The sequence below is a fragment of the Pecten maximus genome, chromosome 1 (genome assembly GCF_902652985.1).
Source record: "Pecten maximus chromosome 1, xPecMax1.1, whole genome shotgun sequence".
Lineage (NCBI taxonomy): Eukaryota > Metazoa > Mollusca > Bivalvia > Pectinida > Pectinidae > Pecten > Pecten maximus.
Window position 1 is genome coordinate 5,889,579 of NC_047015.1, and position 72,089 is coordinate 5,961,667.

At 40.3% G+C, this 72,089-nt stretch overlaps 2 protein-coding genes across 2 annotated transcripts; both read left to right on the top strand.

The window, feature by feature from the left end:
• Nucleotides 1-1,463: 1,463 nt before the first annotated feature.
• LOC117323218 (nose resistant to fluoxetine protein 6-like) lies at nt 1,464-7,361 on the top strand. Its single transcript, XM_033878282.1, has 5 exons — nt 1,464-1,551; nt 3,672-3,798; nt 4,256-4,442; nt 4,827-4,969; nt 7,076-7,361. Exons 1-5 carry the CDS (start codon nt 1,526-1,528, stop codon nt 7,193-7,195), a joined length of 603 nt encoding a protein of 200 aa, XP_033734173.1. The 5' UTR covers nt 1,464-1,525; the 3' UTR covers nt 7,196-7,361.
• Nucleotides 7,362-31,280: 23,919 nt separating this feature from the next.
• On the top strand, nt 31,281-59,071 carry LOC117323200 (nose resistant to fluoxetine protein 6-like). Its single transcript, XM_033878259.1, is given in 16 exon segments — nt 31,281-31,958; nt 32,283-32,428; nt 34,632-34,731; nt 36,682-36,778; nt 40,156-40,334; nt 44,080-44,247; nt 45,566-45,659; nt 47,894-47,986; nt 48,946-49,111; nt 53,366-53,445; nt 54,124-54,246; nt 56,197-56,251; nt 56,253-56,324; nt 56,722-56,908; nt 57,935-58,077; nt 58,476-59,071. Coding segments are annotated over 16 exon segments (2,439 nt in total). The 5' UTR covers nt 31,281-31,342; the 3' UTR covers nt 58,596-59,071.
• The last annotated feature ends 13,018 nt before the right edge of the window (nt 59,072-72,089 follow it).

Sequence of the window (72,089 nt, forward strand, 5' to 3'; positions counted from 1 at the left end):
ATAAAAGAAAGGGGCGGAAAAACGTCTTTTTTTCCCAAGGGGTAGGATACCCGTATATGGGGAAAAGATTTTATTTAATTTAAAATTTAACCCCCGAAAAAAAGAAAACTTTTTTTTAAAATTAAATATTAAAGCGAAGATAAACAAACCTTTTTTTTTTTGGGTTTACCAAAACAGTTAAATTTTTGTATACGACGACCTTCCTTTTTGAGGGAAAATAAGGGGAATTTAAAACCCCTTTTTAATAGGGTGGACAACCCCTCATTAACAATTTTCGGGGGGAAAATGGTTTTTCAAAAAAGGTTTTTGAATTTGGAAATTCCTTTAAAATAATATTTTTTTAAAATCCAATTTTTTTTCCATTTTCGGGGGGGGGGTTTGGGAAAAAAGGGTTTTAAACTGTCCCTCCCCCTTTCCCCCTTTTTTTGTAATTATTTTTTTTTTTTTTTTCCCTTTTTTCCCTTTATTAAAAAAAAAATTTAAAGAATGCCTTTAAAACGGGTATTTGCCGTTTTAAATTTTTTTTCCCCCCTTTAACTTATTTAACCAGAAAAATTTCCAAGCCTTTTTTAAAACTCAAAAAAATTCCTTTATCAATTTACCTTACTTCATTTAAAATGCAACTCCAATTTTACAAATTTCAACAAACACCTTTTTTAAAGCCCCCCAAATTTTAATTGTCCCCCCCCTTGGGTTTTCCCTATAATATTATAAAAGACTTAAAATTTTTAATATGTCACCACCACTTTTTACCAAAAAAACTTTTTTTATTTTTTTAAAAATTACAAACTTACCATTTTTTAATTTTTACGTACATTTTAAATTGTCAACTTGCCCAAATTTTAAATTTAAAAATTTCCCCTTTATAAATGTAAAATTTTTCCAAATTTAAAATTATAAATTTTAAATTTAAATTATAAAAACTTCCATTTATTAATATTCACACTTGAACCTATTTTCAATATGCCCAAACTTATCTATATTTATCAAATTTAAAATATTTTAAATTAACCCCCCATTTATAAATTCACATTGACCTACTTTTATAAATGTCACACTTGCCACATTTAATATGTCACACTTATTACATTTATCAATTAAACCGACCACATTTATCAATAGTCACACTTGACTATTTTAAATATGAAAACCCTTTTAAAAAACCCCTTTTTTTCCCCTTTGATCACATTATCAATGCCACTTGACCTCCCATTTTTTTTTTTACCAACTTACCCCCCAAATTAAAAATTGCCCTTTTCTTTTTATTATTCCATTCCCCATTTAAATATGCACCTTCCCTTTTAAAAACACCCTACATACAATAGCCCCCTTTTTTACTACCATTTTTTTAATATGAAAACCCTTTTTCCCATTTAATATGTTACATTGCTTCCCTTATAAATTTCCCCCCTTGATTTCTTGCTTCTTTGTTTTTGGGTCCAAAAGAGGTTTTTTTTCTTTGGCCTTATTGGGGATCACAATAGCTACCGGAGTTATATCAGCGCACTACGAGCTATATCCGTCCATGTTTACTGGTGACTTTGCACAAATGTCAGTAGCAGTACATATATACACACTATACTGATGTAACTGGTCAATTAGTTATTAAAACACTCAGTCAGTAGTTCGCCTGTGCTTAGGTTCGTCATTTTACTCCTTGATATTCAAATAGTTCCATAAAAACAGGCAGTTCCTCCCACTCTCTAACTCTAAATTTTCATATTTTTTGTGCAGGAGTTAGCTTTATTTCTTTTTCAACGTACATGTCTTCAAATAAGTTAATCAGTGACAATATCACCATTAGTTAAGGTGACAGTTCTATAGAGACAATATCCCCGTCAGTTTATGTGACAGTTTTATACTGACAATATCCCCGTCAGTTTATGTGACAGTTTTATACTGACAATATCCCCGTCAGTTTATGTGACAGTTTTATACTGACAATATCCACGTCAGTTTATGTGACAGTTTTTTAGTGACAATATCCCCGTCAGTTTATGTGACAGTTTTAAAGTGACAATATCCCCGTCAGTTTATGTGACAGTTTTTTAGTGACAATATCCACGTCAGTTTATGTGACAGTTTTATAGTGACAATATCCCCGTCAGTTTATGTGACAGTTTTATAGTGACAATATCCCCGTCAGTTTATGTGACAGTTTTATAGTGACAATATCCCCGTCAGTTGATGTGACAGTTTTATAGTGACAATATCCCCCGTCAGTTTATGTGACAGTTTTATAATGACACTATCCCCGTCAGTTAATGTGACTGTTTTGTAGTGACAATATCCCCGTCAGTTAATGTGACAGTTTTATAGTGACAATATCCCCGTCAGTTTATGTGACAGTTTTATAGTGACAATATCCCCGTCAGTTTATTTGACAGTTTTGTAGTGACAATATCCCCGTCAGTTTATTTGACAGTTTTATACTGACAATATCCACGTCAGTTTATTTGACAGTTTTATAGTGACAATATCCCCGTCAGTTTATGTGACAGTTTTATAGTGACAATATCCCCGTCAGTTTATGTGACAGTTTTATAGTGACAATATCCCCGTCAGTTAATGTGACAGTTTATAGTGACAATATCCCTGTCAGATTATGTGACAGTTCTATAGTGACACTATCCCCATCAGTTTATGTGACAGTTTTATAGTGACAATATCCCCGTCAGTTAATGTGACAGTTTTATAGTGACAATATCCCCGTCAGTTATGTGACAGTTTTATAGTGACAATATCCCCGTCAGTTAATGTGACAGTTTTGTAGTGACAATATCCCCGTCAGTTTATGTGACAGTTTTATACTGACAATATCCCCGTCAGTTAATGTGACAGTTTTATAGTGACAATATCCCCGTCAGTTTATGTGACAGTTTTGTAGTGACAATATCCCAGTCAGATTATGTGACAGTTTTATAGTGACAATATCCCCGTCAGTTAATGTGACAGTTTTATAGTGACAATACCCCCGTCAGTTTATGTGACAGTTTTATAGTGACAATATCCCCGTCAGTTTATGTGACAGTTTTATAGTGACAATATCCCCGTCAGTTAATGTGACAGTTTTATATTGACAATATCCCTGTCAGATTATGTGACAGTTTTATAGTGACACTATCCCCATCAGTTTATGTGACAGTTTTATTGTGACAATATCTCCGTCAGTTTATTTGACAGTTTTAAAGTGACAATATTCCCGTCAGTTTATGTGACAGTTTTATAGTGACAATACCCACGTCAGTTTATGTTACAGTTTTATAGTGACAATATTCCCGTCAGTTTAGGTGACAGTTTTACAGTGACAATATCCCCGTCAGTTTATGTGACAGTTTTGTAGTGACAATATCCCCGTCAGTTTATATGACAGTTTTATATTGACAATATCCCCGTCAGCTTATGTGACAGTTTTATAGTGACAATATCCCCGTCAGATTATGTGACAGTTTTATAGTGACAATATCCCCGTCAGTAAATGTGACAGTTTTATAGTGACACTATCCCCGTCAGTTTATGTGACAGTTTTGTAGTGACAATATCCCCGTAAGTTTATGTAATTTCCATTTTCAAAACGTATGGGTAATCAGAAAACTGCAAAATTCTGGTCCCAAGCGAAACGGTTGCAAGAATTTAAAAGATAAATAATGTGTAAAATGACTTTATTTCAGGGGAGGGTCTGCCCATTACTTTTACGACTACTACGTAGTTCCTTGGTGTCGCATGGGACCTTATATCGTTGGCATAGTAACCGGGTACATCATCTACCGGACTGATGGCAAATTCAAAATACCAAAGGTTAGTGTATGGATATACTAACGCCTATATCAAAATACCAAAGGTTAGTGTATGGATATACTAACGCCTATATCAAAATACCAAAGGTTAGTGTATGGATATACTAACGCCTATATCAAAATACCAAAGGTTAGTTTATGGGTTATATAAACGCTGTAATCATGTCTGAGTTGTCTGGTGTAGTTTTGAGCTGAGCCTAGAGGAGAAATGGTACTGGGACAGGTAACGTAGTTTAGAAATGTATGAGAAAGGTCTGTATCTCTCAACTACAAGTCAACCATATTCAGTTCGGAAACGCAAATTGGTCAATGTGATCCGGTAACATATTTGATTTGATGTCCAATACGGATTTAGAGCTGCTGACAACATTGGAAATATCTAATCCAAACTAGAAATAAACCAAATGCAGGTCAAGAATCTTCTTAGTTTGTCTATCCCTTACATTATATGATAACAGGGCATGAATGTGTTGATTTGGATCGCCATAGCCGTGGCCGCGTGTCTGGTGGTGTACGGAATTAACGGTCCCGTCAATGGACATATCTGGAGTAACGGTGTAAACGCCCTCTACAACGCCGTGCATCGCTCCGTGTGGGGAATGTGTGTTTGCTGGGTTATCTTTGCCTGTGTCACGGGAAATGGAGGTAACACATTTACTGCTTTTCTAAATTATCGACTAGCGCTTATAGATGTACAGTTATACTTTTTAAAAAGAGTATAGAAATTTAAATATTTAACTTGAAAGGTTTTTTTTTAGAAGTTTTATAAAAGTTCAGATATAATCTAATAAAGACATCAGAATCTGAGCAGTGACCAAACAAGCATGTTCTTGTTCTGCCAAATCATTTCTTCTTGCATCGTTAACGACTTTCTGTCGTGGAAGCTGTTCGTCCCTCTCGGTAGACTGAACTATTGTATATTACAACCTCATGTTTTCCTAGGTCTCGTTAACGACTTTCTGTCGTGGAAGCTGTTCGTCCCCCTCGGTAGACTGAACTATTGTATATTACAACCTCATGTTTTCCTAGGTCTCGTTAACGACTTTCTGTCGTGGAAGCTGTTCGTCCCCCTCGGTAGACTCAGCTATTGTATCTATCTGACCCACATACTCGTTCTTCAGTATTACCTGCAAAGCTTGCGCCAACCAATTTATGGCACGACGTTGGAATTCGTAAGTATCATTCATTTAAAACGACAACGACAAAATTATGCTAAAAGACATACATAACAATCGGCTCAACCAGTTTTAAAAAATGTTTATGTATAAATAGGGGTTAAATGTGAAAACTATTTCATACATATAGATATCAACACAGATATCTGGTACTTAGTGTAAATACTCAGTGTAAATACTCAGAGTAGTTATCAACACAGATCTCTGGTACTCCGTGTAAATACTCAGTGTAAATACTCAGTGTAGTTATCAACACATATCTCTGGTACTCCGTGTAAATACTTAGTGTAAATAGCATCACAGACCTCTGATACCAGTGTAAATATTCCGTGTAAATATCATCACAGACCTCTGATACCAGTGTAAATATTCAGTGTAAATTTCATCACAGATTTCTGGTACTCAACACAGACATTCAGTTCTAACTGTATTCTATTATCCATACCTTAAAAATATGTATATGTATTTCCGAAGCCTTAATTATGTGTACTGTATATGTATTACCCATACTTTTATCATATATGTATTATTTACCAATTATTTACCTTAATGATGTATATGTATTAATTCCCCCATACCTTAATGATATATATATTAATTACCCATATCTTTATTATATATTAATTACCCATACCTTGATAATGTATATATCAATATCCCATACCTTAATAGGGTAATTATCCACACCTTCATTATACATATGTTAATTACAATACTTTAATAATGTATATATTAATTACTCATAACTTAATTATATACATATATTTATTACCCATATTTTAATTATATACACATATAAATTACCCTTTAATTATTGATATATAATTACCCATACCTTAACTATATATATATATATATTTCTACCACAATACCCTGTGTTATTCAACTCTCAGACCATCAGTTAATCATTACAGCTGTTGATTAACAATCTGTTTATACCACACGTGGTATAAACTCTGTACGCATTTTGATTGGCTAACACGGTGAACTTTGACCCAAGCTGCAATTGTTATTGACGTCATCAATAATCTAATGACGTCACATCACCGGGTCCCGGACGTCACCGGTACACTTTATTTTCATATGCGAAATTATACTTGGCCACGTTTCCCTTTGATTCAAACCGATATCATTGTGGTAGAAACAGGTCACACGACTCGAAATTGTTGGATATGGAATTTATTTCACACTCGTAAGTTATTTTTTAAAAGTTGCAAAAAACACTCGCTAAAGCTCGTGTCTTTTGTAACTTTTAAAAAATAACTTACTCGTGTGAAATAAATTCCATATCCAACAACCACTCGTTGTGTAACCTCTATATATATGGGGCAAAGAAGTAATTCAAACAGTGTACACTGTTTGAATTACTTCTTTGCCCCATATAATCATTACAAGTAATTCGTATCCTCCATACATTTATGTGAGGATCCAGTGTTATCTGGATTATACTGTTCATATTACTTCTTTGACCCTTATATATATATATATATATATATATATATATATATATATGGGGCAAAGAAGTAATTCAAACAGTGTAAACAATAAGGTTTGTTAAATTTTCGAGGCAATCCGCCCCTTTATCAAAACACAAAAAATCACAAATACAATCACATAATATATATAAGAAGTACTGGAAATACAACTCCAGTTACTAAAACATTATTCTTATTGTATTTTATTGTATTTCCAGTACTTCTTATATATATTATGTGATTGTATTTGTGATTTTTTGTGTTTTGATAAAGGGGCGGATTGCCTCGAAAATTTAACAAACCTTATTGTTTACACTGTTTGAATTACTTCTTTGCCCCATATAATCATTACAAGTAATTCGTATCCTCCATACATTTATGTGAGGATCCAGTGTTATCTGGATTATACTGTTCATATTACTTCTTTGACCCTTATATATATATATATATATATATATTAACTACCAATACGTTTTTTATATACCGGTATTTGTGATAATTCCATTATTGTATGTACATGTAACTACCCAATGGTATTTTGGCATTTAACTTAGATGTGACTTGGAAACTGATCACTTTTTTATACATTTAAGTCATACAACTATAATATGTTTATCCCGTCTTTCAGACTTTCATTTTCCTTGGAACATTATTACTATCGCTCCTGGTGTCCATAGTCGCCTCCTTGGCTTTCGAGGCTCCAATGATGGCCTTGGAGAAAGTCATCTTCCGACGAGGCAAAAAGTAAAACATACAAACACTTCAGAAAAAGGAAAATTAGAAGTAATAGTTAATCCAGAGGATTCGAAGTGCTATCCGTCATGTCGGGAATGCGATGTTAATACGTCTATCTTTGAAAGTTTTGTGTTATGTATATTGTAGTGATTTATCATTAAAATACATCCGCTTGGACACCTACTGTTTTAGTTTTTATTTTGCTGAAAACCTTTTCTTCGTGCAGTATTTCTATTAACCTTGCAACAAATTGAACACATAAACATGTAGATAGCATGGCGCTGTTGGTATTTCGATACACGCGTGTTTAAATTATACATCTAGTGGTTTGTTTGAAAAACTGACCTACACAAAGTTTATCTTATCAAGCATACATATTGTAATGTTAGACGAGCGTTGGATAAAGGTTACCTCAAAAATGAGAACAAAATTACGTAATTACAAAATATAAATTTATTTACCACAAACAACAATAAAGAAATATTAATAATCAGTATATATACTCGCAAAAAAAGTCACACCAACCATCACTCAAGTTTTCAGAAGTCGATATGGTTTCACCACACAGGAGGCATTGTCCATCAAATGCAGTGTTTTGTTCTAAGACGATTAGCATGACACGAATCAAAAATTCTGACTAAGTCAGCACAAAGCTTAGACCATATAAAGATGGCGGTTATCTCAACAACCACCCTTAAACCCGAACCCTTTATGCATAAACCACCATTAAACCCGAACCCTTTATGTATAAACCACCATTAAACCCGAACCCTTTATGTATAAACCACCCTTAAACCCGAACCCTTACTGTATAAACCACCCTTAAACCCGAACCCTTTATGTATAAACCACCCTTAAACCCGAACCCTTACTGTATAAACCACCCTTAAACCCGAACCCTTTATGTATAAACCACCCTTAAACCCGAAACCATTTAAGCATTAAACTGTCTTTTTATGGATTATATGGTCTATATAGATGCCAGAGCTTTGCAGACAATCTTCATAATGCGCGCTAGCGCATTATGAAATGATTGTCTGCAAAGCTCTGGCATCTATATAGACCATATAATCCATAAAAAGACAGTTTAATGCTTATATTTACGTTTTCTATATTAGTTTCTTTTCGATTTCAACTTTAATTTTCATTATAATTTAAAATCTTACTTTTACCGACGTTTCCATTGTCAGAGGTCAACAAATTGAACAGCCTATTGTGATTCACGTGCTGATTGGCAAAAAAAAAAAAAAAAAATAGTGCGTGGAAATAATTAAAAAACTACTGAAAACATCATTAGAAATTTTAATGACAATATCAGTAATATTGGTAGTCAGTATTTCAGAATAAAGGATGAATTATTCAGTTTGTTAACGATTTCGGATTTAAAAAAAAAAAAATTACCATCCGGAACAATTATGCGGATGGAAATTTCACCCGTCACCACGCGCACGCAACGGCTGACAGCATTGACAGGAGTTAAATGTGCAGTGGGAGAAAGTGGAATTCGCCAAAAAAACAGATGTAAACACGTTCTTTGATTGCATGGAAACCTGATTACAGTTTATAGTAGCTACAAAAGCACCGGTGTCATGGATACGACCAATGAGAGAAGTGACAGTGGCCGAGGGAGTTAGACGAGCTTCAGCGACAACGTTGCTTGTGACGGGTACCATGGCTGTTTCAAGTTTAGGATGCGTTAGACACGATAATACACCACTTGATGATTTCTTTTGTGAAGAAGAAATTGTTCTATTGTACGACCGGAGTGAAGCCTCGTTCTTATGATTTGACATAAACATGATGTGTCGGGGTTTCAAAATTTTTGTCATTCAAACACTGAATGGCGGTGGCGCGCAAACAATGTGGTGTGTAATGATTTTCCACTCTGGCCCCGGAACAAATATGTGTCAACATATGTGTTTATTAAATCTTGTTTTATTTCCATTTTCGTGATTGTTAACCATTCTTACCTTTATTTTCGTTTTACATTTTAAGATTTGTTTTCTGGTCTCGTACTCTATCCGATAGCATGATGAGCAATGATAAGATGCCATTTGTTTACATTGGTTACAAGTAGTTCCGGGGGATCCCGTCCGTACATCCGATCGCGTATGAATAACACCTGAATGCACGATTTGGGTGTCAGTTATGCATAGAATGGTGTCACGCTTTGGGTGTCAGTTATACTCTCATAGACTGCAAATTTGTTTACTTTGTTTATATCATGGCTTTGCCATCCAAATGTAAATATTTATGTATAAACCACCCTTAAACCCGAACCCTTTATGTATAAACCACCCTTAAACCCGAACCCTTTATGTATAAACCACCCTTAAACCCGAACCCTTTATGTATAAACCACCCTTAAACCCGAACCCTTACTGTATAAACCACCCTTAAACCCGAACCCTTACTGTATAAACCACCATTAAACCCGAACCCTTACTGTATAAACCACCCTTAAACCCGAACCCTTTATGTATAAACCACCCTTAAACCCGAACCCTTTATGTATAAACCACCCTTAAACCCGAACCCTTTATGTATAAACCACCCTTAAACCCGAACCCTTTATGTATAAACCACCCTTAAACCCGAACCCTTACTGTATAAACCACCCTTAAACCCGAACCCTTTATGTATAAACCACCCTTAAACCCGAACCCTTTATGTATAAACCACCCTTAAACCCGAACCCTTACTGTATAAACCACCCTTAAACCCGAACCCTTTATGTATAAACCACCATTAAACCCGAACCCTTACTGTATAAACCACCCTTAAACCCGAACCCTTTATGTATAAACCACCCTTAAACCCGAACCCTTTATGTATAAACCACCCTTAAACCCGAACCCTGTATGTATAAACCACCCTTAAACCCGAACCCTGTATGTATAAACCACCCTTAAACCCGAACCCTTTATGTATAAACCACCCTTAAACCCGAACCCTTACTGTATAAACCACCCTTAAACCCGAACCCTTACTGTATAAACCACCCTTAAACCCGAACCCTTTATGTATAAACCACCCTTAAACCCGAACCCTTACTGTATAAACCACCCTTAAACCCGAACCCTTTATGTATAAACCACCCTTACCCGGAACCCTTTAGTATAAACCACCCTTAAACCCGAACCCTTTATGTATAAACCACCCTTAACCCCGAACCCCTTACTGTATAAACCACCTTAACCCGAACCCTTACTGTATAAACCACCCTTAAACCGAACCCTTTATGTATAAACCACCCTTAAACCCGAACCCTTACTGTATAAACCACCCTTAAACCCGAACCCTTTATGTATAAACCACCCTTAAACCCGAACCCTTTATGTATAAACCACCCTTAAACCCGAACCCTTTATGTATAAACCACCCTTAAACCCGAACCTTTCGTCTATAAACAAGTCCCCAAACCCCGAACCCTTTATCTATAAACCACATCAAACCCAGCCCGTTTATCTAATAAACTACCTCAAAGCTAAACCCTTTATCTACCAACCACCCTCAAACCCAAACCCTTTATCTATCAACCACCCCTCAAACCTAAACCCTTTATCTATCAACCACCCTCAAACCCCAAACCCTCAATTATTAACCGCCCTCAAATTAATGCTTGCACCATTCGCTTCCAGAAATTCTAACCGTAATATCAATGGGTCCGAGATATCTTCTGTGACCAAGTTCCATTGTTGACAGGTATTTCCTATAGATATTGTTAACCCACTCGTTTAACTAGCTCGAATAGTGTTACTGCGCCCTGCCCATCGTCGCAATATTTGCTCTAACCACGATAATGGTGGTTCCATATTGAGATCCTGTATTAATGATACCCTCAACAGCAACACCTTTCAAACTCACTGGTACTACTAGGCTAACTGACCTTCCTTTGCCGAACTCTAGCCAAGAGCATCATCCTGATCACTATGACCTATCCCACCCTCACTGCTTGGATGTCGGTCAGTCGATCGAACCACTACTGGTGATAATAGTTCTTTGTGTCGCTTTTAGGAGTGCAGTAGGTCTAGGATATTTTTGTGCAGTCCTACTGTAGTGCCCTTCGTCCCCACAGCGGAATGATTTTGTCTAATTTGCCGTTAGTTGGATCCTCACTCCCTCTCTACACGAGGAGGATCAACCTCTTCCTCGTCGATTACGCCCTGAAACTCTCATCATCGCGGGCCTCTTGGGACCCATTACCGATTTTATCAGCGTTAAGCGCCTCATCTGATGTTCCAGGGTTTTGATCAATTGTCGTCAGAGAATCTTTTCAACAGATAGCATTTCAATCACATCAAACTGTATATTTGTATAACCCTCTAAAGCAAGATCCTGAATTATCTCTGCAAATTCTTCCAACGATTCCTCCAAATGTTCTTTTATTTCCTGCAACTGTCTCCGTATGGTGTGTTGGAGATCCTTAGGCCTGAACTTGGTATACGGTTCAGCTACCAACAGGTAATACACAAGCAATGTTCCTTCAAGTGAAATTCACATGAAATTCAAGTGGATTTCACATGAATTTAAGGTGAATTTCACATAAATTTCACCTGCTGTTCACATTAGTTTCACTTGAAAAAAACTAATGATTATTGTGTTTATAAACAAAGACAAGATGCTAATATGTTATAATTTATAACGAAGCCTTTCAAAAATATAGTTAACACAGCAAAAAACATAAAATAGATATAGTGTTTTATTAAATCAATATTAAACAATGAGTTACTAACATTTTACACACCTTACATACTCTCAACATCTTCTATTGAGCCTTTTATTTCTCTGTTTCCTTCTTACTCTTTTACACTAGCATTTAACATGCTTCTCTATTCTTCCTTTTCCTAACATTCTTATTTTCTCCCCCTTCTCTTTCTCTTTTTTTAAACACACCATCCATAAATCGCCCTCAAAAGTCTTGAACCTTTTTTTCAATTTGCAAATTTTTTAAACAGTCTTCACTCATGGCATGTAGCATTTTCTATCAACTGTTAATAAAACACGAACATAAAAAATGTCTGTGTTACCGCAGAAGGCACAACAGTAAGGTGATATTGACCAGTTGATGGTTTTCTTCATAGTTCTTATAGTTCAGCGAAGTTGAATTGATTTTAGTTCCACAGACTTTAAAGATTTAGTAACACTCTGTAAATCTGGGCAGAAATCCGGATCTGCCTCCTGGGAATTTGTCAAGACATGTTGAGTGTTAGTCCGTGATAATACCAGTTGATCTGATCTAGCCATTCTCAATCGACAATCTGACCACATCACAACTCTTTCAGTCGATAATGCTCGATGAAGTTTCTTTTCAGTTTTTTTAGGTATCGGGAGACAGGACTACAAGCTGAGGGAGCAGATATACACCTCAACATAACAAAAGTGTATGGCAGTCTTGAAAAGAATAAAACTTTATATTACAAAATGTATATAATTTTGGCACAAAGTGTTAAACCAATAAATCAGTATTTATTACATACTGATTAGTTTAAGAAAAAGTTTCATAAATCTAAGTAAGCAAACATTGAGACTTCAAAGAAAATGTATAATTGAAATAACAAACTACTATTGGGATACTTGATTTACCAATAATATTGCTCAAATAACAAATGGCACAGAGGGCCTGCATCACTTACACCTGGATATTTCAGTGATCATGGCAAAATACTCTCATGAAAGTTGTACTACAAATAGTTTCCTACTTTTTGAACTGCCTCTCATAGCAATGGTTCAAACCCAAAGGTGGACTGAATCCTGTTTTTAAGTTGTTTTTTTGTTTGTTTTTGTTTTTGTTTTTAACACTCAGAGAATGGGAGTTTTGCCAACGATTTGAATCAAAAAAGTGTGAATTGGCAATAATTATAAAATACGACATTTTTGGGGATTCTAATATATAGTATAGTTAATATGCTTAATTACTTCTGGTGAACAACAATCAATTTTCACTTCTTATTATTCGTTTCCATTCTGTTGGAATTGCTTTTTTAATTTGTGTTACTTCACTTATCCAGTTACGCTTATTTATTAATTTGTTGCGAATAATCGTTTCGTCGATTATCCTTTCTTCGTTCGTGATGTCATCTATTGTGATCAGATTACTATCTGCCCAATTCTTGTTTACTAATGTTTTGCCCTTTAGCTTGATATTTCTATTTCCCCATAGTATCTCTTTTCTAATATCAGCGAAGTTCGAACAGTGTGGTTTTAATCCTCCCCCCATTTTCAACCAAGAATCTAGAACTGATTTATAAAATTCTGGAATTTGGCTGATATTTTGTTTCGGAAGATTACGTAGTTTCTCAATATTCATCCTAAAAATGAGAAGGTTAGGGTGAAAACATCAAAATTTTCATAGGAATTACTTTCCAGTTTTCGTTGGAATCACTTATTAACCTTTTAATCCAATTAATATTCAACATATCAATATGTGATTCTTTATCGCGTATGTTTAATCCTCCTTGTTTGTAATAACCGATCATGGTTGTACGTTTAATTTTTTCTGTTTTACCATCCCATATGAATTCAAATATTCGTTTTTCCACTTGTTTTACACATGTTTTATCTATTAGTTGTACGTTTGCAAGGTATGTAATTTTTGGAATTAGCAATGATTTTAACACCAATGCTTTCCCTAGCAACGTTAATTTGCAATTTTTCCAGTTTTTAATCATGGCGTTTAATGACGTTTTTTTTATTTTCCCAATTCAAATTGCTGCATACTTTTTTGTTTGTTCCAAAGTAAATACCGGGCGATTTAACTTCTGACTTCCAATATATGCCAAACTTATTTTTTGGTTTCCTTTATTTCTACCCAGCCATAGTCCTTCTGTTTTGGTTTTATTTAGTTTTAAACCAGATAATTTTCCAAATTGTTCAACTTTTTGGATAGCATTTGTCACATCGTTTCGTTTTAAAATAGAGTGGTGTCGTCTGCAAGTTGAGCAATTTTATATGTTTATTCCTGATTTTAAACCCAACTATATTTTTGCCACTCCATATTTGTATTGCCATTATTTCTACTACAATGACAAAAAGTAAGCATGAAAGAGGACAGCCTTGTCTAATTCCCCTGTGTATTGCATAATCTCCTGTCAAGCAGTTATTGTTTTTAACCACGCCTCTTATATTTGTGTAAAGTGTTTTAACCCACTTTAGGAAGATAAACCAAATCCAAATTTGTTTAAGCAAGAAAATATAAAATTTCATTCAATCGAGTAAAAAGCCTTTTGGAAGTCTAAAAATAGAATACATGAGTCTAGATTAAATTTTACCGAATAGCCGATAATGTATTTGCCTGATATTAAAACCTATGAATCTGTTTTTAATATATCCATTCTGGTCGGTATGTATAATTGTTGGCATTACTTGCTAGCACATGGGCTGCTATTTTATAATCGACATTAAGTAATGATATTGGTCTCCAATTTTCTAATTTAGTAATATTCTTTTTGTGTATTAAAGTCACTTATCCATATTTTTGTGTGTCACTAAGTTCCCCGTGTACATGTGCTTCGTTTAATGCTTCTGTTACTAGAATCCAAATCTGGTTCCAGAATTTTTGGTGAAATTCTACTGATAAACCATCTGTTCCTGGACTTTTATTTTTTTCATTTATTGTATTGCCTCTGAACTTTCTTTCAATGCAATTCAACCTTCACAACTATTTTTATCCATTTCCGTGAGCCGTTCTTCTTTTACACTATTTAAATACTCATCGATATCTTTTTTGTCTGGATTTTCACTGCGATACAGATTTTCATAGAACTGCTTTATTCGACTCATGACTTCACTAGGATCCTTAATAATATGACCATTTTCGTTCTCAACCTCATTTATTACTTTTTGTGATTGTCTTGCTTTTTGAGGACCGAGGAAATCATTCGTGTTTTTTTCGCCCTCTTCTGTCCATTTAATGCGTGATCTAACCTATACCCCTTTAGCTTTGTCGTCATACAAATCATTTAATGCTTTTTCTAATTTCTTTATTTTTATTTTTTCAATTTCATTGATATTTTCTTTCTGGTTTAACATTCTTAATCTTTTTTCGAGGGTGTCCAATTGTGTTTTAGTTGTTTTTAGTCCCATGTTTGCCTTTTGTTGAAGTTCATTTCATTTGAAAATTACACAGAATCATTTATATATTTTGTTATTAATGTAATATATTGATTGTTACTCAAAATATTATTATTTAACTTCCATATACCTGGACCCTTCCCTTTAGTTGTATACAATTTTAATGATATGCCTTGGTGATCCGTAGTTTTAATTTGAGCTGGTCTGATATCAGCAGATTTAACAGTATTAATGATATCTTTATTGACTAAAAAATAATCAATTCTGCTTGCTTCACCCTGTCTATTCCTACGCCAGGTAAATTGAATTTTTCCTTTATTTTTATCTCTCCATATATCTGTTAATTTGAGTGTTTGTAAAATTTGTTTCAATCCATAACAAATGTTTCTCGTTTTATTATGTTTTGCAAACGTTTTTCTATCTTTCGTTTGCAATGCCTCATTAAAGTCACCCCCAATAATAATAGCCCCCTCAGCTCTGGATTTTATTTCTTTTAAGATATCTTTAAGGAAAGCATTTCTTTGCGTTGGTATGTTGGGAGCATACATATTACCAATTGTGTATAAATCATTATTAATTTGCACGTTCATCATAATAAATCTACCATTGGTATTTCTGTATATATCATTTATTTTTTCTATTATGTCTTGTGTATAGTGTGTCTCTTGTAATAAACATATGTCAAATTTTTGTTGTTTCAACCACTCGTATAACCTCATACGCTTTCTCTTTTCGTCCCTTGGGCGTTAAGGGAATAATATGTGAAGTCTTCATTTTGCGTGTTCATTTGCCTTTTTTGCTTTCTTATTTTCACTTTTAGCTGGCGACGGAGGCGTTCTGCTTTTAGAATGACTTCGTCCACGTTGAGAAGCAGGAGTACCAAAACTGCTTGGCTTCATTTTACTTTTGGAGTGTGTTTAAATGTACTGTTTCTGTCTTTCCTTCATTTTTCTTTTCTTTCTTTTTTTTGCCTTTTCTTTTTTTACGTTTTTCCCCTGTCTGTTCTGTGTCTGCATTTATTGGTTGTTCCGTTGTTTCCTCTTCTTCCTCGCTTTGTGTCTTTTCCTCTGACTTTTGTTCTACATCAGTGATTGGACAAGACAATCTGATTTTTTATGCCCCTGTTCCCCACAACTCAAACATTTCCACTCATTCTCACAAACAGCAATGGTATGGCCTACTTCCAGGCATTTCGTACATTTTTTATTTGTACCTCTTGGCTGGCCATAGTACCAGATATTCCCGAAATAACGTCACATCGTCATGGATATTGGTAAATCACGTTCGAGGTTTTTGACAAACACTATTCTGTCGCCATTGTCGCAGTTTGTGAGCTTGTTGTTTCTCCCTGTACATGTCAAGGACTTCACAATCATTTTGTTCAAGGGTTCTTTTAATTATACCATCATCAGCAGATAGTGGTATATTGGATACCTTTATCCTTGTGGATGTTTCGGGGTCATGTTTTGGGGTTTTGGGGTTTTCGGATAGAAGAGTGACTTCTCTGTTTACCTCTGACACGGATTCCGCAAGTAGGTAGCTTTAGACGGTCACTAGCATTGTCCGGATAGATCCGCCACGCGCTACCTGTACGCTGTAATCCATTTAAGTGGTCAGTAGATATAACCTCACCCAAGCTCATGAATAATTCAGCATGATTTAAATATTGTTTATTTTCTAAATTATTGCTGTATCCAATCCAAAACTTCCTGCTGTATCCAAAACTTCCTGCTGCCCGTGACACTTCGTCACGGTCTGTGCCTCGCCAGTTTTTTGTTTTCTATTTTTATTGAGCACCTCTTTCTGGCCCTAGAGGAGCCATGCCATGTGTTTATCATCATAATCAATTCTAGAATTCAGAAACAGAAGAGATTTAAAGGAAATGTTGATGGATGAATAGATAACAGACATTGAGCCATGGCATAAGCTCACTGGCCCTTCAGGCTAGGTGAGCTAAAAAATTCAGCAATGCTGGCATTTAAAACAAGTGAGCATATTTTTCATAAGGCTATGTCATATTGATACCCATATTAAATACCATTAATTAGTAAGATTTTTTTTGTTAAAATCAGTAAACTAGGTGCTTATTGGTACTGAAATACTTACCACTGAACGCTTCAACAATCCTGCCTAATTTTTAGATTGACGTCATAATTGCGCTGTTCCTGGCAGCAATCAGCAGTCTGATATTGGTGAGAAACTGCCTACCTTAATTATCCTCTTCCGCCTACCTATCCATCGGTATTTTCGATGTTTGCACTGCCTTATTCGTATTTTTCTCATTGAAACGCTTCACCTCATCAGGATTTTGTTTAAATGTAAATTTGTGCTGGGGTCTCTTATATCTCTCGGAGATATTCCGATCTAAAGTCAGACCCCTTCTCCTCTCGTATCCTCAGAAGTGGACCTAGCCGTGCCAACCTCATGTAAAGTTAGGAGTCTAGCCTGTGTATCCTCGGGAGTGGACCTAGCCGTGCTCACCTCATGTAAAGTTAGGAGTCTAGCCTGTGTATCCTCGGGAGTGGACCTAGCCGTGCTCACCTCATGTAAAGTTAGGAGTCTAGCCTGTGTATCCTCCGGAGTAGACCTAGCCGTGCTCACCTCATGTAAAGTTAGGAGTCTAGCCTGTGTATCCTCGGGAGTGGACCTAGCCGTGCTCACCTCATGTAAAGTTAGGAGTCTAGCCTGTGTATCCTCCGGAGTGGACCTAGCCGTGCTCACCTCATGTAAAGTAAGGAGTCTAGCCTGTGTATCCTCGGGAGTGGACCTAGCCGTGCTCACCTCATGTAAAGTTAGGAGTCTAGCCTGTGTATCCTCGGGAGTGGACCTAGCCGTGCTCACCTCATGTAAAGTTAGGAGTCTAGCCTGTGTATCCTCGGGAGTGGACCTAGCCGTGCTCACCTCATGTAAAGTTAGGAGTCTAGCCTGTGTATCCTCGGGAGTGGACCTAGCCGTGCTCACCTCATGTAAAGTTAGGAGTCTAGCCTGTGTATCCTCGGGAGTGGACCTAGCCGTGCTCACCTCATGTAAAGTTAGGAGTCTAGCCTGTGTATCCTCGGGAGTGGACCTAGCCGTGCTCATCTCATGTAAAGTTAGGAGTCTAGCCTGTGTATCCTCGGGAGTGGACCTAGCCGTGCTCACCTCATGTAAAGTTAGGAGTCTAGCCCGTGTATCATCAGTAGTGGACCTAGCCGTGCTCACCTCATGTAAAGTTAGGAGTCTAGCCTGTGTATCCTCGGGAGTGGACCTAGCCGTGCTCACCTCATGTAAAGTTAGGAGTCTAGCCCGTGTATCATCAGTAGTGGACCTAGCCGTGCTCACCTCATGTAAAGTAAGGAGTCTAGCCTGTGTATCATCAGGAGTGGACCTAGCCGTGCTCACCTCATGTAAAGTTAGGAGTCTAGCCCGTGTATCCTCAGGAGAGGACCTAGCCGTGCTCACCTCATGTAAAATTAAGAGTCTAGCCTCTGTATCCTCAGTAATGGACCTAGCCGTGCTCACCTCATGTAAAGTAAGGAGTCTAGCCTGTGTATCCTCGGGAGTGGACCTAGCCGTGCTCACCTCATGTAAAGTTAGGAATCTAGCCTGTGCATCCTCGGGAGTGGACCTAGCCGTGCTCACCTCATGTAAAGTTAGGAGTCTAGCCTGTGTATCCTCGGGAGTGGACCTAGCCGTGCTCACCTCATGTAAAGTTAGGAGTCTAGACTGTGTATCCTCGGGAGTGGACCTAGCCGTGCTCACCTCATGTAAAGTTAGGAGTCTAGCCTCTGTATCCTCAGGAGTGGACCTAGCCGTGCTCACCTCATGTAAAGTAAGGAGTCTAGCCTGTGTATCCTCGGGAGTGGACCTTAGCCGTGCTCACCTCATGTAAAGTTAGGAGTCTAGCCTGTGTATCATCAGGAGTGGACCTAGCCGTGCTCACCTCATGTAAAGTTAGGAGTCTAGCCTGTGTATCATCAGGAGTGGACCTAGCCGTGCTCACCTCATTTAAAGTTAGGAGTCTAGCCTGTGTATCCTCGGGAGTGGACCTAGCCGTGCTCACCTCATGTAAAGTTAGGAGTCTAGCCTGTGTATCCTCGGGAGTGGACCTAGCCGTGCTCACCACATGTAAAGTAAGGAGTCTAGCCCGTGTATCCTCGGGAGTGGACCTAGCCGTGCTCACCTCATGTAAAGTTAGGAGTCTAGCCTGTGTATCCTCGGGAGTGGACCTAGCCGTGCTCACCTCATGTAAAGTTAGGAGTCTAGCCCGTGTATCATCAGTAGTGGACCTAGCCGTGCTCAACTCATGTAAAGTTAGGAGTCTAGCCTGTGTATCCTCGGGAGTGGACCTAGCCGTGCTCACCTCATGTAAAGTTAGGAGTCTAGCCTGTGTATCATCAGTAGTGGACCTAGCCGTGCTCACCTCATGTAAAGTTAGGAGTCTAGCCCGTGTATCCTCGGGAGTGGACCTAGCCGTGCTCACCTCATGTAAAGTAAGGAGTCTAGCCTGTGTATCCTCGGGAGTGGACCTAGCCGTGCTCACCTCATGTAAAGTTAGGAGTCTAGCCTGTGTATCCTCGGGAGTGGACCTAGCCGTGCTCACCTCATGTAAAGTTAGGAGTCTAGCCCGTGTATCATCAGGAGTGGACCTTACCGTGCTCACCTCATGTAAAGTTAGGAGTCTAGCCTGTGTATCCTCGGGAGTGGACCTAGCCGTGCTCACCTCATGTAAAGTTAGGAGTCTAGACTGTGTATCCTCGGGAGTGGACCTAGCCGTGCTCAACTCATGTAAAGTAAGGAGTCTAGCCTGTGTATCCTCGGGAGTGGACCTAGCCGTGCTCACCTCATGTAAAGTTAGGAGTCTAGCCTGTGTATCCTCGGGAGTGGACCTTACCGTGCTCACCTCATGTAAAGTTAGGAGTCTAGCCTGTGTATCATCAGGAGTGGACCTAGCCGTGCTCACCTCATGTAAAGTTAGGAGTCTAGCCTGTGTATCCTCGGGAGTGGACCTTACCGTGCTCACCTCATGTAAAGTTAGGAGTCTAGCCTGTGTATCCTCGGGAGTGGACCTAGCCGTGCTCACCTCATGTAAAGTAAGGAGTCTAGCCTGTGTATCCTCGGGAGTGGACCTAGCCGTGCTCACCTCATGTAAAGTTAGGAGTCTAGCCTGTGTATCCTCGGGAGTGGACCTAGCCGTGCTCACCTCATGTAAAGTTAGGAGTCTAGCCCGTGTATCATCAGGAGTGGACCTTAGCCGTGCTCACCTCATGTAAAGTTAGGAGTCTAGCCTGTGTATCCTCGGGAGTAGACCTAGCCGTGCTAACCTCATGTAAAGTTAAGAGTCTAGCCTCTGTATCCTCAGTAGTGGACCTAGCCGTGCTCACCTCATGTAAAGTAAGGAGTCTAGCCTGTGTATCCTCGGGAGTGGACCTAGCCGTGCTCACCTCATGTAAAGTTAGGAGTCTAGCCTGTGTATCCTCGGGAGTGGACCTAGCCGTGCTCACCTCATGTAAAGTAAGGAGTCTAGCCTGTGTATCCTCGGGAGTGGAACCTAGCCGTGCTCACCTCATGTAAAGTAAGGAGTCTTAGCCTGTGTATCCTCGGGAGTGACCTAGCCGTGCTCACCTCATGTAAAGTTAGGAAGTCTAGCCTGTGTATCCTCGGGAGTGGACCTAGCCGTTCTCACCTCATGTAAAGTTAGGAGTCTAGCCCGTGTATCATCAGTAGTGGACCTAGCCGTGCTCACCTCATGTAAAGTTAGGAGTCTAGCCCGTGTATCCTCAGGAGTGGACCTAGCCGTGCTCACCTCATGTAAAGTGAGGAGTCTAGCCTGTGTATCCTCAGGAGTGGACCTAGCCGTGCTCACCTCATGTAAAGTTAGGAGTCTAGCCTGTGTATCCTCGGGAGTGGACCTAGCCGTGCTCACCTCATGTAAAGTTAGGAGTCTAGCCTGTGTATCCTCGGGAGTGGACCTAGCCGTGCTCACCTCATGTAAAGTTAGGAGTCTAGCCTGTGTATCCTCGGGAGTGGACCTAGCCGTGCTCACCTCATGTAAAGTGAGGAGTCTAGCCTGTGTATCCTCAGTAGTGGACCTAGCCGTGCTCACCTCATGTAAAGTTAGGAGTCTAGCCTGTGTATCCTCGGGAGTGGACCTAGCCGTGCTCACCTCATGTAAAGTTAGGAGTCTAGCCTGTGTATCATCAGTAGTGGACCTAGCCGTGCTCACCTCATGTAAAGTTAGGAGTCTAGCCTGTGTATCATCAGTAGTGGACCTAGCCGTGCTCACCTCATGTAAAGTAGGAGTCTAGCCTGTGTATCCTCGGGAGTGGACCTAGCCGTGCTCACCTCATGTAAAGTTAGGAGTCTAGCCTGTGTATCCTCAGGAGTGGACCTAGCCGTGCTCACCTCATGTAAAGTTAGGAGTCTAGCCTGTGTATCCTCGGGAGTGGACCTAGCCGTGCTCACCTCATGTAAAGTTAGGAGTCTAGCCTGTGTATCCTCAGGAGTGGACCTAGCCGTGCTCACCTCATGTAAAGTTAGGAGTCTAGCCTGTGTATCACCGGGAGTGGACCTAGCCGTGCTCACCTCATGTAAAGTTAGGAGTCTAGCCTGTGTATCCTCGGGAGTGGACCTAGCCGTGCTCACCTCATGTAAAGTTAGGAGTCTAGCCTGTGTATCCTCAGGAGTGGACCTAGCCGTGCTCACCTCATGTAAAGTTAGGAGTCTAGCCTGTGTATCCTCGGGAGTGGACCTAGCCGTGCTCACCTCATGTAAAGTTAGGAGTCTAGCCTGTGTATCCTCGGGAGTGGACCTAGCCGTGCTCACCTCATGTAAAGTTAGGAGTCTAGCCTGTGTATCCTCGGGAGTGGACCTAGCCGTGCTCACCTCATGTAAAGTTAGGAGTCTAGCCTGTGTATCCTCGGGAGTGGACCTAGCCGTGCTCACCTCATGTAAAGTTAGGAGTCTAGCCTGTGTATCCTCAGGGAGTGGACCTAGCCGTGCTCACCTCATGTAAAGTTAGGAGTCTAGCCTGTGTATCATCGGGAGTGGACCTAGCCGTGCTCACCTCATGTAAAGTTAGGAGTCTAGCCTGTGTATCCTCGGGAGTGGACCTAGCCGTGCTCACCTCATGTAAAGTTAGGAGTCTAGCCTGTGTATCCTCGGGAGTGGACCTAGCCGTGCTCACCTCATGTAAAGTTAGGAGTCTAGCCTGTGTATCCTCGGGAGTGGACCTAGCCGTGCTCACCTCATGTAAAGTTAGGAGTCTAGCCTGTGTATCCTCAGGAGTGGACCTAGCCGTGCTCACCTCATGTAAAGTTAGGAGTCTAGCCTGTGTATCCTCGGGAGTGGACCTAGCCGTGCTCACCTCATGTAAAGTTAGGAGTCTAGCCTGTGTATCCTCGGGAGTGGACCTAGCCGTGCTCACCTCATGTAAAGTTAGGAGTCTAGCCTGTGTATCCTCAGTAGTGGACCTAGCCGTGCTCACCTCATGTAAAGTTAGGAGTCTAGCCTGTGTATCCTCGGGAGTGGACCTAGCCGTGCTCACCTCATGTAAAGTTAGGAGTCTAGCCTGTGTATCCTCGGGAGTGGACCTAGCCGTGCTCACCTCATGTAAAGTTAAGGAGTCTAGCCTGTGTATCCTCGGGAGTGGACCTAGCCGTGCTCACCTCATGTAAAGTTAGGAGTCTAGCCTGTGTATCCTCGGGAGTGGACCTAGCCGTGCTCACCTCATGTAAAGTTAGGAGTCTAGCCTGTGTATCCTCGGGAGTGGACCTAGCCGTGCTCACCTCATGTAAAGTTAGGAGTCTAGCCTGTGTATCCTCGGGAGTGGACCTAGCCGTGCTCACCTCATGTAAAGTTAGGAGTCTAGCCTGTGTATCCTCGGGAGTGGACCTAGCCGTGCTCACCTCATGTAAAGTTAGGAGTCTAGCCTGTGTATCATCAGTAGTGGACCTAGCCGTGCTCACCTCATGTAAAGTTAGGAGTCTAGCCCTGTGTATCCTCAGGAGTGGACCTAGCCGTGCTCACCTCATGTAAAGTTAGGAGTCTAGCCTGTGTATCCTCAGGGAGTGGACCTAGCCGTGCTCACCTCATGTAAAGTTAGGAGTCTAGCCTGTGTATCCTCGGGAGTGGACCTAGCCGTGCTCACCTCATGTAAAGTTAGGAGTCTAGCCTGTGTATCCTCGGGAGTGGACCTAGCCGTGCTCACCTCATGTAAAGTTAGGAGTCTAGCCTGTGTATCCTCGGGAGTGGACCTAGCCGTGCTCACCTCATGTAAAGTTAGGAGTCTAGCCTGTGTATCATCAGTAGTGGACCTAGCCGTGCTCACCTCATGTAAAGTTAGGAGTCTAGCCTGTGTATCATCAGTAGTGGACCTAGCCGTGCTCACCTCATGTAAAGTTAGGAGTCTAGCCTGTGTATCCTCGGGAGTGGACCTAGCCGTGCTCACCTCATGTAAAGTTAGGAGTCTAGCCTGTGTATCCTCAGGAGTGGACCTAGCCGTGCTCACCTCATGTAAAGTTAGGAGTCTAGCCTGTGTATCCTCGGGAGTGGACCTAGCCGTGCTCACCTCATGTAAAGTTAGGAGTCTAGCCTGTGTATCCTCAGGAGTGGACCTAGCCGTGCTCACCTCATGTAAAGTAGGAGTCTAGCCTGTGTATCCTCGGGAGTGGACCTAGCCGTGCTCACCTCATGTAAAGTTAGGAGTCTAGCCTGTGTATCCTCGGGAGTGGACCTAGCCGTGCTCACCTCATGTAAAGTTAGGAGTCTAGCCTGTGTATCCTCAGTAGTGGACCTAGCCGTGCTCACCTCATGTAAGTTAGGAGTCTAGCCTGTGTATCCTCGGGAGTGGACCTAGCCGTGCTCACCTCATGTAAAGTTAGGAGTCTAGCCTGTGTATCCTCGGGAGTGGACCTAGCCGTGCTCACCTCATGTAAAGTTAGGAGTCTAGCCTGTGTATCATCAGTAGTGGACCTAGCCGTGCTCACCTCATGTAAAGTTAGGAGTCTAGCCTGTGTATCCTCGGGAGTGGACCTAGCCGTGCTCACCTCATGTAAAGTTAGGAGTCTAGCCTGTGTATCCTCGGGAGTGGACCTAGCCGTGCTCACCTCATGTAAAGTTAGGAGTCTAGCCTGTGTATCCTCAGGAGTGGACCTAGCCGTGCTCACCTCATGTAAAGTTAGGAGTCTAGCCTGTGTATCCTCGGGAGTGGACCTAGCCGTGCTCACCTCATGTAAAGTTAGGAGTCTAGCCTGTGTATCCTCGGGAGTGGACCTAGCCGTGCTCACCTCATGTAAAGTTAGGAGTCTAGCCTGTGTATCCTCAGGAGTGGACCTAGCCGTGCTCACCTCATGTAAAGTTAGGAGTCTAGCCTGTGTATCCTCGGGAGTGGACCTAGCCGTGCTCACCTCATGTAAAGTTAGGAGTCTAGCCTGTGTATCCTCGGGAGTGGACCTAGCCGTGCTCACCTCATGTAAAGTTAGGAGTCTAGCCTGTGTATCATCAGTAGTGGACCTAGCCGTGCTCACCTCATGTAAAGTTAGGAGTCTAGCCTGTGTATCCTCGGGAGTGGACCTAGCCGTGCTCACCTCATGTAAAGTTAGGAGTCTAGCCGTGTATCCTCGGGAGTGGACCTAGCCGTGCTCAACCTCATGTAAAGTTAGGAGTCTAGCCTGTGTATCTGTTGCATGTAAGGAATAATTATTTAAGAAATAATTAACGATGATTCGTGTATTGTTGCAGGATATACAACGAGGACGAGGATATTTTGCAATTAAATTAATAACGAAGGCCGCAGGCCCGAGTTATTAATTAAAATTGCAAAATATCCGAATCCCAATTCTACCACGTTCGCTATGCAACGCCAGTTTAGATTGGTTTAAAACCGTGTATTATTTGCTAGTAATCCACTCTCGTGTCAATTTTACACGCTCGTGAGTCACGGCTGTTACAATCTTTCCCCTCCAAAATCGTGCATTTGTAAACAAATATGGCGGTGCCAAAACGTTTGAACGTTGGAGATCGTGTATTTTACAACTGAGAACTTTGCCAGATTGTTAATTTCTATCAACCCAGAGCAAACTTTGCTAAACATTATTCTGTATGGTCAATTTCCACAGGCAACCTTTGGAGAACATTTCTTCACGTTCTCGTAACGTTGCCGTCAACTGGTTTGGGATTGACGTCTGCTTTTGAATATTAATAAGCACGCGCGCCTTATCGTTTCTTGTGAATTGTAAAAGCCATGTAGCGACACATTTACCGGGGTTTCTTTGCCTGTTTTTCTATTAGGAATAGGTCGATCTCAGAACTAAATAGTACATGGTAGAATAGAAATAATCAACTTTGACTCGTGTATTGTTGCAGGATATGCAACTCGGACTCGGATATTTTGCAATTTAATTGATAACTTAGGCATGTGGCCTTCGTTATTAATTTAATTGCAAAATATCCTCGTCCTCATTGTATATCCTGCAACAATGTATGAGTCAAAGTTGATTATTTCTTAAACAAATTACGAAAAATAACCAAACAAAATACCAAATCGACTTTTATTACTTAATTCTTCTTAATTATTTGTCGGATGATGGGGGTAATTTGACACGTGTTAACATCAATGAGACAAACTTATAATGTACATCTCAGAAAGTCCTAACGTTTGTACAATCATGTGAAGTGGTAAGAATGTATGTACAGAATCACCCTTGTACAATCATGTGAAGGAGACTGACTGTATGTACAGAATCACCCTTGTACAATCATGTGAAGGAGACCGACTGTATGTACAGAATCACCCTTGTACAATCATGTGAAGGAGACTGACTGTATGTACAGAATCACCCCTGTACAATCATGTGAAGGAGACTGGATGTTTGTACAGAATCACCCCTGTACAATCATGTGAAGGAGACTGACTGTATGTACAGAATCACCCTTGTACAATCATGTGAAGGAGACTGACTGTATGTACAGAATCACCCCTGTACAATCATGTGAAGGAGACTGACTGTATGTACAGAATCACCCCTGTACAATCATGTGAAGGAGACTGACTGTATGTACAGAATCACCCCTGTACAATCATGTGAAGGAGACTGACTGTATGTACAGAATCACCCCTGTACAATCATGTGAAGGAGACTGACTGTATGTACAGAATCACCCCTGTACAATCATGTGAAGGAGACTGACTGTATGTACAGAATCACCCCTGTACAATCATGTGAAGGAGACTGACTGTATGTACAGAATCACCCTTGTACAATCATGTGAAGTGGTAAGAATGTATGTACAGAATCACCCCTGTACAATCATGTGAAGGAGACTGACTGTATGTACAGAATCACCCCTGTACAATCATGTGAAGGAGACTGACTGTATGTACAGAATCACCCCTGTACAATCATGTGAAGGAGACTGACTGTATGTACAGAATCACCCCTGTACAATCATGTGAAGGAGACTGACTGTATGTACAGAATCACCCCTGTACAATCATGTGAAGGAGACTGACTGTATGTACAGAATCACCCTTGTACAATCATGTTAAGTAGACCGACTGTATGTACAGAATCACCCCTGTACAATCATGTGAAGGAGACTGACTGTATGTACAGAATCACCCCTGTACAATCATGTGAAGGAGACTGACTGTATGTACAGAATCACCCCTGTACAATCATGTGAAGGAGACTGACTGTATGTACAGAATCACCCTTGTACAATCATGTGAAGGAGACCGACTGTATGTACAGAATCACCCCTGTACAATCATGTGAAGGAGACTGACTGTATGTACAGAATCACCCCTGTACAATCATGTGAAGGAGACTGACTGTATGTACAGAATCATCCTTGTACAATCATGTGAAGGAGACCGACTGTATGTACAGAATCACCCCTGTACAATCATGTGAAGGAGACTGACTGTATGTACAGAATCACCCCTGTACAATCATGTGAAGGAGACTGACTGTATGTACAGAATCATCCTTGTACAATCATGTGAAGGAGACTGGATGTTTGTACAGAATCACCCCTGTACAATCATGTGAAGGAGACTGGATGTATGTACAGAATCATCCCTGTACAATCATGTTAAGTAGACCGACTGTATGTACAGAATCACCCCTGTACAATCATGTGAAGGAGACTGACTGTATGTACAGAATCATCCTTGTACAATCATGTGAAGGAGACTGACTGTATGTACAGAATCATCCTTGTACAATCATGTGAAGGAGACTGGATGTATGTACAGAATCATCCCTGTACAATCATGTTAAGTAGACCGACTGTATGTACAGAATCACCCCTGTACAATCATGTGAAGGAGACTGACTGTATGTACAGAATCACCCCTGTACAATCATGTGAAGGAGACTGGATGTTTGTACAGAATCACCCTGTACAATCATGTGAAGGAGACTGGATGTTTGTACAGAATCACCCCTGTACAATCATGTGAAGGAGACTGACTGTATGTACAGAATCACCCCTGTACAATCATGTGAAGGAGACTGGACTGTTTGTACAGAATCACCCCTGTACAATCATGTGAAGGAGACTGGATGTTTGTACAGAATCACCCCTGTACAATCATGTGAAGGAGACCGACTGTTTGTACAGAATCACCCCTGTACAATCATGTGAAGGAGACTGGATGTTTGTACAGAATCACCCCTGTACAATCATGTGAAGGAGACTGGATGTTTGTACAGAATCACCCTTGTACAATCATGTGAAGGAGACTGGATGTTTGTACAGAATCACCCCTGTACAATCATGTGAAGGAGACTGGATGTTTGTACAGAATCATCCTTGTACAATCATGTGAAGGAGACTGACTGTTTGTACATAATCATCCTTGTACAATCATGTTAAGTAGACCGACTGTATGTACAGAATCACCCTTGTACAATCATGTGAAGGAGACTGGATGTTTGTACAGAATCATCCTTGTACAATCATGTTAAGTAGACCGACTGTATGTACAGAATCACCCTTGTACAATCATGTGAAGGAGACTGGATGTTTGTACAGAATCACCCCTGTACAATCATGTGAAGGAGACTGACTGTATGTACAGAATCACCCCTGTACAATCATGTGAAGGAGACTGACTGTATGTACAGAATCACCCTTGTACAATCATGTGAAGGAGACTGACTGTATGTACAGAATCACCCTTGTACAATCATGTGAAGGAGACTGGATGTTTGTACAGAATCACCCTTGTACAATCATGTGAAGGAGACTGACTGTATGTACAGAATCACCCCTGTACAATCATGTGAAGGAGACTGGATGTTTGTACAGAATCACCCTTGTACAATCATGTGAAGGAGACTGGATGTTTGTACAGAATCACCCTTGTACAATCATGTGAAGGAGACTGGATGTTTGTACAGAATCACCCCTGTACAATCATGTGAAGGAGACTGGATGTTTGTACAGAATCACCCCTGTACAATCATGTGAAGGAGACTGGATGTTTGTACAGAATCACCCCTGTACAATCATGTGAAGGAGACTGGATGTTTGTACAGACTCATCCTTGTACAATCATGTGAAGGAGACTGACTGTTTGTACATAATCATCCTTGTACAATCATGTTAAGTAGACCGACTGTATGTACAGAATCACCCTTGTACAATCATGTGAAGGAGACTGGATGTTTGTACAGAATCATCCTTGTACAATCATGTTAAGTAGACCGACTGTATGTACAGAATCACCCTTGTACAATCATGTGAAGGAGACTGGATGTTTGTACAGAATCACCCCTGTACAATCATGTGAAGGAGACTGACTGTATGTACAGAATCACCCCTGTACAATCATGTGAAGGAGACTGACTGTATGTACAGAATCACCCTTGTACAATCATGTGAAGGAGACTGGATGTTTGTACAGAATCACCCTTGTACAATCATGTGAAGGAGACTGGATGTTTGTACAGAATCACCCTTGTACAATCATGTGAAGGAGACTGGATGTTTGTACAGAATCACCCCTGTACAATCATGTGAAGGAGACTGACTGTATGTACAGAATCACCCCTGTACAATCATGTGAAGGAGACTGACTGTATGTACAGAATCACCCTTGTACAATCATGTGAAGGAGACTGGATGTTTGTACAGAATCACCCTTGTACAATCATGTGAAGGAGACTGACTGTATGTACAGAATCACCCCTGTACAATCATGTGAAGGAGACTGACTGTATGTACAGAATCACCCCTGTACAATCATGTGAAGGAGACTGACTGTTTGTACAGAATCACCCCTGTACAATCATGTGAAGGAGACTGACTGTATGTACAGAATCACCCTTGTACAATCATGTGAAGGAGACTGACTGTATGTACAGAATCACCCCTGTACAATCATGTGAAGGAGACTGACTGTATGTACAGAATCACCCCTGTACAATCATGTGAAGGAGACTGGATGTATGTACAGAATCACCCCTGTACAATCATGTGAAGGAGACTGGATGTTTGTACAGAATCACCCCTGTACAATCATGTGAAGGAAACTGGATGTTTGTACAGAATCACCCTTGTACAATCATGTGAAGGAGACTGACTGTATGTACAGAATCACCCCTGTACAATCATGTGAAGGAGACTGGATGTTTGTACAGAATCACCCTTGTACAATCATGTTAAGTAGACCGACTGTATGTACAGAATCACCCTTGTACAATCATGTGAAGGAGACTGGATGTTTGTACAGAATCACCCCTGTACAATCATGTTAAGTACACCGACTGTATGTACATAATCACCCCTGTACAATCATGTTAAGTAGACTGACTGTATGTACAGACTCACCCCTGTACAATCATGTGAAGGAGACTGACTGTATGTACAGAATCACCCTTGTACAATCATGTGAAGGAGACTGACTGTATGTACAGAATCACCCCTGTACAATCATGTGAAGGAGACTGACTGTATGTACATAATCACCCTTGTACAATCATGTTAAGTAGACCTACTGTATGTACATAATCACCCTTGTACAATCATGTTAAGGAGACTGGCTGTATGTACAGAATCGCCCATTTACAATCATGTTAAGTGGACTGGCTGTATGTACATAATCAACGGTGGCCGCTGTGACCGAGCGGTTAAGGTGTCCCGACACTTTATCACTAGCCCTCCACCTCTGTGTTGCGAGTTCGAAACCTACGTTGGACTGTTGCCAGGTACTGACTGAGGCCGGTGTTTTTTCGGGTACTCCGAATAAACCAAATAAACCAACAGTACAGAATCATCCTTGTACAATCATGTTAAGTGGACTGGCTGTATGTACAGAATCAACCTCGTACAATCATGTTAAGTGGACTGGCTGTATATACAGAATCAACCTAGTACAATCATGTTAAGTGGACTGGCTGTATGTACAGAATCAACCTCGTACAATCATGTTAAGTGGACTGGCTGTATGTACAGAATCACCCTTGTACAATCATGTTAAGTGGACTGGCTGTATATACAGAATCAACCTCGTACAATCATGTTAAGTGGACTGGCTGTATATACAGAATCAACCTCGTACAATCATGTTAAGTGGACTGGCTGTATATACAGAATCACCCTTGTATAATCGTGTTAAGTGGACTGGCTGTATGTACAGAATCACCCTTGTATAATCGTGTTAAGTATCACCTTTACAAACAGAACGAAGTTCAACGAATTTAGCTTATCTCGACTAAATAATGCTACCACAGACGAAGGCCCCATTCCGTTGTTGTCTACCATGACAAATGACGTGATGTTCTTAATTCTGATAAAAGTTAAGGTGTTAATATAAAATATATATAAATATGAGAACACCTTTCTTTGTTTATAAATCATGGGGAATCTTACAATTTATCCCTTCCTACTTTATGGTAAAAAGTCAAATTATTGAATATAAATTCATTTTCATGACAGTAAGTCGTTATCATGTAAAGCCTTGATGAGCTTCAGCCATATCTCTGGGGTCATTTTGTGTGTCGTGTACAATCACCCATATAAGCCGTGGTCAGAACGGGACTACCAGTTTACCGAGCTAGAAGGACAACACATATTGATATAGAGAACCAGCAAGAAAATGTATATTTACAAACATATTGTAGTTCTAATTGTCTTCGCGACATTTTTGGTTGATCGAACGCTTACTGATACTTCCACAAGTGGTGTATTACCAGGGATCCCTCAAACCAACAGTGGTACTGAAAACACAACTTCCGGTGCCACTTATGGACCAATACCAGGGATCCCTAATACCAACAATGGTACTGAAAACACAACTTCCAGTGCCACAAATGGACCAATACCGAACACCAACGTAGTCAGCAACTTCACAACAGCAGCAGGAAACCAGCTTCCTAAATATTGGCAAGATTTTCAAAGCTTTCTTCAAAATCCAAAATATCTAAATGTAATTGAGAAACAAATCGGAGATTTCATTAAATCTAACAATGTGTCGTTTCCTATCTCTATCATGACCCCTGAAAATCTACAAAAAGTCCTCCAGTTACTAGGACCAGGTTCTGGCTCCACCAACCTACAAGGACTTTCTCAGTATGCGGGATTGCTCGGGAACATCTCAAACGAAATCCGGAATGTCACTGAGGAATTGGAACAAAACATTGGTCCTCAGTGCTACAGCCACTTACAATTTCTTGTCTCGGAACTCATGAAAAGGGAACAATGGGCGATAAAAAGTAAGTTAACTATTTAAGTGTCTTGATATTATATTTACGTATGACATAGTCATTTTTTTCAAAAGCCCGCAAAGATGTGTAGACACTAACAAACTAGGTACGCAAAAAGGAATGGAAAAGTGTATTGCGGGATTTTAAAATGATCTGACACATGAATGATTTGATTGAAGTGATAGATACAACACAAATAATGTGTTTTTGTCTATATACAGAATGGCTCGATTTAAGTGATAGACACATAAACAATGGTTTAATTGTAGTGATAGATACTAAAACAATGGTTTGATTGTAGTGATAGGTACTAAAACAATGGTTTAATTGTAGTGGTAGATGCAGCAGGTAAAATTCCGTCGGGACTTCTTGATGGTAACGTGGCGTGGACTGGTTCCTTTGACGAGTGTCTGGCGGTGAATGCCGGGAAGTTTGATGGAAAATATTGCACAGCGTCTCTTCCACTCACAGACTTATTGGTTCGTTAGTTTATTCATACATTCATGCTTCTTTCATTCAATCTACTAATAATTAATCCACCTACCGAAGGAAATATCTCAGTCCTACGAAAGTATGACATCTATGAACAGTGATGCATAGCGTCCTTCTTACCAACTGCATGTTCTATCAAATGAATTTGGCTACATCCTCGGAACTTTTTTTTTAATTTCCAGTATAAGTTTTCACCATTAAGATATCTGGTCTAAGAATTAATTCTACTAAATCTCAGGTGATATGGATAGGAAGTAGGAAATATAGTGAAGAAACGTTTTTGCCTGAAGTAAATCTGTTGTGGAGACAACACAATTTCACTTTCTTAGGGATAGAATTTTCTGTTGATCTGGATAAAATTCCTAAAATGAATTTTGACAAAAAAATTGTAAAACTTAAATCTGTTATTAACTTATGGAAAAGAAGGAATTTGACACCATTAGGTAAGATTAATATTATTAAATCTCTGTTGATTTCACAACTTAACTATTTGTTCATTACTTTGCCAAATCCTTCAGAAAAGATGATTGCCCAGTTAAATTCTCTGATTCTAATTTTTTATGGAATAGTAAATGTGATAAAATAAAAAAAAGATCTTGTTATTCAAGACTATATTGATTGGGGTTTAAAGATGATTGATGTTCATTCTTTTATTGACTCTCTGAAGTTAGGTTTGGTAAGAAGATTATTTCACTCACCTGGTAAGTGGAAATTAATTTTAAATACATATGTTGATTTTAGAAAACTATGTAACTGTGGAAAGGAATATATTGATTTGTGTAGATCCAATTGTAAAAACTTTTTTTTGGAGGGATGTGTTTAAATCATTTTAAAAATAGTCTTAATAATTCAGATTCTATTAGGCTTCCAAAACCAGACTCAATTTTAAAATCACCCATCTGGTATAATAATGATATCAAGGTAAACAACAAGTATGTTTTTTATCAAAACTGGTTTGATGTGGGCATATTAACAATAAATGATTTAATTAAAGATTCAGATAATTTAGCTTTTCTTTCTTTTGGAGAGTTCAGACATAATTTTCGAACTATAAACACAAATTTTCTCCAATACCATGGACTAGTTTCAGCTATCAAACGCTTTTTGAAGAGTGAAAAGGGTTCAAAAGATTTTTACAAATGTCTTATTGCGCCAATATCCATACGTACTGGAACAAGAAAATGGAACCAAGAATTCATTATTGATCAAAATAAATGGGCCAAAATATTCAAACTTCCTTTTATAGTTACCAAAAGTTCTAAATTACAGTGGTTCCAAGTGAGAATTATACACCATATTTTGGTAACAAACACTTTCATTTTTAAAATAAACTTAAGTCCTAGTATTTTATGTAACTTATGTTGTATGGAGCGTGAAACAATAGTGCATTGCTTATGGGAATGCCAAGAGGTTCAGTCACTATTACAGAGATTTGAAGCACTACTTTATATACTTTTAATTCCGTTTGCTTACAATAAAGAATCCTTCCTGTTTGGTATAGTATCACAGTACTGCAGTAATGTTGATAACGAAATTTTAATTCTTATCAAGCATTATATTTATAAAACTAGATGTCTCAGCATCTCTTTAAATCTTAATGAGCTTATTAATGTCATCAAAGATCATTTTTTTATTCAACAATATATAAATTACAGTAAAAGTGAGAAAATTAAAAGGCAATTTGAACTCAATTGGAAGAAATGGAAACCTGTCCTAGATCTAAATGCGTGTTAATATGTAAATGATATAAGTAAATGTGAGGCTTGTGGTTCAAGCTTAAAATAATCGTGATGAAGATGATGTTTTTTGTGTGATGATAAAGATGATGATGTTTTATTGTGATGAAAAAAATGATAATAATTTAAGTATGGATGATGATATCATGATAGATGATGATGATTAAGTGTGACTCTTTTGATGATGATGATGATGATGATGATGATGATGATGAATGGATGGTGATGAGGGTGATGATGATGATGATGATGATGATGATGATGATGATGATGTTTGATGATGATATGAGGATGATGATGATGATGATGATGATGATGATGATGATGATGATGTGTAGTTACTGTGGGTGTAAGTGTGAGAATGTGTGTGCATATATGTTTCAAATGTTTTGTATTTATGAAAAAAATCTTGAAAAAAATTTAAAAATTTAAAAAAAAAAAATTTCACCATTAGGGAACAGCCAGTCCTATTCCGGGAGGCATCACGGTAAGAATGGGGATTTGTATTCCTGACAGCTGCACTTCAATTGAATCGCAAAAGGTGGTGAATATCTGTAAGTATAACATTCTACAACGTTATACATATATATCAAATGCCATGCTCTACAGAAATACCGATTGTCGGTATATATAGTGGTATACCGATTGTCGGTATATATAGTGGTATACCGATTGTCGGTATATAGAGTGGTATACCAATTGTCGATATATCTAGTGGTATACCGATTGTCGGTATATAGAGTGGTATACCGACAATCGGTATATATAGTGGTATACCGATTGTCGGTATCTATAGTGGTATACCGATTGTCGGTATCTATAGTGGTATACCGATTGTCGGTATATAGAGTGGTATACCGATTTCGGTATCTATAGTGGTATACCGATTGTCAGTATCTATAGTGGTATACCGATTGTCGGTATATATAGTGGTATACCGATTGTCGGTATATAGAGTGGTATACCAATTGTCGATATATATAGTGGTATACCGATTGTCGGTATATAGAGTGGTATACCGATTGTCGGTATCTATAGTGGTATACCGATTGTCGGTATATATAGTGGTATACCGATTGTCGGTATATATAGTGGTATACCGATTGTCGATATATATAGTGGTATACCGATTGTCGGTATATATTGTGGTATACCGATTGTCGATATATATAGTGGTATACCGATTGTCGATATATATAGTGGTATACCGATTGTCGGTATATAGAGTGGTATACCGATAGTCGATATATATAGTGGTATACCGATTGTCGGTATCTATAGTGGTATACCGATTGTCGGTATCTATAGTGGTATACCGATTGTCGGTATATATAGTGGTATACCGATTGTCGGTATATATAGTGGTATACCGATTGTCGATATATAGAGTGGTATACCGATTGTCGGTATATAGAGTGGTATACCGATTGTCGGTATATAGAGTGGTATACCGATTGTCGGTATCTATAGTGGTATACCGATTGTCGGTATATAGAGTGGTATACCGATTGTCGGTATCTATAGTGGTATACCGATTGTCGATATATATAGTGGTATACCGATTGTCGGTATATATAGTGGTATACCGATTGTAGGTATATATAGTGGTATACCGATTGTCGGTATATAGAGTGGTATACCGATTGTCGATATATATAGTGGTATACCGATTGTCGGTATTTATAGTAGTATACCGATTGTCGGTATATAGAGTGGTATACTGATTGTCGGTATATATAGTGGTATACCGATTGTCGGTATATGTAGTGGTATACCGATTGTCGGTATATGTAGTGGTATACCGATTGTCGGTATATATAGTGGTATACCAATTGTCGATATATATAGTGGTATACCGATTGTCGGTATATATAGTGGTATACCGATTGTCGGTATTTATAGTGGTATACCGATTGTCGGTATATAGAGTGGTATACCGATTGTCGGTATATATAGTGGTATACCGATTGTAGGTATATATAGTGGTATACCGATTGTCGGTATATATAGTGGTATACCGATTGTTGGTATATATAGTGGTATACCGATTGTAGGTATATATAGTGGTATACCGATTGTCGGTATATATAGTGGTATACCGATTGTCGGTATATATAGTGGTATACCGATTGTCGGTATATATAGTGGTATACCGATTGTCGGTATATATAGTGGTATACCGATTGTCGGTAACAATAGTGGTATACCGATCGCGGTATCTGTAGTGGTATACCGATTGTCGGTATAGTGGTATACCAATTGTCGTGATCTATATCGGTATATCTGTTGTCGGTATTTATAAATGGTATACCGGTCCATTATCTATATTGGTAGATCGATTGTCATGATCTATAATGTTATTCCGATTTTATTATCTGTGATTGTATGTAGATTGCTGTGATCGACAGTGGTAATTCAGTTTGGGTTGTAATTCAAAGTAAAGTTAAATACACGTAGATGTGTCTATACGTATTTTACCTTATACGCTGTCATCCTTTTCGCAGTGTTAAGAATGGTGCCACTTGGACAGTCTAAACTCCAGGCATCCTCAGTGGAATGTTCAGAAGATCTGGAGTATGACGCCGTTGGTATAGCAGGATTGTAAGTATGACGGCAGTGGATATCGTAACGTTACGTCAATATGATGTATTGGCTAGATTCAGTGTATGACGTCATTACTGTGACGCTAGCATGATGTCACGACGATAGCATATACTGAATATAAGGATGACGTCAAAGTTTCCATCACTCAATCATATCAACCTTGTAGTAAAAGCTTTGATCAGTTCTGAATAATGTATATCCAGTCAATTATCAACTCAAATTAATCGATATATAGCAATATTTCAGGAAGTATCTTGTAATAATAGGACAATGTGTGACTCGTCAGAATTAATGAGAAACGTTCGATTTTTACATGAACACTGTCATGCTATATAGCTTCTGATTTGTACTTAAAGAAGAACGATCAACAATTGTTTGGTCTATATTGGTACTTGGTGAAATGTGTGACACTGTCCTTATACTGTTTCTGATTACAGTACAGTGTATATTATGTACAGTACAGTGTGTGATGTGTACAGTATATTTTGTGGTGTGTATAGTACAATGTGTGTGGTGTGTACAGTACAATGTGTAGTGTGTACATTACAATGTGTGGTGTGTACATTACAATGTGTGGTGTGTACAGTACAATGTGTGGTGTGTACATTACAATGTGTGGTGTGTACAGTACAATGTGTGGTGTGTACAGTACAATGTGTGGTGTGTACAGTACAGTGTGTGATGTGTACAGTATAGTGTGTGGTGTGTACAGTACAGTGTGTGGTGTGTACAGTACAATGTGTGGTGTGTACATTACAATGTGTGGTGTGTACAGTACAATGTGTGGTGTATACAGTACAGTGTGGGGTGTGTACAGTACAGTGTGGGGTGTGTACAGTACAGTGTGTGGTGTGTACAGTACAACGTCTGGTGTATACAGTACAATGTGGGGTGTGTACAGTACAGTGTGTGGTGTATACAGTACAGTGTGGGGTGTGTACAGTACAGTGTGTGATGTGTACATTACAGTTTGTGTTGAATACAGTTGAGTACAGGGTTTTGTTTTGTATAGTACGGTTTGGGGTGTGAACAGTACAATGTGTGGTGTGTATAGTATAGTTTGTGGTGTGCACAGTACAATGTGTGGTGTGCACAGTACAATGTGTGGTGTGTACAGTACAGTGTTGGGTGTGTACAGTACTGTGTGTGATGTGTACAATACAGTGTGTAATGTGTACAATTTAGTTTGTAGTATGTAAGTGTTTGGTGTGTACAGTAAAGTGTCTGGTGTGTACAGTACAGCGTGTGATATTTATAGTACAGTGTGTGGTGTATACAGTACAATGTGTGTTGTGTACAGTACAGTGTGTAGTGTGTACAGTATAGTGTGAGATGTGTACAGTACAGTGTGTGGTGTGTACAGTACAGTGTGTGGTGTGTACAGTATAGAGTGTTGTGTTTACAGTACAGTGTGTGGTGTGTACAGTACAGTGTATGATGTGTAAAGTGCAGTGTGTGTTGTATACAGTAGAGTACAGGGTTTCGTTTTGTACAGTACAGTGTGTGGTGTGTACAGTACAATGTGTGTTGTGTACAGTATAGAGTGTTATGTTTACAGTACAGTCTGTGGTGTGTACAGTAAACTGTCTGGTGTGTACAGTACAGTGTGTGGTGTGTACAGTAAAGTGTCTGGTGTGTACAGTACAGTGTGTGGTGTGTACAGTACAATGTGTGTTATGTACAGTACAGTGTGTGGTGTTTACAGTACAGAGTGTGGTGTTTACAGTACAGTGTATGTGTGTACAGTACAGTGTGTGGTGTGTACGGTACGATGAGTGGTGTGTACAGTACAGTGTGTGATGTGTACATTACAGTGTGTGTTGTATAAAGTAGAGTACAGGGTGTTGTTTTGTATAGTACGGTTTGGGGTGTGTACAGTATATTTTGTGGTGTGTACAGTATATTTTGTGGTGTGTACAGTACAATGTGTGGTGTGTACAGTATAGTTTGTGGTGTGTACAGTACAGTGTGTGGTGTGTATAGTATAGTTTGTGGTGTGCACAGTACAATGTGTGGTGTGCACAGTACAATGTGTGGTGTGTACAGTACAGTGTTGGGTGTGTACAGTACTGTGTGTGATGTGTACAATACAGTGTGTAATGTGTACAATTTAGTTTGTAGTATGTACAGTATAGTGTTTGGTGTGTACAGTAAAGTGTCTGGTGTGTACAGTACAGCGTGTGGTATTTATAGTACAGTGTGTGGTGTATACAGTACAATGTGTGTTGTGTACAGTACAGTGTGTGGTGTGTACAGTATAGTGTGAGATGTGTACAGTACAGTGTGTGGTGTGTACAGTACAGTGTGTGGTGTGTACAGTATAGAGTGTTGTGTTTACAGTACAGTGTGTGGTGTGTACAGTACAGTGTATGATGTGTAAAGTGCAGTGTGTGTTGTATACAGTAGAGTACAGGGTTTCGTTTTGTACAGTACAGTGTGTGGTGTGTACAGTACAATGTGTGTTGTGTACAGTATAGAGTGTTATGTTTACAGTACAGTCTGTGGTGTGTACAGTAAACTGTCTGGTGTGTACAGTACAGTGTGTGGTGTGTACAGTAAAGTGTCTGGTGTGTACAGTACAGTGTGTGGTGTGTACAGTACAATGTGTGTTATGTACAGTACAGTGTGTGGTGTTTACAGTACAGAGTGTGGTGTTTACAGTACAGTGTATGGTGTGTACAGTACAGTGTGTGGTGTGTACGGTACGATGAGTGGTGTGTACAGTACAGTGTGTGATGTGTACATTACAGTGTGTGTTGTATAAAGTAGAGTACAGGGTGTTGTTTTGTATAGTACGGTTTGGGGTATGTACAGTATATTTTGTGGTGTGTACAGTATATTTTGTGGTGTGTACAGTACAATGTGTGGTGTGTACAGTATAGTTTATGGTGTGTACAGTATAGTGGGTGGTGTGTACAGTACAGTGTATGATGTGTAAAGTGCAGTGTGTGTTGTATACAGTAGAGTACAGGGTTTCGTTTTGTACAGTACAGTGTGTGATGTGTACAGTACAATGTGTGATGTGTACAGTACAGTGTGTGATGTGTACAGTACAGTGTGTGGTGTGTACAGTACAGTGTGTGGTATACATCAGATTACAGGGTTTTGTTTTGAACAGTACAGTGAGTGGTGTGTACAGTACAATTTGTAGTGTGTAAAGTACAATGTGTGGTGTGTACGTTACAATGTGTGGTGTGTACGTTACAATGTGTGGTGTGTACGTTACAATGTGTGGTGTGTACGTTACAATGTGTGATGTGTACAGTACAGTGTGTGGTATACATCAGATTACAGGGTTTTGTTTATTACAGTGTGGGTTGTGTACATTCCAGCGTGCTGTCTGATTATTGTCATCACCCTGTTTCTATTTACAGTACAGTGTTTGGAGTGTTTATTGCTCTGATGGCCCTGTCGACTTTATTCGACTTACTGTACAATCATTATCAGAAACAGTCTCGTGAGACGACCCCGAAAGAGAATGGAGTTGCATCCGAGAACAAATACCATGTGAACGGAGATCTGGAAGAGAAACCTAAAAAAACAAAACAACAAGGTATTCATTGCTGTCTGGAAACGACTAATTACAACATGTTACTCGCGGTAATTCGAAACAGATCACACACTTCTGTTTTATAACAGGATACACACCATTACAACAACAGGGTACACACCACTATTACTACAGGGTACACAATACCATTACAACAGGTTACATACACTATTACAACAGGTACACAACACTATTACAACAGGGTACACAACACTATTACAACAGGGTACACACCACTACTACAACAGGGTACACAATACCATTACAACAGGGTACATACACTATTACAACAGGATACACACCACTATTACAACAGGGTACACACCACTACTACAACAGGTACACAACACTATTACAACAGGGTACACAACACTATTACAACAGGGTACACACCACTACTACAACAGGGTACACACCACTATTACAACAGGGTACACACCATTATTACTACAGGGTACACACCACTATTACAACAGGATACACAACACTATTACAACAGGGTACACAACACTATTACAACAGGATACACAACACTATTACAACAGGATACACACCACTATTACAACAGGATACACACCACTACTACAACAGGATACACACCACTATTACAACAGTGTACACAACACTATTACAACAGGATACACACCACTATTACAACAGGGTACACAATACCATTACAACAGTGTACACACCACTACTACAACAGGGTACACACCACTACTACAACAGGGTACACACCACTACTACAACAGGGTACACACCACTATTACAACAGTGTACACAACACCATTACAACAGTGTACACAACACTACTACAACAGGGTACACACCACTACTACAACAGGGTACACACCACTATTACAACAGTGTACACAACACTACTACAACAGGGTACACACCACTACTACAACAGGGTACACACCACTATTACAACAGGATATACACCACTACTACAACAGTGTACACAATACCATTACAACAGTGTACACAACACTACTACAACAGGGTACACACCACTACTACAACAGGGTACACACCACTACTACAACAGGGTACACACCACTATTACTACAGGGTACACACCACTATTACAACAGGGTACACACCACTATTACAACAGGGTACACACCACTATTACAACAGGGTACACACCACTATTACAACAGGGTACACACCACTACTACAACAGGATACACACCACTATTACAACAGGGTACACACCACTACTACAACAGGGTACACATCACTACTACAACAGGGTACACACCACTACTACAACAGGGTACACACCACTACTACAACAGGATACACACCACTACTACAACAGGATATACACCACTATTACAACAGTGTACACAACACCATTACAACAGGGTACACACCATTACAACAACAGGGTACACACCACTACTACAACAGGATATACACCACTATTAAAACGGTGTTCACAACACCATTGCAACAATGTACACACCACTACTACAACAGGGTACACACCACTATTACAACAGGGTACACACCACTACTACAACAGGATACACACCACTATTACAACAGGGTACACACCACTATTACAACAGGATACACACCACTTTTACAACAGGATACACACCACTACTACAACAGGATACACACCACTACTACAACAGGATACACACCACTACTACAACAGGATACACACCACTATTACAACAGGGTACACACTACTCTTACAACAGGATACACACCACTATTACAACAGGGTACACAACACTATTACAACAGGGTACACACCACTACTACAACAGGGTACACACCACTATTACAACAGGGTACACACCACTATTACAACAGGGTACACACCACTACTACAACAGGGTACACACCACTATTACAACAGGGTACACAACACTATTACAACAGGGTACACACCACTATTACAACAGAGTACACAACACTATTGCAACAGCGTATCACCACTATTATAACAGGGTACACACCACTATTACAACAGGGTACATACACTATTACAACAGGGTACACACCACTATTACAACAGGGTACACACCACTATTACAACAGGGTACACACCACTATTACAACAGGGTACACACCACTACTACAACAGGGTACACACCACTATTACAACAGGGTACATACACTATTACAACAGGGTACACACCACTATTACAACAGGGTACACACCACTATTACAACAGGGTACACACCACTACTACAACAGGGTACACACCACTATTACAACAGGGTACACAACACTATTACAACAGGGTACACACCACTATTACAACAGAGTACACAACACTATTGCAACAGCGTATCACCACTATTATAACAGGGTACACACCACTATTACAACAGGGTACATACACTATTACTACAGGGTACACACCACTATTACAACAGGGTACACAACACTATTACAACAGGGTACACACCACTCTTACAACAGGGTACACACCACTATTAAAACAGAGTACAAAACAATATTACAACAGGGTACATACACTATTACTACAGGGTACACACCACTATTACAACAGGGTACACATCACTATTACAACAGGGTACACATCACTATTACAACAGGGTACACACCATTATTACAACAGGGTACACAACACTACTACAACAGGGTACACACCACTATTACAACAGGGTACACACCATTATTACTACAGGGTACACACCACTATTACAACAGGATACACAACACTATTACAACAGGGTACACAACACTATTACAACAGGATACACAACACTATTACAACAGGATACACACCACTATTACAACAGGATACACACCACTACTACAACAGGATACACACCACTATTACAACAGTGTACACAACACTATTACAACAGGGTACACACCACTATTACAACAGGGTACACACCACTATTACAACAGGATACACATCACTATTACAACAGGGTACACACCACTATTACAACAGGGTACACAACACTATTACAACAGGGTACACACCACTACTACAACAGAGTACACAACACTATTACAACAGGGTACACACCACTATTACAACAGGGTACACACCACTACTACAACAGGGTACACACCACTATTACAACAGGGTACACAACACTATTACAACAGGGTACACACCACTATTACAACAGAGTACACAACGCTATTACAACAGGGTACACAACACTATTACAACAGGGTACACACCACTATTACAACAGGGTACACAACACTATTACAACAGGGTACACACCACTATTACAACAGGGTACACAACACTATTACAACAGGGTAAACACCACTCTTACAACAGGGTACACACCACTATTACAACAGAGTACACAACGCTATTGCAACAGCGTATCACCACTATTATAACAGGGTACACACCACTATTACAACAGGGTACATACACTATTACTACAGGGTACACACCACTATTACAACAGGGTACACATCACTATTACAACAGGGTACACATCACTATTACAACAGGGTACACACCACTATTACAACCGGATACACACCACTACTACAACAGGGTACACACCACTATTACAACAGGGTACATACACTGTAACGTGTGATCGATCTCACATATTTTGAGGAACATAGACATTTATCGCAGAGTTGAAAGTTTTGAAATATTTCTTTTGAATAATAAGTTTAAAGTGTATCTTTATCTTACATTTTCTGTTATCAATGTTTCAGATTGAAGTGATTCATTTCGAATAGCTCATATCATTTTCTTTAATAATGAAGGTATACTACCGAGACTGGCCTCGTCGTTTTCGGTGTACACAAATATCCGAAAGTTGATGAACACAGAACAAGCAAGTGGCGCCCTAAGTGCCGTCAACGGAATTCGATTTCTGAGTATTTCCTGGGTGGTTCTAGGACATACCTTTGGGTTTGGTCAGTCCGCTATGCGTAAGTAACGAGAATGTTTAGATTTTAATCATGACAACACTGATATTTTGAAAATGGTGAAGATTTGAACTGATATTTTGTCATTAAATTGGAAGTCCATCACACATTTTCTAAAAATTGCATTTAAAAATTTAAATAAAATGTACGGAATTGCCGTATAGATAACTAGTCAGAAGGACAGAATCGTCGTGTAGATGACCAGTCAGAGGGACAGAATCGTCGTGTAGATGACCAGTCAGGACAGAATCGTCGTGTAGATGACCAGTCCGAGGGACAAAATCGTCGTGTAGATTGCCAGTCAGAGGGACAGAATCGTCGTGTAGATGACCAGTCAGAGGGACAGAATCTTCGTGTAGATGACCAGTCAGGACAGAATCTTCGTGTAGATGACCAGTCAGAGGGACAGAATCGTCGTGTAGATGACCAGTCAGAGGGACAGAATCGTCGTGTATATGACCAGTCAGGACAGAATCGTCGTGTAGATGACCAGTCAGAGGGACAAAATCGTCGTGTAGATTGCCAGTCAGAGGGACAGAATCGTCGTGTAGATGACCAGTCAGAGGGACAGAATCGTCGTGTAGATGACCAGTCAGAGGGACAGAATCGTCGTGTAGATGACAAGTCAGAGGGACAGAATCGTCGTGTAGATGACCAGTCAGAGGGACAGAATCGTCGTGTAGATGACCAGTCCGAGGAACAGAATTATTTCAGTAGGAAGCATGCATACATCAATTGGAACAAATATTGAATGTTAACCTTGACAACAGTTGATGCTACACAATAGTATTGTCAAACTATCCCATGTACTTGATTCTTATTGTTGTTACAGATTTTAATAATGATAAATAGCACGTTTTATCCTTTACCCGTACATGACAACTACTAGTGTCTTCAACGTTCAACAGTTTCGAAGCGCATAACTTTGCACACAGCCATCATTAGCACAAAGCTTATACATATAGAGTTGAATTTTCAGTCATGCAGCCCTTGCCTCCCAGCACTTGCATTGTAGAGGTGAGCGCCAAGACAACCTTCCTCGTCAACGTTATGTCTGGTACTACCCCACCCTACCTTGGGCTCCTTATAAAATACATTGAACCAGCATGCATAGCATGAATTTCACACCTACCTGAGTTGATTGAGACACCCTATAGTCCCCTATACTTGCCAAACCAGTTTTCTAAACTCACGTGGGTGACAACACCTGCACTACACGTGTATGAATGACCTGTCACAGTTGAGTAACCTCAATAGTACACATTGTAGTAAGGAGTATCCTGACAAATAGTATAATTACATCAATATGTTGTTGATTCAGAAAACAAGACATTCGTTCCGGACTTCCTCGGCAACTGGACATCAATAGCTCTAGCAAATGGTCTACTGTCTGTCGATTCCTTCTTCACTCTCAGGTATGTATTGTTTACGGCATAAAGTGTCACTGTCTTCTATCACAGGTACGTATTGTTTACGTCATTAAGTGTCACTGTCTTCTATCACAGGTACGTATTGTTTACGGCATAAAGTGTCACTGTCTTCTATCACAGGTATGTATTGTTTACGGCATAAAGTGTCACTGTCTTCTATCACAGGTACGTATTGTTTACGGCATAAAGTGTCACTGTCTTCTATCACAGGTACGTATTGTTTACGTCATCAAGTGTCACTGTCTTCTATCACAGGTACGTATTGTTTACGTCATCAAGGCTCACTGTCTTCTATCTCAGGTACGTATTGTTTATATGACGCATGGACCGTTGTGTTTTATGTAATGTCATAGTACTGGTTTATTATATGACGTATGGACTGTTATGTATTGTGTAATGTCATAGTACTGGTTTATTATATGACGTATGGACTGTTATGTATTGTGTAATGTCATAGTACTGGTTTATTATATGACGTATGGACCGTTATGTATTGTGTACTGTCATAGTACTGGTTTATTATATGACGTATGGACCGTTATGTATTGTGTAATGTCATAGTACTGGTTTATTATATGACGTATGGACCGTTATGTATTGTGTAATGTCATAGTACTGGTTAAGTATATGACGTATGGACCGTTATGTATTGTGTAATGTCATAGTACTGGTTTATTATATGACGTATGGACCGTTATGTATTGTGTAATGTCATAGTACTGGTTTATTATATGACGTATGGACCGTTATGTATTGTGTACTGTCATAGTACTGGTTTATTATATGACGTATGGACCGTTGTGTATTGTGTAATGTCATAGTACTGGTTTATTATATGACGTATGGACCGTTATGTATTGTGTAATGTCATAGTACTGGTTTATTATATGACGTATGGACCGTTATGTATTGTGTACTGTCATAGTACTGGTTTATTATATGACGTATGGACCGTTATGTATTGTGTAATGTCATAGTACTGGTTTATTATATGACGTATGGACCGTTATGTATTGTGTACTGTCATAGTACTGGTTTATTATATGACGTATGGACCGTTATGTATTGTGTAATGTCATAGTACTGGTTTATTATATGACGTATGGACCGTTATGTATTGTGTAATGTCATAGTACTGGTTTATTATATGACGTATGGACCGTTATGTATTGTGTAATGTCATAGTACTGGTTTATTATATGACGTATGGACCGTTATGTATTGTGTAATGTCATAGTACTGGTTTAGTATATGACGTATGGACCGTTATGTATTGTGTAATGTCATAGTACTGGTTTATCATATGACGTATGGACTGTTATGTATTGTGTAATGTCATAGTACTGGTTTATTATATGACGTATGGACCGTTATGTATTGTGTAATGTCATAGTACTGGTTTATTATATGACGTATGGACCGTTATGTATTGTGTACTGTCATAGTACTGGTTTATTATATGACGTATGGACCGTTATGTATTGTGTAATGTCATAGTACTGGTTTAGTATATGACGTATGGACCGTTATGTATTGTGTAATGTCATAGTACTGGTTTATTATATGACGTATGGACTGTTATGTATTGTGTAATGTCATAGTACTGGTTTATTATATGACGTATGGACCGTTATGTATTGTGTACTGTCATAGTACTGGTTTATTATATGACGTATGGACTGTTATGTATTGTGTACTGTCATAGTACTGGTTTATTATATGACGTATGGACCGTTATGTATTGTGTAATGTCATAGTACTGGTTTATTATATGACGTATGGACCGTTATGTATTGTGTACTGTCATAGTACTGGTTTATTATATGACGTATGGACCGTTATGTATTGTGTAATGTCATAGTACTGGTTTATTATATGACGTATGGACCGTTATGTATTGTGTACTGTCATAGTACTGGTTTATTATATGACGTATGGACCGTTATGTATTGTGTAATGTCATAGTACTGTTTTATTATATGACGTATGGACTGTTATGTATTGTGTACTGTCATAGTACTGGTTTATTATATGACGTATGGACTGTTATGTATTGTGTAATGTCATAGTACTGGTTTATTATATGACGTATGGACCGTTGTGTATTGTGTAATGTCATAGTACTGGTTTATTATATGACCTATGAACCGTTACGTACATGTATTGATACCATGAAAGGTTAACACCAGAACAATACGCCGACGTTCTATTGTTAACAGTGGACTTCTGGTGTCCTACCTGTTCATGAAGGAGATGAAAAGAGAGAAGGGGCGTATCAACTGGTTCATGTTCTACTTCCACCGAATCTGGAGGTAGGTTGTCGCCTTGCTGTGGCCATCTAACCCTTATCATGGTAGCTTTCTGTTATTCCTCTTTATTGCAATAGTTCCTTTTTGACCTTACTAGTTTGGCTAATGAAGGATTTTACTTTAGTGTTTATGTAATATAGAATTTACATCAGTTAAGTTCGATAATTTTATATTCCATGAGCCTTATATATTTCACATTTTTACCAATATATTCTCAATTTGGCCAATATATTTCACATCTAGACCCATATATTTAGATTTGGACTAATTTATTCACATTTGGACTAATTTATTCACATTTGGACTAATTTATTCACATCTGGACCAGTATATTCACATTTGGACCAATTTATTCACATTTTGGCCAATATATTCAAATTTGAACCAATATATTCAAATTTGGACCCATATATTTACATTTGGGCCAATATATTCACATTTTGGCCAACATATTTCACATATGGACCAATATTTTTATATTTGGACTTATTTATTCACATTTGGACCAATACATTCACATTTGTGCCAATATATTCACATCATGACCAATATGTTCACATCTGGGCCAAAAGGTAAATCTTTTTAAGTTTACTGGTCCTAAACCACTAAATGGATTTTAATGAAATTTGGTCTCGAGAATTATAAATAAATAATCAAGTGACACCTTGGGGCGGGAGAAAGGGGACCCAATAGGGGAAATACGAAAGAAAAACAAAAAACAAAAAAAACAAGCGAACAAAAAGCTTAAAGACATATTTTCTCTTTGAAGAACGACTGACAGGATTTTGCCCTCCTGTAGTTTTAACCATTGTTGGGAGAGGCAATCAAAAAGTAGGAAAATATTTGAAATACAACTTAATTTACGGCATTTGGCAATAATTTCTGAAATATCAAGATGAGCGATGCAGGCCCTTTGGGCCTCGTATCATATAATACTTTTATTGTTTTACTGACGGCGCCAGACTTACCCCTGCCTATATGCTGGTGATGTTTCTGGATATGTCGCTCTTTCGCTATCTTGGAGATGGACCTTTCTTTTCAAAAGATGGTCCGGATGGAAAGTTTTGCCGTAAGAATTGGTGGACGAATATCCTATATATCAACAATCTCGTCAATTCCAAGGAGATGGTACGCCAAATATCACACAATAAACACTACAGTTATAGCCGCAGTCACACAATCGTCGTAATAATGGTATATAAAACCGCCTGATAATCACACTTACAAAACGGTCTGAATATCACAACACCGCACAGACACACACTTACAAAACAGTCTTAATATCACAATACAGACACACACTTACAACACAGTCTTAATATCACAATACAGACACACACTTACAACACAGTCTAAACATCACAACACAGCACAGACACACACTTACAAAACAGTCTTAATATCACAATACAGACACACACTTACAACACAGTCTTAATATCACAACACAGCACAGACACACACTTACAACACAGTCTTAATACCACAATACAGACACACACTTACAACACAGTCTTAATATCACAATACAGACACACACTTACAAAACAGTCTTAATATCACAATACAGACACACACTTACAACACAGTCTTAATATCACAACACCGCACAGACACACACTTACAACACAGTCTTAATATCACAACACCGCACAGACACACACTTACAACACAGTCTTAATATCACAATACAGACACACACTTACAAAACAGTCTTAATATCACAATACAGACACACACTTACAACACAGTCTTAATATCACAACACCGCACAGACACACACTTACAAAACAGTCTTAATATCACAATACAGACACACACTTACAACACAGTCTTAATATCACAATACAGACACACACTTACAACACAGTCTTAATATCACAATACAGACACACACTTACAAAACAGTCTAAATATCACAATACAGACACACACTTACAACACGGTCTTAATATCACAATACAGACACACACTTACAACACAGTCTTAATATCACAACACAGCACAGACACACACTTACAAAACAGTCTTAATATCACAACACAGCACAGATTCACACTTTCAAAACAGCCTAAATATCCCAACACAACACAGACACACACTTACAAAACAGTCTTAATATCACAATACAGACACACACTTACAAAACAGTCTTAATATCACAATACAGACACACACTTACAACACAGTCTTAATATCACAATACAGACACACACTTACAACACGGTCTTAATATCACAATACAGACACACACTTACAAAACAGTCTAAATATCACAATACAGACACACACTTACAACACGGTCTTAATATCACAATACAGACACACTTACAACACAGTCTTAATATCACAATACAGACACACTTACAACACAGTCTTAATATCACAACACAGCACAGACACACACTTACAACACAGTCTTAATATCACAATACAGACACACTTACAAAACAGTCTTAATATCACAATACAGACACACACTTACAAAACAGTCTTAATATCATAATACAGACACACACTTACAAAACAGTCTTAATATCACAATACAGACACACACTTACAAAACAGTCTTAATATCACAATACAGACACACACTTACAAAACAGTCTTAATATCACAATACAGACACACACTTACAAAACAGTCTTAATATCACAATACAGACACACACTTACAAAACGGTCTAAAAATCACAACACAGCACAGATTCACACTTTCAAAACAGCCTAATATACCAACACAACACAGACACATACTTGCAAAACAGTCTTAATATCCCAACACAACACCGATACACATTTACAAAACAGTCTAAATATTATTGTTTTACCATTGTGTTACCAATGTTTCATTAATGTTTTACTACCGTGGAATCATTGTTGTATCACTGTTGTATCAAGGTGGTATCGCTGTGGTATCACTGTGGTATCACTGTGTTATTACTGTGGTATCACTGTGGTATCACTGTGTTATTACTGTGGTATCACTGTGTTATTACTGTGGTATCACTGTGTTATTACTGTGGTATCACTGTGTTATTACTGTGGTATCACTGTGGTATCACTGTGTTATTACTTTGGTATCACTGTGGTATCACTGTGTTATTACTGTGGTATCACTGTGTTATTACTGTGGTATCACTGTGGTATCACTGTGTTATTACTGTGGTATCACTGTGGTATCACTGTGGTATCACCGTGGTATCACTGTGTTATTACTGTGGTATCACTGTGTTATTACTGTGGTATCACTGTGTTATTACTGTGGTATCACTGTGTTATTACTGTGGTATCACTGTGTTATTACTGTGGTATCACTGTGGTATCACTGTGTTATTACTGTGGTATCACTGTAGTATCACTCTGGTATCACTGTGGTATCACTGTGGTATCACTGTGGTACCACTGTAGTATCACTCTGGTATCACTCTGGTATCACTGTAGTATCACTCTGGTATCACTCTGGTATCACTGTGTTATTACTGTGGTATCACTGTAGTATCACTGTGTTATTACTGTGGTATCACAACAGAGTCAGCCAACAGAGGGACACAGTTTTTTCCCATGGGTATGTCAGTCAGCCAACAGAGGGACACAGTCTGTTCCCATGGATATGTCAGTCAGGCAACAGAGGGACACAGTTTTTCCCCATGGGTATGTCAGTCAGCCGACAGAGGACACAGTTTGTCCCCAGGGGTATGTCAGTTGGCAAACAGAGGGGCACATTCTGTTTCCATGTGTATGTCCGTCAGCCATCAGAGAACGCAATTTGTTTCCATGGGTATGTCAGTCAGCCATCAGAGAACGCAATTTGTTTCCATGGGTATGTCAGTCAGCCAACAGAGGGACGCAATTTGTTTCCATGGGTATGTCAGTTAGACAGCAGAGGACACAGTTTGTTCCCATGGGTGTGTCAGTCAGCCAACAGAGGGACACAGTTTGTTCCCATGGGTATGTCAGTCAGCCAACAGAGGGACACAGTTTGCTAACATGGGTATGTCAGTCAGCCAACAGAGGGGCACAGTTTGTTCCCATGGGTATGTCAGTCAGCCAACAGAGGGGCACAGTTTGTTCCTATGGGTATGTCAGTCAGCCAACAGAGGGACACAGTTTGCTAACATGGGTATTTCAGTCAGCCAACAGAGGGGCACAGTTTGTTCCCATGGGTATGTCAGTCAGCCAACAGAGGGGCACAGTTTGTTCCCATGGGTATGTCAGTCAGCCAACAGAGGGGCACAGTCTGTTCCCATGGGTATGTCAGTCAGCCAACAGAGATACACTGTCTGTTCCCATGGGTATGTCAGTCAGCCAACAGAGGAGTACAGTCTGTTCCCATGGATATGTCAGTCAGCCAACAGAGGGGCACAGTCTGTTCCCTTGGGTATGTCAGTCAGCCAACAGAGGGGCACAGCCTGTTCCCATGGATATGTCAGTCAGCCAACAGAGGGGCACAGCCTGTTCCCATGGATATGTCAGTCAGCCAACAGAGGGGCACAGCCTGTTCCCATGGATATGTCAGTCAGCCAACAGAGGAGTACAGTCTGTTCCCATGGATATGTCAGTCAGCCAACAGAGGGACACAGCCTGTTCCCTTGGGTATGTCAGTCAGTCAACAGAGGGGCACAGCCTGTTCCCATGGATATGTCAGTCAGCCAACAGAGGGACACAGTTTGCTACCATGGGTATGTCAGTCAGCCAACAGAGGGACACAGTCTGTTCTATGGGTATGTCAGTCAGTCAGCCAACAGAGGGACACAGCCTGTTCCCATGAGTATGTCAGTCAACCAACAGAGGGGCACAACCTGTTCCCATGGGTATGTCAGTCAGTCAGCCAACAGAGGGGCACAGCCTGTTCCCATGGGTATGTCAGTCAACCAACAGAGGGGCACAGTTTGTCCCCATAGGTATGTCAGTCAGCCAACAGAGGGGCACAGTTTGTTCCCATAGGTTAGTCAGTCAGCCAACAGAGGGGCACAGCCTGTTCCCATAGGTATGTCAGTCAACCAACAGAGGAGCACAGCCTGTTCCCATGGGTATTTCAGTCAGCCAACAGAGGGACACAGCCTGTTCCCATAGGTATGTCGGTGTTTGCCTTTCATGGAACAGGAAAACATTCATTGCATGGGAGCGGATGCGTTTCTTGGGTTTGGAATGGGGGATGTGTAAAGAGAAGGGAAATCAAACGTTTGATGTAAAAACGAAAAATTCAGGAGTGGATGTTCAAGATAAATCAAAAGAATTTTGCAAGATCCACATCTATGAATTACTGAAGTAAACAGCGTCCGAATAAATACCATAAATAGATTGAGAAGTAGGTACAAGAACTTCGTTTATCGAAAATCCGTGGGAATGTTAGGTTGTACATATAAACATTTGTTTGCAGTGTTTCGGTTGGTCGTGGTATCTGGCCAATGACATGCAGTTTTACGTTGTGAGCCCTCTCCTTCTGGTGCCTCTTTATTTGTAAGTATATATTCCTCACTAATACCACTTACACACATGATGACAGTATTGTGTAAGCTTTCACTTCTCTAGATGAAACTTAATAGAGTTTAGATTAATTACAACCTTGCATATCTATAGTGAGGTTATTTACACTATTTATTATTTCTTTGCCCTATTTGACATTCTTCGGCACAAGGATACATAAATAGTAGTTACAGAAGCGTCACTCATTAACTCGGTAGTGGCTGTGATACACACAAATCTATTTACACGGTTCATATTCAAAGGCGTGGTATGTCGTACATTCCACATTATTTGTCTGTGATGTTTTAAAAAAAGCATATCTTTTTTTAATATGTCATATATTATTACATATTAAAGAGTTGTACAAAACGCACATACGCTTATTGTAGGTTATTAATAAAAGGCCAAGACAAGGGTATTATCTGGAATGTATTATTAATGCGTCAGTTGATGATCTGTCATCAGTATTTATCTATTTATTTTGGTCTCACATAGCTTTTTCAACCAGTTTATACATTCCTTTTTAAGAAAATATGTTTGCACAGATTGCTCGTGCGATCCTGATTTAAAACATTTATGTTATTTGACCTATTATTTCACATGATTGTAAAACTTTATCTTGCAGCCATTCGCTTCTTTAACAATACTTTTTACGTGAATCTGATGTTTCAGCTCCAAGAAGATTGGTCTTGCAGTAAACTTTTTGACTCTGTTGGGGATCGCCATATTGACAGGGGTGGTGTCCAGCTATTATGATCTACTACCTACAATAATATCAACCGATATTACCGCCATGTATGTATAGTTGAATATATAAATATTAGATATATGTATAATATTGTTTAAAAGACAATTTGTCACTGTGATCATGTCAGAGTATAGGGCTGACCATCACTTCGTCATTGAAACATTCTTTTTAAAGAACGATGTGGCACAGTGCTATAAAAAATCGACAAGGAGATATAAGATAGTCTGGATTGATTTGGCGAGAAAATGTGACGACGATAATTTTGAACACCTAACTACATGTAGTAGCATGATGTTGTCGACCTGCGAAGCTGATCAATGTTAATAGTACTATTACAGTAGTCATCTCTGTAACGTTAAATGAAAAGCTTCATTTTAATGCCGATAACTCTATATTATTCTGGTGTTTGTTACTGGTTATTTGAATTAGTATCAATATTGTTAATAATAATGACTTCTTATGTTAAATTCAGAATTTATATTGAAAATCAATGGTATCATAATGTTTCACATCGGACGAAGTGACCTACTTTTGTTATACAACCCAACATCTTATACAGTCAGGGCAGCGTTTTCAAAAATGGTAAAAAAAACCACTTATTGACTTCATTAAAGTAAATAAAAGGAATTGTTAACCCTTCGTCTAAGAGAAATATCGCCTTTCAAAGGTTAGCGATTCCTTGTTTTAACCTAAATATCGTCAATAATCATACGGTCAGGGAAGGCTTTTTACAAATGGTATACAATTATTGGCATTATTAAGGTCTCCATCAGGTAAAAGTCCCTCCTGAAGCGTATGGTACTAGTAAATCGTAGCTTTGTCCGATTTCAATGGCACGGATATTATACAATTATTTCCGGTAGAGTGAAATATCACCTTTCAAATTCCTTGTATTAACCTAAAAAAGTCAATAACTGTTTTTTATATATGATACAAGGTTTTGCTCTTGTTAATCATGAATCTAACCAAGCGCTGAAGTAATTAATCTATCAGAAAATCATATTGGTTTGAAAATTAACACGTCTAATCACACAAAAACATCACAAATATTACAGAGTTATAAATGTATTAAATTGAAATAAAAGGCTTTCGTTTTACCGTCAGTACTCAAATGATATAGGCTAGTGATTCACTGGAGGGGCAATGGCAGTGGGATTTTCAAAGTAAGCGTCAGGTAGCAGACCACAATAGGATCGTCTGACTATGGCTGATTTGTATGCAAATAACTCCTATACAGTATACGGTATGCAAAACATGTATACTATGATTGATGTATTCATTATGGATTAGCATTATCCTGGCTTAACACACTAGAGTAAAATTTGAGACGTAGCAGACGAGGTAAGATAGCAGAAAAACTTAATGAGGAAAATATGTCAAGGCAAGATTAATTCTGTCTTTCGGATAGAGATGTTTAATTTCAAATAGGTTTCAGAAAAAAGATTTATTTTTATAGATTACAAATATGAATACTTTAATACAGATAATATGTAGGGTTAACTGGCTATGTTTACAACTAGAACAGGTGCCTAAGATTTCGGAATAGTGCATTTTTACTGTATACTGCTACCACATTTTCCCATACAATCATCCTTGAATATCTTTACCGGAGTCTCCTTGGCGGTTTGGATGATATTCTATGTGTATGTTTACAATTATATTTTATAGGTCAGTGTCCGAAATACAGCCAAAATGTGTCCTATCATGTCCGGCAGTACTTTCATCTATTTTTTATATAAAGGTTATAAACCAATAATCGACAAATCTCTTTTGTGATTGGTCAAAAGTTCTGAAATCTCAGGAACCTATTACTATTCATAACGAAGGTTAAAAGTTAATCTCTCATGCAAAGTTCGCCAGTTTCAGGTTAATTTTTCATTTTGTGAAGACCTGTTGGAGAGGTCTCCACCAATCAGAGAACGGCAAAATTCTGGTCCCAAGCGAAACGGTAGCAATAATTTAAAAGATAAATATAGTGTACAATTACTTTATTTCAGGGGAAGTACTACTCATTACTTTTACGACTACTACGTAGTTCCTTGGTGTCGCATGGGGACCTTATATCGTTGGCATAGTAACCGGGTACATCATCTACCGGACTGATGGCAAATTCAAAATACCAAAGGTTAGTTTATGGATAATACCAACGCATATATCAAAATACCAAATGTTAGTGTATGGATAATGCCAACGCATATATCAAAATACCAAAGGTGGGTGTATGGATATACCGACAGTCAGTTCAAATTACCAAAGGATGGGTTTACAGATAGTTCAAAATACCAAAGGTGGGTCAATGGATATACTAACGCCTAGTAAAGCATACCAAAGGTGGTTGTATGGATATAGTAACGCCTATATCAAAGTACCAAAGGTGGGTTTATGGATAGACCAATGGCTGGTACAATAGCAATGACATTTTCTGTAAGATTCTAAACTTTTGTTTTGTTTTGTTAAATATCCTTGGGAAGGTATGTTGGGAGAAAGGTTATTTTGCCAATTTGTTTACTTTGTTGTTACAGGCGATCAACTTGTTGATATGGGTTGCTATGGCGATTACCGCTTGTGTTGTGGTGTACGGAATATCCGGTCCGGTGACCGGAAACCAGTGGGACAATGGCGTGGCCGCGCTTTATAACGCCGTTCACCGCTCTGTATGGGGCATGTGTTTGTGCTGGGTTATCTTCGCCTGTGTCACCGGCAATGGAGGTACGTTTTAAGGGCTTATTCAATTGCTATTATGTCTTAAACCTTAATATGTTACGAAAAAATAGCATCATTCTCAACCCCCATTACGGAGGTATATATATATATATATATTATAAATGTAACGTGAAAATAATGCAAAAACAACAGGAGAATTGTCAATCAATGCATGTCACCGGTCTTAAGTGTTATATTGCAGTTAGATATAACTTTTCAACTTTAGGTGGTGTTATTTAACCCCGAAGGCATGAAACAATCACATGATTCAATATGCATTGGTTTTCGGAGATTATAGCTCACAAAACGTTGTTAGCATGTGGTTTTTGTGATAATTGATTTTGCTATAAAAAATTGTATCAATTTATTGCTTTAAAATGATAAAACGTGCTAATTTTTTGTTATGCTTTGTAATAAACTGTGATAGTTCCACACATGTCCCCCCTTGTTAGTTTTGCGTACTGATTGCGGTATTTCACTTTAGGTAAAATCCTTACACCCTAAGTGATACTCCGGTTGACACAAAACAGGTCAATTCATCCTTCGAATAGGGTTTATATTGTGCTAGAAACAGGTAAAAAGAAAATAAATACGTTATGCAACATGCACTCGTTGTGTTACCTATATAAATTACATAATAGGGTATTTAATTGATTGTTATGTTATGGGAGCGTTAAGGAGACATTGTATAGGTAGAGTTTACTCAAGTAATTGTTGAGATATTGTTTATTCGTCCCCCTCGGTGGACTCAGCTATTTTATATTACAACCTAATGTTTTCCTTGGTCTCGTTAACGACAGCTGTTCGTCCCCCTCGGTAGACTCAGCTATTGTATATTACAACCTAATGTTTTCATAGGTATCGTTAACGACTTTCTGTCGTGGAAGCTGTTCGTCCCCCTCGGTAGACTGAACTATTGTATATTACAACCTAATGTTTTCCTAGGTATCGTTAACGACTTTCTGTCGTGGAAGCTGTTCGTCCCCCTCGGTAGACTGAACTATTTTATATTACAACCTAATGTTTTCCTAGGTCTCGTTAACGACTTTCTGTCGTGGAAGCTGTTCGTCCCCCTCGGTAGACTCAGCTATTGTATCTACTTGACCCACGTACTCGTCATTTACTACTACTTACAAACACTGCGGCAGCCATTTTACGCCACTACTCTGGAATTCGTAAGTACATACTTGGCCTTCAGGTATACCAGGATAACCTACCTATTTAGTATAGTACTTGTATGCCAAACTTGACTTAAACCAGGTAATACCCAATTAGGTTAATCAATTAACAGGGGAGAACGCTACAGTTCGCAATGTTTATAACTGTGAGAATATTTGTGTATTGGTGTACAATACCTAAACGTATGATTTAAGTCCTTGGAATTTCGTACCTTCAAGTTATATTCCATTTGAAACGAAAGATTTGTTTAAAAAATTTAATAATATATGACGCAAATTGTACATTAAATTCAAATAAGTTGTAATATATCTGATTTAATGCATTGCTTCTTAGATCAATATTGACTTGCTATGTTTACATGTTGTTATCTACAATAGCGTACGTTGTGTTTCAGACTTTCACGTTCCTTGGGACATTAATGCTGTCCATTCTGACGGCCATCGCCGCCTCGCTGGCCTTCGAGATTCCAATGATGTCGCTAGAGAAAATCATCTTCCGACGAGGAAAACAATAATACGACTAGAATAGATATAGGATGTATATAGTTCAGTTTGTTGTCTTCGTATGAAAACTGTTGTTATACAGTAGGTCACAGAAAAATAATGTTGAAAAAATACAGGAACGTTCAAAAGCAAGAAATAACTCGGTAATTTGGTTTTCCCCTGTACACATTCCCCTTACAAATCTTGATTGCGATTAAGCAATAACCAAATCTAAAACTGATCTTCAAAATATTGATTCTGAGCTAAAATTAAAGATTGCAGTAGTCATATCATTATTGTTGCAGCGGTCCGATCGAATTACCTGGGTGTACATGGATTTATGCCGTCTATATTATGTATTTTTCATTATATCCTTTCTGCATTATTGTCGATAACAATGGCCTGTCGGATGAAACAGACATATATCCTGCTATACTATATTGCTCTATGAATGCTGAAATTAGAATAGTGTCGTTTGAAATAAATGCACATACATGTGTGTATAATATTGATTTGTTTGTGGTTACTTTAAAAAAGTCTTTATAGATTTCTCTACCATATTTTTATAGATTTAAAAACAGCTAGCATCCTTTCTTCAGTCATCTTTCAAACCGACATCGTTCTAACAGTTCTAGTTGTCTATCCACAAAATAACAGGTAATATAACAAGCTCTCCCTCAGTGTTCTCTGTCGCGTGGTTTCTGAGAGGCATTTAGTACTGAATGTGTTTTATATGAAATAACTAATGTAAAACTTAATTGAATATAGAACTGGCATTTCTCTATACACTTCTAAATCTCGGGTATATTTCTGTTCGAGGAGCCACTTATCTAGTGTCATTCAAAAAGTTCATTTGTCATTCACAGACTGTTCTGACCTCCAGTTTTGGCCTGAGGTACAGACCAACGTTAATTATATCCCTTAACAAATCGTATTTTAACATTTCAAATGGTAAACACATTACTACATCATAACATGTTGCCAAATATATATCAAAGGGTATCACTCATGAAAGGTACGTAACGTTTTCCTTCAGTTTTTCATCATTCAAACTCTTTTAACATTTTAACATTTTTAATTATAATACACAAGTGACTCGTTGATTCTGCCTCTTTAATTTTTGAAAGATGTATAAAGAAAAAGAAAAAGAGTTCTATTCTAATTATGTTATTAGTGGACGTTATGTAAACTACTAAGTAAGAGGTATATATAACCCTCACTTTAATCTATATACCTGTTAGCATAATGTTATTTATTTTATATACCTGTTATCATAATGTTATTCATTTTTCAACCTAAGCTTCACAAATGGAGATGTATCCATACCATATCGATCTTCATACCACACAAAGAAATGGCATATCTTGTAATGAGGTGATGATGGTGACCACCAAACGTCCATAGTCGTTTTCACCCTAGCACGTAATGCGTGTAAGGGAACCGAAATCTAACTACCAAGAAATCCAACAGGAGTAATATTGAAAATGTCGTCTGGCGTAAGAAAAGAACGAGGCAAGGTGGAAAAACATGTTTAATAATGTCAATAAAGTTCTGGTTATTTAAATAACACATTCGATGTACCAGACAGTGGACTTAAAGGACTAAATTATCATATTCTTCTGCTATGTTCTTGTGGCCTATACGTTCTATAATTCTCACCAATGTACATAGTGTATATCTAATCACTAGTCACGCCGGATGGAAATGTTTTATACCCAGACATCTATTACGTTCTGTAGGTCCGTGTAGTGTTAAACGACAGGTGTTTAAGGTCCCGACTCGTCTTATCCCACCTATCCCTATCATCTCCTTATCACTCAATTAATCCATATACTAACCATAACGCAACAATAGATTTATAAATGTCCCCTTTATCCAGAACTCAATTATACAGTTAATCTTTTTCCAAAACTTATGTCAGAAGGGAATAGTCCAAGCTGCCTGTTCTCCTCGATAACTTCGATAAGAACAAACAAAACATTTAAAACCCTTTCCAGTCGGGTGTCTAAATTCAGTGTACGAATACATTTGTATACAACGAAGATAGACTGTGTGGTTCCAACACTACACTAACCAAAGACATCATCGATTGATCTCCATTGTTGTCCTGAATGATACTATTCCACTGAATATACCGACTTTTCCCAATGGATGTCCTTGATGCCAACATGGATATGTCTCGGAGATTCAGGCTCTAGACTAGTTGTATAGTAATGATAAATAGGGGTCCGCTTAATTTCATTTGTCGTGTGTAACATGACGGCACACAGAACTACATCATCAGCTGACATCGTCATAGGATCACTCCATTTGTCGTGTGTAACATGACGGCACACAGAACTACATCATCAGCTGACATAGTCATAGGATACCTCCATTTGTCGTGTGTAACATGACGGCACACAGAACTACATCATCAGCTGACATCGTCATAGGATCACTCCATTTGTCGTGTGTAACATGACGGCACACAGAACTGTATCATCAGCTGACATAGTCATAGGATCACTCCATTTTTCGTGTGTAACATGACGGCACACAGAACTGTATCATCAGCTGATATAGTCATAGGATCACTCCATTTGTCGTGTGTAACATGACGGCACACAGAACTACATCATCAGCTGACATCGTCATAGGATCACTCCATTTGTCGTGTGTAACATGACGGCACACAGAACTACATCATCAGCTGACAAAGTCATAGGATCACTCCATTTGTCGTGTGTAACATGACGGCACACAGAACTACATCATCAGCTGACATAGTCATAGGATACCTCCATTTGTCGTGTGTAACATGACGGCACACAGAACTGTATCATCAGCTGACATAGTCATAGGATCCATTTGTCGTGTGTAACATGACGGCACACAGAACTACATCATCAGCTGACATCGTCATAGGATCACTCCATTTTTCGTGTGTAACATGACGGCACACAGAACTGTATCATCAGCTGACATAGTCATAGGATCACTCCATTTGTCGTGTGTAACATGACGGCACACAGAACTACATCATCAGCTGACAAAGTCATAGGATCACTCCATTTGTCGTGTGTAACATGACGGCACACAGAACTGCATCATCAGCTGACATAGTCATAGGATACCTCCATTTGTCGTGTGTAACATGACGGCACACAGAACTGTATCATCAGCTGACATAGTCATAGGATCACTCCATTTGAAGTTTCATTTTGTATTGACAGTGAAAGTGATACATATAATGCAATGTATTTATTGTTTGATATTCCTGTCCATAACGAATAAGTATACTGTTTATAACTGTGAAGAGGGTTTATATATGTTTTGTCTGTTGTCCTATTCTTTTTATATCTAAACAGTAGATAGCGACATCCGAGCTTCCCCAGCCCAAGGTGTTTACATTTCCCGGTTGATTCGATGTAAACATGGTCGTGATCATTATTACGATTTAACACCATCCCCAACGTTCTACACTGACTCTGCCCCTCCATCCCCAACGTTCTACACTGTCTCTGCCCCTCCATCCCCAACGTTCTACACTGTCTCTGCCCCCTCCATCCCTAACGTTCTACACTGTCTCGCCCCTCCATCCCCAGTGTTCTACACTGTCTCTGCCCCTCCATCCCTAACGTTCTACACTGTCTCTGCCCCTCCGCCCCCAGTGTTCTACACTGTCTCTGCCCCCTCCATCCCCAGTGTTCTACACTGTCTCTGCCCCCTCCATCCCTAACGTTCTACACTGTCTCTGCCCCTCCATCCCCAACGTTCTACACTGTCTCTGCCCCCTCCATCCCCAGTGTTCTACACTGTCTCTGCCCCCTCCAACCCCAGTGTTCTACACTGTCTCTGCCCCTCAATCCCCAGTGTTCTACACTGTCTCTGCCCCTCCATCCCTAGCGTTCTACACTGTCTCTGCCCATTCATCCCCAACGTTCTACACTATCCCTGCCCATTCATCCCCAACGTTCTACACTGTCTCTGCCCATTCATCCCCAACGTTCTACACTGTCTCTGCCCCTCCATCCCCAACGTTCTACACTGTCTCTGCCCCCTCCATCCCTAACGTTCTACACTGTCTCTGCCCCTCCATCCCCAACGTTCTACACTGTCTCTGCCCCCTCCATCCCTAACGTTCTACACTGTATCTGCCCCTCCATCCCCAATGTTCTACACTGTCTCTGCCCATTCATCCCCAACGTTCTACACTGTCTCTGCCCCTCCATCCCTAGCGTTCTACACTGTCTCTGCCCCTCCATCCCCAATGTTCTATACTGTCTCTGCCCATTCATCCCCAACGTTCTACACTGTCTCTGCCCCTCCATCCCTAGCGTTCTACACTGTCTCTGCCCCTCCATCCCCAACGTTCTACACTGTCTCTGCCCCTCCTTCCCTAGCGTTCTACACTGTCTCTGCCCCCTCCATCCCCAACGTTCTACACTGTCTCTGCCCCTCCAAACCCAGTGTTCTACACTGTCTCTGCCCCTCCATCCCTAACGTTCTACACTGTCTCTGCCCCTCCATCCCCAACGTTCTACACTGTCTCTGCCCCCTCCAACCCCAGTGTCCTACACTATCCCTGTCCCTCCATCCCCAACGTTCTACACTGTCTCTGCCCCTCCAACCCCAGTGTTCTACACTGTCTCTGCCCCTCCATCCCCAACGTTCTACACTGTCTCTGCCCCTCCAACCCCAGTGTTCTACACTGTCTCTGCCCCTCCATCCCTAACGTTCTACACTATCCCTGTCCCTCCATCCCCAACGTTCTACACTGTCTCTGCCCCTCCAACCCCAGTGTTCTACACTGTCTCCGCCCCTCCATCCCCAACGTTCTACACTGTCTCTGCCCCTCCATCCCTAACGTTCTACACTATCCCTGTCCCTCCATCCCCAGTGTTCTACACTGTCTCTGCCCCTCCAACCCCAGTGTTCTACACTGTCTCCGCCCCTCCATCCCCAACGTTCTACACTGTCTCTGCCCCTCCATCCCCAACGTTCTACACTGTCTCTGCCCCCTCCATCCCTAACGTTCTACACTGTCTATGCCCCTCCATCCCCAACGTTCTACACTGTCTCTGCCCCCTCCATCCCTAACGTTCTACACTGTCTCTGCCCCTCCATCCCCAATGTTCTACACTGTCTCTGCCCATTCATCCCCAACGTTCTACACTGTCTCTGCCCCTCCATCCCTAGCGTTCTACACTGTCTCTGCCCCTCCATCCCCAATGTTCTATACTGTCTCTGCCCATTCATCCCCAACGTTCTACACTGTCTCTGCCCCTCCATCCCTAGCGTTCTACACTGTCTCTGCCCCTCCATCCCCAACGTTCTACACTGTCTCTGCCCCTCCATCCCTAGCGTTCTACACTGTCTCTGCCCCCTCCATCCCCAACGTTCTACACTGTCTCTGCCCCTCCAAACCCAGTGTTCTACACTGTCTCTGCCCCTCCATCCCTAACGTTCTACACTGTCTCTGCCCCTCCATCCCCAACGTTCTACACTGTCTCTGCCCCTCCATCCCCAACGTTCTACACTGTCTCTGCCCCCTCCAACCCCAGTGTCCTACACTATCCCTGTCCCTCCATCCCCAACGTTCTACACTGTCTCTGCCCCTCCAACCCCAGTGTTCTACACTGTCTCTGCCCCTCCATCCCCAACGTTCTACACTGTCTCTGCCCCTCCAACCCCAGTGTTCTACACTGTCTCTGCCCCTCCATCCCTAACGTTCTACACTATCCCTGTCCCTCCATCCCCAACGTTCTACACTGTCTCTGCCCCTCCAACCCCAGTGTTCTACACTGTCTCCGCCCCTCCATCCCCAACGTTCTACACTGTCTCTGCCCCTCCATCCCTAACGTTCTACACTATCCCTGTCCCTCCATCCCCAACGTTCTACACTGTCTCTGCCCCCTCCATCCCCAACGTTCTACACTGTCTCTGCCCCTCCATCCCCAGTGTTCTACACTGTCTCTGCCCCTCCATCCCCAGTGTTCTACACTGTCTCTGCCCCCTCCATCCCCAGTGTTCTACACTGTCTCTGTCCCTCGTTCCCAGCGTTCTACAATGACGCCCCATTCATTCCCAAAGTTTTAACCTTCCCTCCCATATTCACCCATCTCACATCATAGATGTCCTTTTCCATCCTTACAATAATATACAGCAGTTTCGTTTTATACAAGGTATTAATCATTGTTATTGTATTGGCCTGTACAGAGATCGACGGATGTTTGGTAGGCCAAAGTACGGACTTACACCACCGTGTCGACATCGGATTATTTATTATTGAAACCCTGGGCCAATAAAAGCATATAAGTGGAGCTCTCTCACCAGGGAATTCTCCAACTCATCTATAAAACAGACAGGTAGATAATTACCTGCTGACGACGACGGATGCTGGGGATAGGAATATTTGAACTATGGCTTTATAGTTAGTTGATTTTTATTTGTTCGGGGTGTCACAGAAGGCCTATTATTACAATAATTGTTGGTACAGTTTGTAGTGACTTCGAATACAAACTAGTACTCGCGGAGGCGAACGTAAAACACTGTAGCCAAGAGCGTGTGAACCCACATTTATTTGTTGTTTTTATTTATGTCATCTACAATTTATTTGTTGTTTTTACTTACGTCATCTACGATCAACATAACGTTAGTACTGGGTAGATGGTATAAAAATCTTTTTGTTCGATACACGGTTCGCCCTCCATAATCCTACACATCACTTGTCAGTTACTCTAGGCGTCTTAATGGCCTGTCAGATCAGCTTTGTTGTAACAGACATCCTATGTGGAATGTGTTATCCTTATATATCTCCCTTGGAATTCTCCAATCATTGCAGAACTCACTAAAGTGTCCGAGCTTAGTATGCAAATGTATAGGATGAAAACCATCGGAATGAGGAAAAGTCAACAATTAGAACAGGCGAGAAAAAAAATTACAGAGTGTTTCTGAACGCGATACAAAAACGAGAAAGTGCAACCAAAACTAGGAACAGCACTCATAGTGTTTTCTTTTCCATGTAACAATTATCTTTTAAGAAGACAAATACCAAAGCCCATAATGTTACACGTGGTCTCCATCCTCCTCCCTATAATGATACATGTGGTCCTCTTCCTCCTCCATATAATGATACACCTGGTTCCCTTCCTCCTCTCTATTATGATACACGTGGTCCCCTTCTTTCTTCCCATAATGATACACGTGGCTCCCTTCCTTTTCCCTATAATGATACACGTGGTCCCCTTCCTCCTCCATATAATGATACACGTGGTCCCCTTCCTCCTCCCTATAATGATACACCTGGTCCCCTTCCTCCTCTCTATAATCGATAACACGTGGTCCCCTCTCTCCCCCCTATAAGATACACCTGGTCCCTTCTTCTCCTCCCCTATAATGATACACGTGGTCCCCTTCCTCCTCCCTATAATGATACACGTGTTCCCCTCCCTCCTCCCTATAATGATACACGTGGTCCCCTTCCTCCTCCCTATAATGATACACGTGGTCCCCTTCATCCTCCCTATAATGATACACGTGGTCCCCTCCCTCCCTATAATGATACACGTGGTCCCCTGCCCTTTCCCTATTATGATACACGTGGTCCCCTTTCTCATCCCTATAATGATTCACCTGGTTCCCTCCGTCCTCCCTATAATGATACACGTGGCCCCCTTCCTCCTCCCTATAATGATACACGTGGTCCTCTTTCTCCTCTCTATAATGATTCACCTGGTTCCCTCCGTCCTCCCTATCATGATACACGTGGTCCCCTCCCTCCTCTCCATAATGATATACCTGGTTCCCTCTCTCCTCCCTATAATGATACACGTGGCCCCCTTCCTCCTCCCTATAATGATTCACCTGGTTCCCTCCGTCCTCCCTATAATGATACACGTGGCCCCCTTCCTCCTCCCTTTAATGATACACCTGGTTCCCTCCCTCCTTCTTATAATGATACACGTGGTCCCCTTCCTCCTCCCTATAATGATACACGTGGTCCCCTTCCTCCTCCCTATAATGATACACGTGGTCCCCTTCCTCCTCTCTATAATGATACACGTGGTCCCCTTCCTCCTCCCTATAATGATACACCTGGTTCCCTCTCTCCTCCCTATAATGATACACCTGGTTCCCTCCCTCCTTCCCATAATGATACACCTGGTTCCCTCCCTCCTTCCCATAATGATACACGTGGTCTCCATCCTCCTCCCTATAATGATACATGTGGTCCTCTTCCTCCTCCATATAATGATACACCTGGTTCCCTTCCTCCTCTCTATTATGATACACGTGGTCCCCTTCTTTCTTCCCATAATGATACACGTGGCTCCCTTCCTTTTCCCTATAATGATACACGTGGTCCCCTTCCTCCTCCATATAATGATACACGTGGTCCCCTTCCTCCTCCCTATAATGATACACCTGGTCCCCTTCCTCCTCTCTATAATGATACACGTGGTCCCCTCTCTCCCCCCTATAATGATACACCTGGTTCCCTCTCTCCTCCCTATAATGATACACGTGGTCCCCTTCCTCCTCCCTATAATGATACACGTGGTCCCCTTCCTCCTCTCTATAATGATACACGTGGTCCCCTCTCTCCCCCCTATAATGATACACCTGGTTCCCTCTCTCCTCCCTATAATGATACATGTGGTTCCCTTCCTCCTCCCTATAATGATACACGTGGTCCCCCCCCCCCCCTCCCTATAATGATACACGTGGTCCCCTTCCTCTTCCCTATAATGATACACGTGGTCCTCTTCCTCCTCCCTATAATGATACACGTGGTCCCCTTCCTGCTCCCTATAATGATACACGTGTTCCCCTCCCTCCTCCCTATAATGATACACGTGGTCCCCTTCCTCCTCCCTATAATGATACACGTGGTCCCCTTCATCCTCCCTATAATGATACACGTGGTCCCCTCCCTCCCTATAATGATACACGTGGTCCCCTGCCCTTTCCCTATTATGATACACGTGGTCCCCTTTCTCATCCCTATAATGATTCACCTGGTTCCCTCCGTCCTCCCTATAATGATACACGTGGCCCCCTTCCTCCTCCCTATAATGATACACGTGGTCCTCTTTCTCCTCTCTATAATGATTCACCTGGTTCCCTCCGTCCTCCCTATCATGATACACGTGGTCCCCTCCCTCCTCCCCATAATGATATACCTGGTTCCCTCTCTCCTCCCTATAATGATACACGTGGCCCCCTTCCTCCTCCCTATAATGATTCACCTGGTTCCCTCCGTTCTCCCTATAATGATACACGTGGCCCCCTTCCTCCTCCCTTTAATGATACACCTGGTTCCCTCCCTCCTTCTTATAATGATACACGTGGTCCCCTTCCTCCTCCCTATAATGATACACGTGGTCCCCTTCCTCCTCCCTATAATGATACACGTGGTCCCCTTCCTCCTCTCTATAATGATACACGTGGTCCCCTTCCTCCTCCCTATAATGATACACCTGGTTCCCTCTCTCCTCCCTATAATGATACACCTGGTTCCCTCCCTCCTTCCCATAATGATACACCTGGTTCCCTCCCTCCTTCCCATAATGATACACGTGGTCCCCTTCCTCCTCCCCATAATGATACACGTGGTCCCCTCCCTCCTCCCTATAATGATACACGTGGTTCCCTTCCTCCTCTCTATAATGATACACGTGGTCCCCTCCCTCCTCCCTATAATGATACACCTGGTTCCCTCTCTCCTCCCTATAATGATACACCTGGTTCCCTCCCTCCTTCCCATAATGATACACGTGGTTCCCTTCCTCCTCCCTATAATGATACACGTGGTCCCCTTCCTCCTCTCTATAATGATACACGTGGTCCCCTTCCTCCTCCCTATAATGATACACCTGGTTCCCTCCCTCCTTCCTATAATGATACACGTGGTCCCCTTCGTCTTCCCTATAATGATACACGTGGTCCCCTCCCGCCTCTTTTTAATGATACACGTGGTCCCCTCCCTCTTCTCTATAATGATACACGTGGTTCCCTTCCTCCTCCCTATACTGATACACGTGGTCCCCTTCCTCCTCCCTATAATGATACACCTGGTTCCCTTCCTCCTCCTTATAATGATACACGTAGTCCCCTTCCTCCTCCCTATAATGATACACGTGGTCCCCTTCCTCTTCCCTATAATGATACACGTGGTCCCTTCCCTCCTCCCTATAATGATTCACCTGGTTCCCTCCGTCCTCCCTATAATGATACACGTGGTCCCCTCCCTCCACCCTATAATGATACACCTGGTTCCCTTCCTCCTCCCCATAATGATACACGTGGTCCCCTCCCTCCACCCTATAATGATACACGTGGTCCCCTCCCTCCTCCCCATAATGATACACGTGGTCCCCTTCCTCCTCCCTATAATGATACACTTGGTTCCCTTCCTCCTCTCTATAATGATACACCTGGTTCCCTTCCTCCTCCCTATTATGATACACGTGGTCCCCTTCCTTCTCCCTATAATGATACACCTGGTTCCCTTCCTCCTCCCTATAATGATACACGTGGTCTCCTCCCTCCCTATAATGATACACGTGGTCCCCTCCCTCTTCTCTATAATGATACACGTGGTTCCCTTCCTCCTCCCTATAATGATACACGTGGTCCCCTTCCTCCTCCCCATAATGATACACGTGGTCCCCTCCCTCCTCCCTATAATGATACACGTGGCCCCCTTCCTCCTCCCTATAATGATAAACCTGGTTCCCTTCCTCCTCCCCATAATGATACACCTGGTTCCCTTCCCCCTCCCTATAATGATACACGTGGTCCCCTTCCTCCTCCCTATAATGATACACGTGGTCCCCTTCCTCCTCCCTATAATGATACACGTGGTCCCCTTCGTCTTCCCTATAATGATACACGTGGTCCCCTTCCTCCTCTCTATAATGATTCACCTGGTTCCCTCCGTCCTCCCTATAATGATACACGTGGTCCTCTCCCTTCACCCTATAATGATACACGTGGTCCTCTCCCTCCTCCCCATAATGATACACGTGGTCCCCTTCCTCCTCTCTATAATGATACACCTGGTTCCCTTCCTTTTCCCTATAATGATACACCTGGTTCCCTTCCTCCTCCCTATAATGATACACGTGGTCCTCTCCCTCCTCCCCATAATGATACACGTGGTCCCCTTCCTCCTCCCTATAATGATACACCTGGTTCCCTTCCTCCTCCCTATACTGATACACGTTGATTTCTCAATATAGATAACTTTTTTCACTATTTGTGAAGTTTCAGTTCTCATTATGAGAATGTAACATGACATGGGCCAGTAGTCGATTAAATGTTTTCCTAGGGTCTCCATCTTAAATATTTGGTAAGCTGGTACTTTGCCCTCGTTTTAGCGAGTTCCTTGCCAGTACTTTGTCCTCATTTTATCACATTCTTTGTCCAGGACTTCGCCCTCGTTTTAGCGAATTCTTTGTCCAATACTTTACCCTCGTTTTATTAAATTATTTGTCCATTACTTTGTCCTCGTTTTATTAAATTCTTTTAAATTCTTTGTCCAATACTTTGCTGTCGTTTTAGCGAATTATTTGTCCAATACTTTACTGTCGTTTTAGCGAATTATTTGTCCAATACTTTGCCCTCGTTTTAGCGAATTCCTTGTCTAGTACTTTGTCCTGTTTTATCGAACTCTTTGTCTGGTACTCTGACCTTGAATAATATAATTATATATATTCTTCGGGTGAGTAAGAGAAGCTATATAAAAGGTTTTATTGCACAGTGCGTTTGAGTTAGTAATAAATAAAGTAGTCGCTAATGACGTTTCGATAACAGCTCTCTTATCTGCCTCAAACTTAAATGATGAAAAAACAGCGTGTACACTAAGGTAAGTAATTAGTGTGTACGAGATGGTATTATCATCGACAGCGGGCGAGTAGGCTGTCGATTCGGCTACACTTTTTTAATACCTTGTCATAGATTTGCGAAAGTTTATGGATCCCCTCATCCCTCTTTAGAACGTGCCCGCTGCGACGTATCAGTTAGCCTCTGCGGCCTGAAAATATTGCCCTCTTTGTCAATCTTTTTTTTTTTTTTTTTTTCCCCAGTCGACAACATGATTTTGTTGTTCTCTGTAATATTTGATGCACTATAGCTTAATCTGGGTCTTTTGATTGTGTACGTTTTTATATGGCAATTTTTAGCTCACCTGGACCGAAGGTCTGGTGAGCTTATGTCATGACGCGGCGTCCGTCGTCCGTCAACATTTGCTTCAGATCGCTACTTGTCAAAAAGTTCTTATTGGATTTTGACTAAATTTGGTCAGAAACATCCTTGGCAGAAGGGAATCAGATTTGCATAAATGGTAACTCTGACCCCCCAAGGGACCAGAGTGGCGGGGCCCAATAGGGGAAATTGAGACAATTCCTTTAAATCGCTACTAGTCATAAAGTTATGAATGGATTTGAACTTAATTTGGTCAGAAATATCCTTGGGGAAGGGGAACAGATTTTGTATAAACGTTGACGCTGACCGCCCAGGGGCAAGAGGGGCGGGGCCCAATAGGGACAATAGAGGCAATTCATTTAAATCGCTACTTGTCATCAACTCGTAAATGGATTTCAACCAAATTGAGTCTGAAAGATCCTTGGGGGAAGGGCAATAGATCTTGCATTAATGGCGATTCTGACCCCCAAGGGGCCAGAGGGGCGGGGTCAAATAAGGGAAATGGAGGCAATTCCTTTAAATCGCTACTAGTCATAAAGGTATGAATGGATTTCAACCAAATTTATCAGTGGATCTTAACGCAAAACTGTTAAGTTAAATGTTGACGACGACGCTGGAAAAGTAACACCCTAGTCTCGCTTCGCGACAGAAATGGTATTTGGTGGCCATCTTCAGCACCAATTCGGGCTCAAAATGTAGCTCCATATCTGAACTCCATCCTGAAAACTTGAGAATATCAGTAAAAACAACTATTGATGGGACGGGACCAGTGACGAATGGCGATTTAAGAAGCTCACAATCTTAAGAGGTTGGGCTAAAAATCCAAAGAATGTGATACTTTGATGTTGACGATACCCTGTCAAACAATACGGCCACCAAGTCATATTGTATTTGATGATGTTAACTACTTAGATCCACGTGAAAAATTCTCTGTCCATGGGAGAAATGTCCCGTCCACGTGACAAATGTTCCGTTACAGTAAATATCAATACATGTACTTAGATCCACATGAGAAATGTTCCCTTATAGTAAGTATCAATACATGTACTTAGATCCATCGGAGAAATGTCCCGTTATAATATCAATACCAAGATCCATGGGAGAAATGTTCCGTTATAATATCAATACTTAGATCCATCGGAGAAATATCCCCTTATAATATCAATACTTAGATCCATCGGAGAAATATCCCGTTATAATATCAATACTTAGATCCATCGGAGAAATGTCCCGTTATAATATCAATACATGTACTTAGATCCACATGAGAAATGTTCCCTTATAGTAAGTATCAATACATGTACTTAGATCCATCGGAGAAATATCCCGTTATA

Coding starts and splice junctions, on each gene's coding strand:
- LOC117323218 (XM_033878282.1), top strand. CDS start 1,526: ATGTTTACTGGTGACTTTGCACAAAT. Junction 1,552..3,671: donor ACTGGTGACTTTGCACAAAT/GTCAGTAGCAGT, acceptor ACTTTATTTCAG/GGGAGGGTCTGCCCATTACT. Junction 4,443..4,826: donor CTGTGTCACGGGAAATGGAG/GTAACACATTTA, acceptor ATGTTTTCCTAG/GTCTCGTTAACGACTTTCTG.